This window comes from Triplophysa rosa, linkage group LG4, assembly GCF_024868665.1.
Source record: "Triplophysa rosa linkage group LG4, Trosa_1v2, whole genome shotgun sequence".
NCBI classification, from domain to species: domain Eukaryota; kingdom Metazoa; phylum Chordata; class Actinopteri; order Cypriniformes; family Nemacheilidae; genus Triplophysa; species Triplophysa rosa.
This window is the reverse complement of record NC_079893.1, coordinates 3559356-3627636: the sequence shown is the minus strand read 5'-3', so window position 1 is coordinate 3627636 and position 68281 is coordinate 3559356. Positions and strand designations below refer to the sequence as shown.

At 37.8% G+C, this 68281-nt stretch overlaps 5 protein-coding genes across 9 annotated transcripts; 3 read left to right on the top strand and 2 right to left on the bottom strand.

Moving 5' to 3' along the window:
• The first annotated feature begins 7533 nt into the window (after nucleotides 1-7533).
• Nucleotides 7534-19074, top strand: LOC130552499 (sodium/potassium-transporting ATPase subunit alpha-1-like). Of its 3 annotated transcripts, XM_057330831.1 has the most exons (21): nucleotides 7576-7701; nucleotides 9630-9689; nucleotides 9790-9993; nucleotides 11799-11912; nucleotides 11995-12129; nucleotides 12215-12332; nucleotides 12413-12681; nucleotides 12765-13073; nucleotides 13168-13302; nucleotides 13388-13580; nucleotides 13661-13836; nucleotides 13920-14056; nucleotides 14296-14446; nucleotides 14524-14692; nucleotides 14770-14924; nucleotides 15011-15134; nucleotides 15301-15446; nucleotides 15623-15753; nucleotides 15906-16007; nucleotides 18666-18757; nucleotides 18929-19073. In XM_057330831.1, the coding sequence occupies exons 1-21, from the start codon at nucleotides 7672-7674 to the stop codon at nucleotides 18955-18957; spliced, it is 2979 nt and encodes a 992-aa protein (XP_057186814.1). In that variant the 5' UTR covers nucleotides 7576-7671; the 3' UTR covers nucleotides 18958-19073. The 3 variants fall into 3 exon arrangements, with proteins under 3 accessions (XP_057186815.1, XP_057186814.1, XP_057186817.1); XM_057330832.1 differs by lacking the exons at nucleotides 18666-18757; nucleotides 18929-19073 and having other exon boundaries at nucleotides 7534-7701; nucleotides 15906-16011; XM_057330834.1 differs by lacking the exons at nucleotides 7576-7701; nucleotides 9630-9689; nucleotides 9790-9993 and adding an exon at nucleotides 10039-10090 and having other exon boundaries at nucleotides 18929-19074.
• Nucleotides 19075-27462: 8388 nt separating this feature from the next.
• LOC130553295 (CD276 antigen-like) lies at nucleotides 27463-30161 on the bottom strand. Its single transcript, XM_057332178.1, has 5 exons — nucleotides 29918-30161; nucleotides 29182-29487; nucleotides 28802-29053; nucleotides 28240-28368; nucleotides 27463-28092 (listed from the first exon to the last, which is right to left on the bottom strand). Exons 1-5 carry the CDS (start codon nucleotides 29985-29987, stop codon nucleotides 28049-28051), a joined length of 801 nt encoding a protein of 266 aa, XP_057188161.1. The 5' UTR covers nucleotides 29988-30161; the 3' UTR covers nucleotides 27463-28048.
• Nucleotides 30162-30697: 536 nt separating this feature from the next.
• On the top strand, nucleotides 30698-33864 carry LOC130553282 (uncharacterized). Of its 2 annotated transcripts, none has more exons than XR_008962840.1 (5): nucleotides 30698-30816; nucleotides 31516-31815; nucleotides 32191-32457; nucleotides 32641-32999; nucleotides 33211-33319. XR_008962840.1 is itself a non-coding variant. In XM_057332154.1 (5 exons), exons 2-5 carry the CDS (start codon nucleotides 31545-31547, stop codon nucleotides 33375-33377), a joined length of 858 nt encoding a protein of 285 aa, XP_057188137.1. In that variant the 5' UTR covers nucleotides 30698-30816; nucleotides 31516-31544; the 3' UTR covers nucleotides 33378-33864. The 2 variants fall into 2 exon arrangements, 1 of the variants encoding a protein (XP_057188137.1); XM_057332154.1 differs by having other exon boundaries at nucleotides 32641-32793; nucleotides 33211-33864.
• Nucleotides 33865-35110: 1246 nt separating this feature from the next.
• gart (phosphoribosylglycinamide formyltransferase) lies at nucleotides 35111-52663 on the top strand. 2 transcript variants are annotated; one of them, XM_057332677.1, is made up of 22 exons: nucleotides 35111-35225; nucleotides 40009-40158; nucleotides 40305-40400; nucleotides 40742-40916; nucleotides 41422-41533; nucleotides 41890-41958; nucleotides 42048-42173; nucleotides 43198-43285; nucleotides 43371-43456; nucleotides 44165-44333; nucleotides 45571-45805; nucleotides 46231-46325; nucleotides 46466-46575; nucleotides 46703-46901; nucleotides 47277-47528; nucleotides 47603-47755; nucleotides 47873-48076; nucleotides 50954-51106; nucleotides 51183-51313; nucleotides 51387-51528; nucleotides 51700-51815; nucleotides 52098-52663. In XM_057332677.1, the coding sequence occupies exons 2-22, from the start codon at nucleotides 40014-40016 to the stop codon at nucleotides 52278-52280; spliced, it is 3039 nt and encodes a 1012-aa protein (XP_057188660.1). In that variant the 5' UTR covers nucleotides 35111-35225; nucleotides 40009-40013; the 3' UTR covers nucleotides 52281-52663. The 2 variants fall into 2 exon arrangements, with proteins under 2 accessions (XP_057188660.1, XP_057188659.1); XM_057332676.1 differs by having other exon boundaries at nucleotides 35117-35225; nucleotides 39958-40158.
• An 898-nt stretch (nucleotides 52664-53561) lies between these two features.
• Nucleotides 53562-57091, bottom strand: n6amt1 (N-6 adenine-specific DNA methyltransferase 1). The gene is made up of 7 exons (XM_057332225.1): nucleotides 57015-57091; nucleotides 55798-55930; nucleotides 55487-55573; nucleotides 55285-55375; nucleotides 54597-54680; nucleotides 54178-54319; nucleotides 53562-53950 (listed from the first exon to the last, which is right to left on the bottom strand). The coding sequence occupies exons 2-7, from the start codon at nucleotides 55923-55925 to the stop codon at nucleotides 53832-53834; spliced, it is 651 nt and encodes a 216-aa protein (XP_057188208.1). The 5' UTR covers nucleotides 55926-55930; nucleotides 57015-57091; the 3' UTR covers nucleotides 53562-53831.
• Between the last annotated feature and the right edge of the window lie 11190 nt (nucleotides 57092-68281).

Genomic DNA, 68281 nt, shown 5'->3' with positions numbered 1-68281 from the left:
TAAAGCGATTTGACACGGGATTCGTACCCATACAATAAAGCGAGGCAGCGTGTCACTACGGTAACAATCACACTAAGCTATTTCGCAATGCTAGCTGCTGCGGATCTTTGCAATAATATCAAGATGTCACACAACAATATGCAGCTGGATGAATCAAGGGAATATGCCCGTTTTAACTTGTGACCTCTGTGTTATTTATCTCTTATGGAATGTAGTTTACGAGTACCGTTTAGTAACCACGTCTTTTTAGAAGGAATGGTTTCCATTTGATGGCCCCTGTAGTGAAAGAACGATGCTCATTACTACCGTGTTAACTTGTGACTTAAGTTCACTATGTCTCAATTCATTTACATTATGTTACATCATGTTACATTAAATCTTTACGCTTTTTCTAACCGAAAGGCTGCTTATAACTATCACTTTGACAAAGCGTTAGCTTGCGACTTCGGTTTACAAGCTCATCTGTGTAGTTAAACCTTATTACATTTTGTGCTTTATGATTTTCACCAGTTGAACTGTAACGCCACCATAGCACCCTCTGACTCGCACAGACTTTGAATGTGCTGCAAAGAGGCTAACAACCGAGGGAGAACTTTGTCATTTATCTCGCCGTCAATCTGTAATAAATCATCAATAAATGCATCTAATCTGAATGACACATAGTCATTTGATGCATGGTTATCGACTTCATTGGCTAAATGCTGTAACTCTCTAGCTAATTGTGCGCCCGCCATAGTTACTTAACGTTATACACGAAGCAAACGATCAGTGAGTGACGTGACGTTAGTCCAAAACAAGTCAAGAGTAATCGATCAAACGCTTCAATCTACGCTGAACCAATAGTAGGCAAGACCAACCCATCTAATTATCATACAAGACACAGAAAAGTAAGAATAAATTCAAGAATAAATAAATAAAAGTGGAAATAAATACATGCGATAATAAATAAATATAAAAATAAATAAACGTATAAATAAATAAATGTAAAAATAAAAGGAAATGATAAATAAAATAATCTAAAAATAAAAAATAATAATAATAAAAATAATTAAAAAATGGACACAAAAAATAATAAATCAATTTAAAAAATGAAAAGAAAAGTTAAAGCTAAGATCAATAATAGCTAAAACGAATTATTTTGTTTTATCAAACCATTCATTCCTTTATTTATTTTCATATTATTACATTTATTCGTTTATATATTTATTTATTTATACATTTATTTATTTATAATTTTTGCAGGTTTAGTCCTCCATATTGTGGTGGCACACAGGTAAATGCATTACACGTTATGTGTCATGTTTAACTGCCAACTGTAAACTGAATCAAGAACCCAACATTGTCTGTATAAACAGATTTTATATTAACATTCTGTCTAATGTCATGTGTGCGCTGTAGATTGTCGACTATAATTGGAGCCGACATGATTCTTGTTGTCAGCGATGGACAGATAGTAGAGAGAGGAAGGTAAGTGTGTCATTACAAAGACAATTCAGTTTTATTTGTCTGACATCGGTTTTAACCAATATCTATTGTCTTAGATATTTGTCACTTATTTGAACGTTTGTCTTTAAGTGACTGTTTTGGTCAAGCAAAGTTGAAAATCACATGCATTAAGACATACTAGCAATGACTGTGCGGTTGTGATTGTTGCAGGCATGAGCAGAGGTGGGTAGTAACGGCTACATTTACTTCGTTACATTTACTTGAGTAACATTTTGGAAAATATGTACTTTTTAAGTAAAATTAAAAGTGTGTACTTTTACTCTTACTTGAGTAAATTTTAATAGAAAATCTGTACTTTTACTTCGTTACATAACTTACATTGCGTGACGTTCCTTCTTTTAAAATATGCTTTTTAAAACTGCGTTGTTTATTTCAAGGTTGTCGTCTCTTTTTACGGGCATTCCCGAGTGATCGATTCTTTTGAGTCGATTCTTTTGAAAGCATTAATTGAACAATGGGCAAAACCATTTGAATAGGCTAATGAATCAGTTCAAATGATTTGTTCAGTTCGCAGCACGATCTGAATCATCTGAAGCAGGATTACTCACTCCTCGTAGCGCGAAATTAAGAACACGCAGAACACAAAGAGCGTTGGATGAAGTGGATATAATCTATATCTATACAATCAAAACTGCAAATGTGTCATATTGTTTGCCAGCAATGATAAATGCCCGCCATATGCGCGCACCCGCGCGACCTGTTCGTCAGACACACGCAACATGCGCGTTACCTGTCAGACACAGAGACGTGGGCTTGCAGAAATATACATTTGAAGAACAGAAGGAAGAAAACTTTTTGATGGGCGTGTGGTTCACTGTTTACTGTTTGTTTACAAGTAAGAGCGTTTCACAACACACACGTGACACAACACGAGAAAACATGAGCTTTGTTCAAAAATGTGTATTTCATTTAAGAGAGCACTGCAGATGTTCTAGATCATCTTAGGAAATGCTCTGAGTTTAGTTCATGCTTTAGTTTGACATGGTCTATTATTCTAAATAAGTTGTGTAAACTACATTGACATCAGGACTAGATGAAATTTACAGAAATGCTTGTCTCTTCTGTGTTTGTCTATTCTTTAGTCTCTCTAGTATATTGCAAAGATATCTGCTTATGATAATTAAAAATATTGATTAAAATGTAATATTAAAATATTGGCGTTAATATTAATTTATGTAGTAGGCCTATATAATCAGATACAAAGTAACTAAGTAACTAGCTACTTGAGTAGTTTTTTCATTGCATACTTTTTTACTTTTACTCAAGTAATTTTAAAATAGTGACTTTTACTTTTACTTGAGTAACAATTTCTCTAGTTACTTGTACTTTTACTTGAGTAAAGATTTTGGCTACTCTACCCACCTCTGGCATGAGGAGCTGTTGGCTAAAGGAGGGATGTATTCTGATATGTGGATGAAACAGCAGCAGGCTCAAGACTCGGATTCAGCTTCCGACTCGGAGACTAAAGACAGAAAATCTGAGAAACTCCAACCCCCAGCATCCACTACAGCACACAGAAGCCACTGAAACACAACAGCGTATTCATTTCATGGTACATTTGACAATGTTTGTGCTAAACAGGTGTATGCGAGGCCTGTTCTGATTTCTTAGATTTTTTTGTGGATCCACTTTTTTCCTTTTAAGTACATTCACTGCGCTAAATAATACTGCCGTTAATACAAGAAGACTGACGGAGGTGTGCCGTTTTCTGACAATTGTCACTGCACTATTAAAATTGAAAGTAGACATTACTGACAACACATTTAAGACACTTAAGGACATTGAATTTTTAATCTGTTAAGTTTTTTTAGTCTGTTATCTAAGTGAATTTGTCTATACTAATAACATATTTGGTTTATTTAATGCTTTGATTTGCTGCTTTTCGTGCTAGGGAATATAATATATTTTATATGATGACACGCATTGTAATTGACCATTATCATTAAAAAGTGTAAGTGTACATGAGTAAATATAAATGAAGATTGAGTATAGACCAGATTACAATTAAAACTAAATTTAAGGTTAAACATAATTTCAGTTCAAATTTAAGACAAAGTTTTAATCGAAGGAGAAAAATAAGTGTCATGTTTGAAGTTTACGCAGGATGCTTATTCGACAGGACTTTCAAACTCAATTAAGATGTTTTCATAAGTGATCATTTATGGTCATTGGGTTGTTAATAATCAAAGTTTTTGTAGATCTTTGTGTTATTGCTTAGACACAGTAGACTGCTGTACTGTATAACCAAAAGGGAAAGAATCATGTACTGACACTGAACTCAGGAGACGTGGATAAAATGAGCCAAAGGGTTTTAGCTGGCTATTCTAGATGTATATTTCCATACGTTTAAGTAGTTTTTGTGTGTGACAGAATCTGGGTGAAAGGATATCATAATTGATCTGGATGAAGCTGTGTGTGAGTGAGTATTTCTGTGTGAGGTGTGCATCTTTGTATTTTATTATACAGCCAGGGAAGGGCTTATGTTTATACAGATTGAATGTGTTTGTTTTATTGCACGTGTGTTGCCTTCATTCGTTACGTACACATACAACATTAGAACATTAAAAGGTTGAAAAATAAGACTTGTTGTTGTTATCTTTCCCACCAGGGGGCGTGGGGGGGCTATGAATCCCTTTTTATAGCAGTGTTGAAATTTGCTTTTTACTTGATACACGTGTCTACAAAAAATATAACCGTTTAAAGCTGCTAGTTTGAAGTTAAGGTATGTTGCCGAAAAATTAAAACGTTGATAAAGCGCTTTTTCTAAAGACCCACGTGATTGGTCCGTTCGTCAGTGCGCTGTGAAAACTAACAGATACCACGTGACAGTTCTGCAGTTGTTTGAACTAGAAAATAATCACACCGAGGTAAAAAAATAAAAAATAAAAACTCGCGAAATATTCATTTACACTTTTATTGAATACATATATTCTACAAAATATAAAAATAGGAAGTAAAAAATTTAAATAAGTGGACTGTAGATCTGTTCTTGCATAACTAAACCGCTAGATGGCGACATCTATGCGTAAAAGTGGAAATCTAGAGGTTGGCTGAACGTGATTTTCTACACAAGGAGGGTTCTAAACACCGATCTTTTTGATATGAGGCCCCTGGGGGTGTGGGCTGGGCCCGTAAATGTACCCCCTGCCCTATTGAGAAAAAAAGAGTACATTTTGTTACCGCATCTCCTCTTCAACAGTGCAATAAATGTATGTTTGTTTAAGGTTCTTTCAGCTGAAATCAGTCAGGCCTCACGTCTTGATTCAGTTGAGCAGGCCTCTCTTATCAGATGCACTTAAAAACCATTTAGCTTGAAGTCCAGAACCGCCAAAATCCAACTACACCCTTCCTAAAAGCGTAATATCCCGTCTTCTCCTTCAGAGTTTCAGAAGAGATCTCAACAAGGTCACCAGTTGTGCTTTGTGTTTTCCTCAAAATTCTACTTCAGATCTCATTTGGTTAAACAAAAGCACTTTTTGACATTGTAAGATGACTTTTTAGAAGGCCTTGTCCTGTGTCTCGTCACGTGACGACTGCATGTACTGTAGCTGTCAATCAAAGGTCAGGAAGATGAACGTGGACGCCATATTTGAACAGCCTCACCACTGCCTTTAGCCATTACAATGTTTCTTTACCATTTTTACTAGCATTTACAAAAGGTTTATCGATATCTCTGACATCAATCTAAAAGGTTATGATAAGAACCTTTTTTTTGACATTCTTTAATTTGTTTTATTGAATATAGTTTGATTTTATGTTGTTTATATATTTCTCTGTGTTTTTTAAGCCTTGTTTTCCAACTGTATGCCAAGGCAAATTCCTTCTACTTGGCAATAAACGGTTCTGATTCTGAAGAAAAGCATGTTTCTGTTCTGCCTGAAATGTCTGGATAAAGAGTTAAAAAAGAGTTTCGGACTGAAAAAGACAGCCTGTCAAGCAAAGAGAAAGAGTCTTTGATGGGCTGTGAGAACAACTGTTTCCTGGATTGTTTGTTGAATTAGAAAGCTAACAGATTCCTACAGACGCAAATGTAGAATAAATCCTTTATTGAGCTTAAATGCGGTGGATACGGCATTTGTTTACAATCCCTTACATTGTATACAACAAATTCAACAAAAGCTCAAGATCATTTATAAGATATTTTGTAAACAGATAATCGGTCAATCTGTGTTGTTGTTTTATCATGGTTGTGATCTCTGGAGTTCTTTATACTGCATAGTGTGAATAGATCTTACTCAATTGTTTCGGGGCTTCTGTAGGGTCGCACTTTTGTGCTTCATATCTTTTCTATTTCAGGTTCAGTTTGTTCATATAAAAATAACCTTGAACTCACCTTTTGTAGGAAAGGTTTTATTGATTATTTAGCATGTATATTGGTTCGTGTGCCGTGTTGATTCTAAAGCTATACGAAGGACATGAAGGAATCTGCTCTATACAGCATGTGTGTGTTATTTTACATATTGTTCAATAACACATTTTTTATGATTTTTTATTTAAAGAATATGCTTGTGGTTCACTGCTGTCTTAATGCACTTCTTTGTCAGTAAAAGGTCGTGTAAAGGAGTCGAGGTGTTAATAGCAGACTTGGGAGTGTTATTAGCTTCAACAAAGAGTGTTTTCATTATCAACGTAATGGATCTGTTTGCAAAGAACAAAGTTGCATTGTAAATATCAACTTCCTTTCTTTAACAATATGTTGTATTTACCAAATATACTTATTTTTTTAAAAATGATACAGAGTCTCTATAAAAAGGTGCTATATTGCACTAAAAGTGGTTCTTGGCTCGTGATCGGAGCGAAAGCACTTTTAAGTGCGATATAGAACCATATCTTGGTGCGATCAGTGGTTCTTCAGCGGTCCTTTGGGATATCTGAGGTGCTCTATTGAACCGCTGAAGAACCATACACTGGCTTAACAGGTTCTTTATACGGAAGCGGTGCTATATACAACCTCAGTCATCCCAAAGAACCTCCGAAGAACCAAGATGTGATCCTCTATGATTACGAGCCAACAACCACTTTTAGTGCTATATACCACCATTTTTGTTTCTAGTGTGGTCATTATCAGCAATTCAAGTTTACTGGGTTGAATTGTAATTGTAATTTGCTTTCCACATTTCAGAGAAAATCACAGTTCCAGAACGTCAAAGTTTTCATAAGCTTTGTCAGTTTAGCTAAAATTCATTTTTCCAGCCATCTTCCACTTTGTCGTTGTTGTTTTGTGTCACAAACACAAACGGATGCAAATGAATGTAATGTTCAAACTGTATTGAAATGCAAAGTGATGTGGTTTTTGTGGCCGGGTTTCTGCTAGAGACAAAAGTGTGGATTACATGAGGGCCGTAAAACATTATTCACTGAGAAACAGATAGCAAATCTTTCAGAAATATACTGTATGGACACAAAATTTGCATTCGAAGATTTAACATGATGCTCATTTCTGCCCGTGTACAGAAGACATTTTAATTAAGAAACTACAAGTACTGCGTATTGGATGTTAACTTATCAATCAGTTAAGAAAAAGTCATAAAAAGAAATAATGTGCAGAATTATTAACACAGATTTAATTGTGATAAAGACAAAAGAAATACTCAAAAGTCAACAATGCAGACCAACGCATTAACTTTAAAAGGAAGTTATCGTGAATTATTATGAACAGGCCACCATATAGATCTGTTGATAACACAGAAGTTAATAGACCAGTCCTTCAGCGTGATGTCAAATGAATGACCTACCTGTATGGATGAAGGTTAAGTACATAAAGGTAAATGACACCAAACTCCTCCCTAAATTTCCCAGAACACATCCTCATTAAACAGGTGAGATGTCAGGGTATAAATGTGTGAAGCTGAGTCAGACACACAGGTTCTGTCTCCACGAGGGGACCGAAGTGGACGCCTGATATCACCGGATTTGAGCCCACACAGAAAAAGGAAAATGGGGCTTGGGGTAAGTGAATTATAATTCATTCTCTTCTTCTTTTTTTTTACTTTTTTTTTTAATGTCGCTTTATTGGCATTGGGTAAGTTCAATGTACTTAATATGTTATATTCATTGTTTTATTTTTCTATTGTGTTTTTACAGACAGGGAATAAGTACACGCCGGCAGCGACCTCTGAGGATGGAGTCAAAAAACCTAAAAAAGGAAAGAAAAACAAGAAGGACATGGAGGAACTGAAGAAAGAAGTTGAGCTGGTATGGATTCAATATATTTGTAAATTAGGGGAAAATAATATGTATGAAATTCTGGCCAATTAGCTACAAATAAGTCTTGGAAAAAACTGAAAACAGAAAAAATGTCTGAAATGATTCATACACTTTTAGGTTGAAGGAAATAACATAAAGTAAAAACATAAAAAAGGTTTTGTCTTTCATAATAATTCGATTTAATTTCCATTGACCCTTCGTGACATTTGTTTATGAACATTAAAATATTGAATGTACTTTAGAACCACTGAAAATAGCTTAAAAACCAGGAATTCATAAAATATTTGAAAATTAAAAATTAGCTGTGAATACTGATATGACTTAAAAATGTACACTTTTTAACTAGTAAAAATTTTAAATAGTTAAATACATATTTTGTTATATTTGAAGAAAAAATGGATTTCTCTTACTTTGTCTGTGGTGTTACAACAATGCATGTCATGCTTTTAAGAAAATCTGAGAATTTTCAGTGAATTTTCAGAATTTTCAGTTCAGTGTAAAGGTTATTGCAGGTGATGGTTGATCTAAAAGGTGCGTCATTCTTAATTATTATTCATGAAGAATTATTATTTTGTAAAATTAGATAAAAAGTAAACATTTTACAAATGCTGTCTCTTGTTTGGCACTACAACTGGCCGATTTAAGGATTATATTTTAGATTATAAAACGGTCAGTTCTGGTCCTTGATTCTGATTGGCTGAGCGGAGTTCTAAGACGTTATAAAATACCTCAATATATAACGGCTGACCGCACCACATAGCCTAAATATCATTTTATTTACTTTATTTTATGAAACCTTGCTAAGCATATGGAATAACCGTTTTATAAAAGCAATAAACCCCGCGAAGCAGTGGGTTACAGTGCATTTTATAACAGCTACGGGGTTTTAGGCACTCCGCTTCGCGTCCTGCCACAACGCCCTTAGCTGTAATAAAATGCACTGTAACCCACTGCTTCATGGGGTTTATTGCTTTATTAAACTCAGTAGTTTGCACACCTGAATAATAATAGACGAACGATAATGATCATTTTTTCTTAACGTTAATCAAATACAACAGAAAAATATTTAATTGACAGTCTGAGTGAAAGTGTTCTGTTTTAAAATATGTTACAGCAGACCGCACAACATATGCAGTAATGTACATTTTATATGATTTAGAAACATGATGGTATTATTTTGGTCATTCGGCCCAAATTTTCTCATTTTACACTCAAAAAAATGTGTTGTTGGATTAATTTTATTTTATTATGACACCTATTTCCACACAATTGAATTGATTTGTTCGAATTTAAGATTTACTTGTCTGCACAATTCACCCAGTTTAAGTTCATCAACTTATTTTATTTAATTTCAGCTGAATGTAATTCCTTTGTGTTGAGCCAATTAAATTTGAAAGCTTCAGTGATGTAAGCAAGATGTAATGTAAGGAGCAAGCAGGAAGCACCAGATCAAAAATCACAGACAACAGAAAATCTTCTAAATTTTAACATTACAGAACAGTAAACACTAACAAGTCTCCTTGTCTTTCATCCTGCACAAAAACACACATACAATAACATTTAATTTTAAAATTTACTATCTAAATCCAGTCATAAGGGCAATGCATGCTGGGAATTCCGTCCACTGTGTAGTTTCAGTTAGTCAATGAAAATGATTCATGTTGTCCCAACACAAATGGAATAAGTTTGTCAAAGAGTCGCCTATTTATGTCAGTATTACACATTGCGATTGTGTTTGAACAAGAAACACACACAAATATGTTAGATACAACTATATTGATTAAGTTAAACAAACAACCTCCAACAATCATTTTTTTGAGTGTAACTGTTCAGTCTGTACTGTACATTCCTTTTCTGAAGCAGACAAAATACAGTAAGATGTACAGTACGATTTTAAACTTCTGTATCTTCTGCAGGAGGACCACAAGTTAACCTTGGAAGAGCTTCACCGCAAGTACGGTACTGACCTGAGCAAAGTGAGTAGACATTTAGTCACACTTTAACTAGATTTTATTGTTTAAAATCAATGCATTTCTGTTTTCCGTTTAATAACGTCATTAACATTACCTGTGACAGGGTTTGTCCTCTCACCAAGCCAAGGAGATCTTAGCCCGTGATGGACCGAACACCCTGACTCCTCCCTTTACAACTCCTGAATGGGTGAAGTTCTGCAGACAGCTCTTTGGTGGATTTCAAACGCTGCTCTGGATCGGTGCATTTCTGTGCTTCTTTGCTTATACAATCCAGACTGCCTCATTGGACGAACCAGCAAATGACAATGTATGAAAATAATGATTTGTCTTCATATTTTATTATCAACTGCTTCTTTGCTTATACAATCCAGACTGCCTCATTGGACGAACCAGCAAATGACAATGTATGAAAATAATGATTTGTCTTCATATTTTATTATCAACCATCATAGGCGTAATTTGTCGGACATGTCCCCACCACTTTTTGCCAAAGTCAATTTTGTCCCCACCACTTATTGGAAAAAATAAAAAATACGGAGTGTCTATTTACCGTGGAAGTAGCCCGCTTTGTAATCAGAGGCTATTTATACTAACTCCGCCCATCAGTTTCAGATTGGAATGTTTTTACAAAATGTAAAAACGGCGCAAGATAGTCGAGTGCTCCAGTGGCGTAGAGCGTAAAGCAAGTGTTGCCTACTTCATGTCGTCGTGGGTTCGCGGCTGCTGTTTGCTGAACTTTTTCCCTATCACATATCAGATTGTAAAGGTATTTATTTTTAATAAAATGATGAAAATATTTGAAAATGGCTGTTCAATACGTACCAAACATTTTGCGCTTAATTGCACTTTGGTGCTATATATTCGTCCGTTCTCGACATGCGGTTGCTATCGCCTATTGCAAGATTAATTACATTTTGATACTTGATAGAAAACTCCAATAAATGGAAAAAGTCACAACTTTGTAGTTTCATGAGTTCAAAACAAAATTCAGAAAGTTCGTTGTATATTTGTAGCCTATCTGGCAATGCCCGTAGTAATAAGTGAAAATAAGATTTTTTAAAGATATTATTTTTCCATCTGTTTCCTCTGTATACTTGAATGTTTGTCCTTATTAGCAGGGGGTTCCCAAACGTCTCAATCCTTGACCCACCAACAGGTAATCTGTGTCAAACACCAAATTCTTAACATGGGGAAAACACACATTCGTTTCAGTAGTTTTTAATTTATCACAAATTAATACGTTTAATTACGTACGGCAACAGCCATCCTTACATATAATAATGCACAACATGCTTTAAATGATCTACTGATGAAAATATGATATAGTTTAAAAACAAATGGAAGCAGATCTGATATGTGAAAATATAGAATTGTAAATTCAGCGGATTCGAACTTGCTTCACGGCTGTGTCGATATTATTTATCATGCGCTTTCCGCACTAACGTTACACCACTGAAGCCGTCGATAAAGCGGCGCAGTTTTTATACTGTTTTCTAGAGGAGGAGTCACCTACATTTTTCGCGCTTGTGATATCCATGAATATTCCCAACGAGTTGTTACAGAAACAATTTATTAAAGTATTGTTTGCGTCGTCTTTGTCCCCACCACTTTTCAAAACAAAGTTACGCCACTGTCAATCATACACTATGACTGTGTTTAAAAAATAAAAGCTTAGTATTTTTTCTAAAATTCTTAATCAAGATACATTTATTGAGAACGTTTGTTTAGTATTGCTTTCTAAAAAATAAAGATCAAAATTGAGTGAGTTCATGCTTAAAAAAGCAAAAATAACGGCTAATTGGGAAAATAAAAATAAAACTTGAATTAAGTTTATTGCCTTAAGTTGAACCTTGAATTAAGTATATTTTTGCTTGTTTTAACCATAAACACAGCAAATTTTTATAATTGATTTTTTAGAAAACAAGACTTAATATAATTTTACTTGTCAAGTTAATCTAAATTTAAGAATGAATATTTAGACATTTGTACTGGAAACACATAGTAAGACATTCATTTTTTTGCAATTTAATGCCAGACGTCTCTGATACTGTATATACTGTAAATTATTTTACATAAAATAATCTTCTAACATACTTACATCATCTTCTGCAGCTGTATCTCGGACTCGTGCTTACTTTTGTTGTCACCGTCAACGGATGCTTCTCGTACTATCAAGAGGCCAAGAGCTCTAGAATCATGGAGTCTTTCAAGAACCTTGTCCCTCAGGTACGGAAATGTGCTTTCATTTTATATTATAAATAAAAGTCACATTACAACGTACAAAATACACTCATGTCCAATCATGCAGCAAGCCCTGGTCATACGTGATGGAGAGAAGAGAAGCATCAGTGCCGAGGAGGTGGTTGTAGGAGATTTGGTGGAGGTTAAAGGTGGAGACAGAATCCCAGCTGACCTCCGTGTCATCTCCGCACACGGATGCAAGGTAGCCCCTAAGCATTTTATCTCAAATACAAAATTATTTTTACGGCTTTTTAATTTATGAAACATCCTCCTGTGTTTGTTTCCAGGTGGACAACTCTTCGCTCACGGGTGAATCTGAGCCCCAGAGTCGTACCCCTGACTTCTCCAGTGAAAACCCGTTAGAGACAAAAAACATTGCATTCTTTTCTACTAACTGTGTTGAAGGTAACAAGACCTCTTCTTAACACATCACAACTAAATCTATACGTTTCTTTAAGATATTAAAACGTGATAATATCCACAAGGTAATGCCAAGGGTGTCGTCATCAACACCGGTGACCGCACCGTCATGGGTCGTATCGCCACCCTTGCCTCCAGCCTGGAAGTTGGACAGACACCGATCTCAAAAGAAATCGAACACTTCATCCACATCATCACTGGTGTGGCTGTTTTCTTGGGTGTGACATTCCTTATCCTCTCTGTCATTCTTGGTTACACCTGGTTGGAAGGCGTCATTTTCCTTATTGGAATCATTGTCGCTAATGTACCTGAGGGTCTCCCCGCCACTGTAACTGTAAGTCTACCACTGTCAAACAATCTTGAGACTTCGTCTAGTGTGCTCGAGTCAAAAACCTAATCTTGTGTCTACTCGTGTAGGTGTGTCTAACCCTGACTGCTAAACGCATGGCAAAGAAGAACTGTCTGGTGAAGAATCTTGAAGCTGTGGAGACGCTTGGCTCAACAACCACCATCTGCTCGGATAAAACTGGAACTTTAACCCAGAACCGGATGACCGTGGCACACATGTGGTTTGACAACCAGATTCGTATAGCAGACACCACAGAGAACCAGACCGGAACCTCATTTGACAGAAGCTCTCCTACTTGGGCGGCCCTCGCACGTGTAGCCGGCCTCTGCAACCGCGCCGTCTTCCAATCTGACCAGAGCCATCTGCCGGTCCTTAAGGTGTGCTCTCAACATCTCAACTGAGGCATAAAAGATTTGCAACTCTTAGGACTGTTATTGTATGTGAATTTTTACAATCAAATTTCATTTGCAGCGAGAAACGGCTGGCGACGCCTCAGAGTCTGCTCTGTTGAAGTGTATTGAGCTTTGCTGTGGTCCCGTGAGTGAAATGAGAGAGAAGTACACGAATGTCGCCGAGATCCCTTTCAACTCCACCAACAAATACCAGGTAATGTTATATGCTGAGGTATTCTCTGGAGATGTGTTTGGATTTGAACGGTCTTTCTAACACCATCTGATCCGTCCTGCTCCAGCTCTCAATCCACAAGAATCCCAATTCCTCAGAATCTAAACACCTGCTGGTGATGAAAGGAGCCCCCGAGAGAGTTCTGGACCGATGCTCCACCATTTTAATTGAGGGAAACGAACAACGCTTGGACGACGAAATGAAGGATGCTTTCCAAAATGCATATGTTGAGCTTGGAGGTCTTGGAGAAAGAGTGTTGGGTAAAGCCACCTTAATGACGTTTATCACATTCCAGGGAAATGGAAGGATATGTTTGGAATTTCTGTGTTCTCTTTCACAGGTTTCTGCCACTTTAGCCTTCCCGATGACCAGTTCCCAGATGAGTTTCCATTCGACACTGACAACATGAACTTCCCCACTGAGAATCTGTGTTTTGTTGGCCTCATGTCCATGATCGACCCGCCTCGTGCCGCCGTACCAGATGCCGTGGTCAAATGTCGGAGTGCAGGAATCAAGGTGTTGCGCTTGATCCAAGATCCACAACTAGAATCTGTTTAAATTATGCAAATCAAATAATGACTTTAAATCTTCTACGACAGGTTATCATGGTTACCGGTGACCATCCGATTACAGCTAAAGCTATCGCAAAGGGTGTCGGCATCATCTCCGAGGGCAACGAGACTGTGGATGACATTGCCGCTCGTCTTAAAATCCCAGTTGGAGAGGTTAATCCAAGGTATACTTGTGACGATTTCATGTGAATTTGTCCTATGTGAATTGTAAGAAACTTACAAGAGTTAGCAAACAAAGAAACAAAGAATTGCCACGCCTAAATCTAATGTTACTGGGGCGAAAGCAGATCGCAATAAATGTACAAATAAGATCATACAAATCATGCAAATTAGCCACCTCGTAAAATAGCTATGGATTGCCACGAGATTGTGTTGAAAAACTTGCCTTTGATGTTTCCTTCAGAGATGCCAAAGCTTGTGTGGTCCACGGTGTAGATTTGAAGAATATGACCTCAGAACAGCTGGACGAAGTCCTCCAACACCATACAGAAATAGTGTTCGCTAGAACGTCTCCGCAACAAAAACTGATCATAGTGGAAGGTTGTCAGCGACAGGTACCATCCTCATTTAATCCTTCTCAGTTTTCTCAAGTCAGTATTAATGTTTAATCCTCTTTTTTTGTCTTTATCAGGGTGCCATCGTGGCTGTAACAGGTGATGGTGTGAATGACTCTCCCGCTCTGAAGAAGGCTGATATCGGTGTGGCCATGGGTATCGCTGGATCTGATGTATCCAAACAGGCCGCTGACATGATTCTTCTGGACGACAACTTTGCCTCAATCGTCACTGGAGTCGAAGAAGGTACGAAATGTTGTTGAAAAGTTATTATGAAGATGAAACATTGATACTTATTCTACGATGTGTGTTTCTCACATCAGGCCGTTTGATCTTCGACAACTTGAAGAAGTCCATTGCCTACACCTTGACCAGTAAGATCCCCGAGATGTCACCCTTCCTGTTTTTCGTCCTTGTGGGTATTCCTCTACCTTTGGGCACAGTCACCATTCTGTGTATTGACCTGGGCACTGACATGGTAAGGAAAAGATCACGTTTTAGACACAGCGATGTAAAAAACTCTTAATTTTGTATTGCGTTTATTTATTTTCAATGTTACCACAGGTTCCTGCCATCTCATTGGCCTACGAAACTGCTGAAAGTGACATCATGAAAAGACAACCCAGAGATGCTAAAACAGACAGGCTGGTGAACGAGAGACTGATCAGCATGAGTTACGGTCAGATCGGTAAGTGTTTGCATCCATTCTGCACAGATCAAACGCAACACAACAGAAAAAAACTTATCTTCAAGGAAACTGATTGGCACGAATTCTTCATTATTGCTTTCGCATGAATCATTAATTATTGCTTTTTTCTAATAATCCCGTTTATTTTCATCCTACTCGACTTCAGGCATGATGCAAGCCGTTGGAGGATTCTTTACCTACTTTGTGATTCTTGCTGAGAACGGATTTCTGCCGTGGGATCTGGTAGGAATTCGAATGGGTTGGGAAGACAGATATGCCAGTGACCTTGAAGACAGCTACGGCCAACAGTGGGTGAGTGTCAAAAACGTGAAACACGTTGTACTCCAAAAAATGCTGGACAACCCAACATTGGTCATTTAAAACCAACAACTGGGTTTGTTATATTTTACACAACTTATCATTTGTTTTAGGGTGTAGATATATCGATCTTTTGAATATTGCTTTTCATTTATCTTTGTGTGCTGTAGACATATGAACGCAGAAAGATCGTGGAGTACACCTGCCACACAGCGTTCTTCACTAGCATAGTGATCGTGCAGTGGACTGACTTACTCATCTGTAAAACCAGAAGACTTTCCATCTTCCAGCAGGGAATGAAGTATGTAAAAAACGGACCCGGCTTGAAAGTCAAAATATTTGTCTGATATTAATCAGATATTTGTTCGGTTCCAGTTCATGGATTCTCATATCTATAAAACCCCTCCAATGTGTCTGATATTAAACATTATTTGTATATTTTTCCTTTTGTAGAAACAAAGTCCTTATCTTTGGACTGTTTGAAGAAACAGCCCTGGCAGCATTCCTGTCCTACTGCCCAGGCATGGACATTGCCGTCAAAATGTATCCCATGAAGTAGGTTGACATATTACATTAACTATAAAGATTTTTTGTGATTATCATATATCTATCTGTATAAATGGTGAGCCCATACCAACGGTCACGGAAAAGCCCATCAAAAGCCTTGGACGGTGGTACACCGCAGACCTTAAAGATGCCGAACAAGTGGAACAACTCAGGCAAGAGACAGCCAGTGGACTCAAGAAAATCAATAACACAGCTCTTCCTGGGAAGCTGAAACTCTGGTGCTTCCAATTGTTGCCACGCCCGATGTGGCCAATTTGAATGTATGAGCTCACGTTGTCTCACGCCAATAACATGGAGAGATTGGTGAGTACACAAGTGAGGAAATGTCTAGGGCTACCAAGATGCCTTAGCAACATAGGGCTGTACGGGAATGGAGCTCTCTCTCTTCCCATTTCAAGCCTTGTGGAGGAATATAAATGTTCAACATGGCAGAGGGGGACTTGGTTTGGCATCAACCACACCCACGTGGCGAAAAGCGACACCAAAGGAACAGCGTCACCTGGTAGTGGAGGAGGTTCGACGTCAAGAGGAAGCAAGTAGATGCGCCAGAGCGGTCTCTCAAGCCCAGCAAGGCCATTGGATGAGATAGGAAGGCATTGGACGGCGCAAAATCACTTGGAGTGAGCTGTGGAGTATGGAAAGAAACAGGCTAAGTTTTATCATAAGAGCTACATATGATGTGCTGCCCTCACCAACAAATCTGCATGTTTGGTGTGGACAGGATCTAGCCTGCCACCTACCTGCAGCTCCAGCAAACCTTAAACATATTCTTGTGGGTTGTAAGAAGAGCTTGACACAGTGGAGATACACATGGCACCACAATGAAGTACTGTGATTTCGGGCAGTCGTGGCCTAATGGCTAGAGAGTCGGACTCGTGACCAGAAGGTTGCCGGCGGGTAACGACTGAGGTGCCCTTGAGCAAGGCACCTTACCCCCACTTGCTCATCAGGCACTGCAGTGATAGCTGCCCACTGCTCCGGGTGTATGCGTGTTCACGACTTGCTGTGCGTGTGTTCACTACTCTCTGGATGGGTTAAATGCAGAGGTCACATTTTGGGTATGGGTCACCACACCTGACAAATAGGTCACTTTCACTAAAGTGCTTGGCTGCAGCAGCAGAAACCAAGAGAGTGGCAGCAAATGCCATCCCCCAAAACGCCTAACTCGCTAAAAAGGCAACCCTTTATTCAGGAGGGGCAGAAACCGCGGGCCAAGCCCTTAACCCCAGATTCATATCTGCTGAGTATAGCCAGGGATTAGTAATTGCAAGTTGATTCAAATCTCAGACTTACTTTCCCCTTGGAAATCGCAACGACCAATCTGCGGTCGGACATGGTTCTTTTGTCCAACTCCAGTAGGACAGTCCTCACAGTTGAGTTAACTGTACCTTGGGAAGAGGCCATACACGAAGCATTTGAAAGAATCTCCGGTATGCCAACTTGGCAGCGGAGGCTGAAGATCGGGGATGGACAGTGAAAGTGTTCCCGGTGGAAGTGGGCTGCAGGGGCTTTGTTTCCAATTCCACTACAAGGCTGCTTAAGAAAGTGGGGATCAGAGGACAGGCCCAACAGACGGTAATCAAAGAACTTGCCACTGTTGCTGAGAGAAGCAACCACTGGCTGTTGTTGAAACAGAAGGACGCAATATGGGATGCCAAGTGACCACGTAATAAATGGTGTTGTGTGTTGTATTGTTATGCCATACGGGACCGGGGGCACTGAGTTTGCATTAACGGAGCCAGTGGGGCTATAACAGCCTTAGCCAACAGGTTGGCACGTATGGTTGCGTTGATTTTGGTAATGTGTTGTAATGGCATGCCATACATGACCGGGGGAAATGAGCGCACATTTACGGTGTGGGTAGTCGTGGCCTAATGGTTAGAGAGTCGGACTCGTGAGCAGAAGGTTGCCGGTCCGATTCTCATGGCCGGCGGGTAACGACTGCGGTGCCTTTGAGCTGCAGTGATAGCTGCCCACTGCCTCTGGTGTACATGTGCTCACGACTTGCAGTGCGTGAGTTCTCTACTCAATGGACGGGTTAAATGCAGAGGTCACCATAGCTGACAAATAGGTTACTCTCAGAGGACAGGTCCAGTGGAGCATAATCAAGAACTGGCCAGTGGTGCAGAAAGAAGAAGCCAATGGCTGGGGTTTAGGCGGATGGACACAGCATGGGCTGCCAGATGACCTTGTAACAATGCGACACACACCCAGGTCTGATCAACCTGCGGTGGGCCTCCCTTGGCTGAGGGTGTCTTGTGATAAAGGGCCGAAACACCCAATGAGGCTAAGGTGCACAACTGACGATGTGTTGAATTGATGGGAACCATACAAAGGGCATTATCAGCAGCACCTCACCAAAAGGCATCTTTCACTCAGGATAATGTGATGAAATTGAGTGACACACAACTCATGAGATGTCTCTCTGATAATGGCAAGGAAAGGTAAGTATGCCATGTATTTCTATAATCAATTATCCCCCAAACACAGAGGATGCCTACCCGACGAACCAGTGAAACCTCAGACCTCCTTTCCTCTATTCATATTCTTGACTGCTTCCAATTCAACTGTGCTGAAATAGTGGAATTACAACACCTAGTCCTATTAAGCAAATTTAGCTTATCATATTTTTTCTCTTTTATTTAGACCAATGTGGTGGTGCTGTGCTTTGCCATATTCACTGCTCATCTTCATCTATGATGAAGTCAGAAAATACATCCTCAGACGAAACCCAGGAGGTAAAAATAATGCTTTCATTACATACCTGTATCTGTTTCTAAAGAGAAAATCTGTACAATGAGAACTGACTGTATATAAGATTAATCAAATGCAAAATGTTGTTCTTATTTGTTCTTTATTCCTTTGAGAGAGGTTGAAATAATTCTAATATCTGTGTTATATTGTTTCAGGCTGGGTGGAACTAGAAACATACTACTAAGAGCAGAAGACCATCTCCATGCCTATGAAACATGTTTGTTGTGATGTCTTCAAAATGATAAAGAATCTGGCAATTTTCAATTTTCTCAATAAAATGTAAAACTATATAAAGCCAAATGTGTTGATTTTGTGTTTGTGTGATGCTGAGTGAGTTTAAAGAGATTCACTTGTCATAAAAGACAGTAGGTGGTTACCTCTGAGCGGTAAGACAAGCTTGTCTCCCTTCAAGATGCATAGTATTGTTCAAATCTAGATTTAGATTTAGATTCAATTTATTGTCATTGCGCATGTACAAGTACAAGGCAACGAAATGTGACCTCTGCATTTAACCCATCCAGAGAGTAGTGAACACACGCACAGCAAGTGGTGAACACACGTACCCCCGGAGCAGTGGGCAGCTATCACTGCAGCGCCCGGGGAGCAAGTAGGGGTAAGGTGCCTTGCTCAAGGGCACCTCAGTTGTTACCCGCCGGCCCTGGGAATCGAACCGGCAACCTTCTGGTCATGAGTCCGACTCTCTAACCATTAGGCCACAATTGTGCCAATTAAAATTGTGCCAACATTTAAATATCGCCCACGTATTCACTTCACTAGAATTCATGGGTGTTATTTTGGATTTTTATTCCTTTATAACATCATCCTGTGAAAACTTTTAGATTTTGACTTTCTCTGTACTTGTACAGACCCAAGATTAAACAACATAAAAGAAATGCAGAATGGAAAAAAATAAGTAGAATGCAGAGGGCGGTCAACAAAACAACACAACACTCAATGTTATCAAGCCACAGATGTTGGGAACCAGTTGCAAAAGTCCCATGAGAAGAAGATCCGTCCATGTTGCATTCCATGTCGCCACTTAATTGTACAAGACTGTTATTTCTAAGGAAAGAAGAGAACAAAATGAATCGCACATGTTTTGGATGCTAAATGCTTAATGCCAATTGCCCGAGATGCTAAAATATAAAATACAGTAATAGCTGCGATATGAAACACCTTCTGACTGTGACCATATAGTACACTGCATTGCCATATTTTGTTGTTTAAACAGGAATGTAATATTTATTAGAATATTTTTGCATCAGTCGAATTTCACACTGTCTGTATTTGCCTGCCCATTCAGTCTTGCTAGTTAATGGTAAACAAACTTTGCTTGCTCTCCTCGAAGGGGCTCGGCTCGAGCTCTGAGCTTAACCCCCTCCGTAATAGAACTGTAATAGCCCCTTTTTAATCCACCTAGTGCTCCCCTGTCCAATCTGAGTCTGGACGTTGTCTTATCACCTCAGTTTGTGACATTGACCCAAAAATGAAAATTCTGTCATCATTTACTCACCTTCCAGTTGTTCCAAATCTGTATCAATGTCTTTGTTCTGATGAACACAGAGTAAGATATTTAGAAGAATGCTTATAACCAGACAGACCCCCATTGACTCCCATAGTTGGAAAACCTACTTTGTCATTTTTTAGTTCTGTTGAACACAAAAGACATTTTGAAAAATGTAGGACAGAAAACAGTTCTTGGGCACTTTTATTTTATTTTTTCCTACTATGGGAGTCAATGGGGGGTGAGATCTGTTTGGTTACAAGTTCTTCCAAATATCTTTCTCTGTGTTCATCAGAACAAAGACATTTATACAGATTTGGAACAACTCGAAGGTGAGAAAATGATGACAGATTTTTCATTTTTGGGGGAAGCATCCCTTTAAGCATCTTGTGCTGAAGATTACCATAAATGTGAATGAGCGCACGCTGCGCACGCTTCCAGCGCTTTAAACTCTCGCCACAGATCGAACATCACAAATCTGTCACAAGCCGCTCATGCAGATCGACATTATAAGTCATAGAAGTAAAGAAACATTATGGATCTGTTGATGGTTAGGGTGAGCAGAGAAATCATTATTTATTTGGTGAAAGAGCTGCACTGTAAAAAAAATCTGTACATTGACAGTTAAATGACTGTATATTTTAACGGACATTTTCCGTACAACACGTGTTATGGGTGTTTTTCCGTTTATATACATTTTCGAATTGCATTATGGGACTGTGATCGCGCCTCCGACAACTTTTGATGGTCATGGACGTATAAGCACAGCCGTAACACAACATTTTACCCAAGTTTTTCCACTGGTAAGTACTCTTGATAAAATATTAACACGACATTTCAATTAAACGACTGCTTTATTACCATTATTACTGAACCGTCCATGTAAAGTACAACAGTGAATTTCGTTGGATATTGTTAACAAGAACCGATGTTTTATCAAGTACAAACTGAACTATGAGTGATTATTTGTAATACTTATTGGTTTTTACTTGTTTTTGCCTTCTCCTCATCAGTGAATATGCTATCTGTTAATTTACAGTTTATTTGTCAGTATTTTTAACCTGCTTGGTGCGCGGGAAGTAACGTCCCATCCCCGCTGCACTGTGTGACAGACACGGTGAACTTCATCTCCGCTCTGTGTGTAAAAGGTATGTTTTTAATGGAAATATAAACTTACTGTTTTCTTTGTACTGTACAATTAACAAGGGCTAGCATTCAAAGGTAAGTTAGTGATATTGTATAGTTTGGTTGACAGTTATCGTGGTGTATTTCAAATGAATTTACAATGAACGCTATTTTAAACTTAGCATCTGGCCGTCTGTGTTTCTGTTTGCATATTAATAACTTATTTTATATATAACGTTATATGTATCTATACAGTAGACACTGTGTAACGCTATATGGGGAATATACACACATGTAAGGTTAATATACGTACATCCAGACGGTTATAACAAAAAACCTGACAGGATGATGATCAGACATCGACGCAAAGCGGGGGCGAGTGGGTTTTTTTATGCAACAACCACCGCAGGTAACTTTACTTACTTTAGTAAGGTTACGGTTATCCCGCTTAGACTGATTTCACGCCACCGCCATGTTGAAATCGAAAGCGAGGCAGAGGTGGGAAGAAAATCGGAAAGACCGATATACTGAAGTGGTTTGTACAACAAACCTAAAATCTTAAATGTGACAATATAAGCATAGGATGCATGTCACACGAACTGTTTTACTTGACCACTTAGCCGTACCATCACATAGTGACTGTTTATACTGCCATAAACGGGTTTCATTCGCGCGCACATTTACTGTAACGTTTTTTTAAAGTAAATGCATCATTTGTTTATTCATGTCACAGACACCCGATGGTAACGTTAGTCCAAACCATTGCAGTCTATCTGTCCTTACGGTTTTCTTCCCACCTCTGCCTCGTTTTCCATTTCAAAATGGCAGCAGAGTGAAATCAGTCTATTAGACAGCTACTTGCCATATCATGAGTGAGAACTTATTTTTCTTTCTACTCTCTTACTAATAGTTATTTTCTAAAGGAGAAGAGGAGACCACTACCAAAGACAGAAGACATGATCAGGATCAGCATTGAAGACTTGATGGCTACTGACACCAGACACACACACGCACACTTTCTGCATCTCTAACACACTCACCACACACTTTCTGTATCTCTAACGCACACACACACACTTTCTGCATCTCTAACATTTGAAAGTTTATTTAATTTTTCCAAGCCAAGTAAGGTGATACATTTTTGTTGTGTTTAGAACAGGAGCCTGCAGCAAAAAAGGGCGCCAAGCAGTATAACATACCACCTAAACTCCTTCGATCCCTGTCAGACCTGAATGACTTTCAGAATCCTTGGAAGATTTAAAGGTAATTAAGCATATTTTTTTCATCATACTGCTTCTCTTTTGCCACCTATTGTTCCAAGTATTGTTGTCAAAAGTACCTACACTTTATTTGGTAAAATCTTATAGTGATAGTTCACCCAACAATGAAAATTCTGTCATCACCGAAGAGTGGCGGCACCACCCATTCACTTGAATGGGTGCCGCCACTCATACAATGCAAGTGAATGGGTGTCGCCACTGTTCCGTTACCAGCATTCTTCAAAATATCTCCTTTTGTGTTCTACGGAAGAAAGTCAGTCATACAGGTTTGAAATGACAAGAAGGTGAGTAAATGATGACAGAATTTTCATTTTTGGGTAAACTATTGACATGCAAGTAATCACAACAGTTGTAAGTTAAATGTTAGTTTGTATTATTAGTGATGTTTACTTTTTGTTTTACAGCCATATAAATACCAGTTATGGAGAGAAAGAAGACGAAAGACGTGGATGTGATATTGCAACATATCCTGCATGTTCATCAATGTAAAATGGAATTGTAACTATAGTAGTTGAAGGTTAAGTGTTTTTAACTTTTCATTTGGATGCCTTTTCAGTGGTTCAGTCCTGGTTTAGGTCTGGAATTACATTGCATCTCAAAGTTGACTGTTGAAGATGTTCCCAGTTTTCTTGCCATCTTGGAGTTAACTTGGTTTCTTGAAATGTATTTGTAATTTGCCCACTTGTCTTACACATGCACCTTAAAGTAAAATTTTACAGTATGTTTTTCTATTTTAGTCATTATTACTTATTTAGTGATTATTTGTAATTACAAATTATTTGTATTCATTAAAGAATCTGTTTTTATTACAAAGTTGTTGTTGTTTTTAATAATAATTCATATAATCATTGTAGGTACACAGTTCACTAACAATTCTTTACTGTTTCTTCACACTTACGTATACTGTAGAAAAAAGGGTTTTGTTTTACTGTAGGTAAACTATACATTAAGAGTATTTTTCCATTTTTTAATTACAGGGGAAAGTCAGTGAGTGTTGGTATACCATTAAATGAGTAAAATTGCCCTGTTTATTTATTGTAGGTATACCATTAAAACACAGAAAATGTCCACTTTTCTACTATAGGTATACCATTAAAACACAGAAAATGTCCACTTTTCTACTATAGGTATACCATTAAAACACAGAAAATAACTGTTTTCTTAATATACAAAACTTTTAAATAATAGAAAATGTTTAGTTTTTTACAGTAATTATACCATTAAAAACACAGAAAGTTTCTTGTTTTTTTACTGTGGGCACACTGTCAATTAACAGAAATTTTCCGTTTTTAATTACGGTAAAAAGTCTGTGTAATAAACTGCCAGTACTTTTTCCTTTTTTTTACGGAATTTTTTTTACAGTGTGGAGTCGCAGCTACAAAAGGCCTGTTAAAAATGAGACTGTGGCTTTCTGGCCCATTAACCTGAGGGACATTATTACATTACTTCCATTATTACAACAATGTCTCAAACTGAGCTCAGATTTGCAATCAAAAGTCGAGATTGAACATCTCAAAACGAACATTTCTCATCAAATTTACCCAAATCCAGAGTATTTTACAATCTGCTTTCTTTTGTCATCTCTGCATTCTGTATGAACAATTTCAACAATTACGGTCTCATTTGTTTCTGTTCTGTTTCTCAGTTGTGCACATCTGAGACTAAATTGATACTTAAATGAAACACACCTGAGAACTCCATCAAAACCCCCGAACCCGAAATCATTTCATGAAATTCTTTGTTATGTTTAGTAGAGACGTAGAAGTAAATGTGTGTTGTAAACAAGCCGAAAATGAAAAAGCTTTAATTACTAGAAATGTGTCAGTAGTTACATCCCATATTCATCCTTATGTTCTATGGGTCAATATCAGCTCTCTGAGGTTTATGAAACATGCACGTTCAGATTCATCTACATTGATGGTGCAACACTGACAGCCAGTGTTCATTTGATGTATTACAGTCCTGTCACTTGACTCACCTAAAGACAAATCTTAAAGGAATAGTTCTCCCAAAAATGAAAATTCTGTCATCATTTACTCACCCTCAGGTTGTTTGAAACCTGTTTAAAAACTTTGTTCCGATGAACATCGAGAAAGATATTTAGAAGAATTTTAAATAGTATATATACAAGTATATATATATATATAAAATTACGCGTAGATGTATATTTAATTTTAAAATTATTTCATCATATACAGTGAAAGAATAATAAAATCTGCGTTAGACTATAGCTCGAGCTGCGAGGTTTCTCTGAATAGCAGCGCTTTTACAGCCGGCTAAAGTGAACTCTGTAAACTGTGTGTCTGTATAAAAGGTGTTTTATTGTGTATGAACTGACTTTGAGGACTGTGCGCTCGGAATTACTTGCGAGAGCGCGTCTGTTGACAGCGTCACATGGGGTTGCCTGGGGCATGTTCAAGCTCAAACCGGTGCGCAACGTTTTGCTACGGTTTCTGGGTTGAACGACACGTTTCCTGGAAACGGTTTGGAACAGGGTTTGAAGATGCCCAACCTTACTCTAACCATCTAAACGACCTATGATTGTTAAAATTGCCAAAAAAAAACACGGTTGCGTGATGACGTCAGACTCGAAACACCAAGGATTTAGTGAGAGCCGTTTGAGATACGTTTTCTCTTGTTTGGTGGGTGTGTCAAGAATGTCAGCCCAATCAGCAGCAACATGTATATAACCCACGCGGTATTAAAGAGACAGTTGGCACAATAAATCCAAGTAAAGTCGTTTAAATGTGTCCGCTACAGCTCGGTACACGCAACAATTGAAGATATTAGAAGAGATGTATTTTGCAGTATCCAACACGTATTTATACCGATTTCATCAGGCTCCGAAAATTCTTCAAAAAGAACACAAAGAATGGCCTTCTCAGCTGCCATAGTTCAACTCTTGCGTCATCACAACAGGGTGTTCAACCGCACCACTGTTTCCGTTTAAAAAACGTTTTGTCGGGGCTGAACGCAGCCCTGGAGTAACTTTGACTGAAGTGACGACTGGTGGTAAAGGAAAAGTTAGGTGGAAAGCCCTAATATGGGGATGGATTGGGTGTGTTTTATGCAAATGACTAAACTCGTGCACACGGCTGCTCATTTAAAATACTCCAAATTCACTAACATTAGGACGAGGTTAAGAACAAATTAATGTACGTACGCACGTGTTGTGAATTAGGCGGAAAGTTTTCGTGAGAGGTTCAAATGTGCCTATAAATACGAAAAATCTACGCAATTATTAGTGAATGAGACCCATTATTTTTTCCCTATATGGTAGTGGATGATCAGTGTTGGGTGTAACTAGTTACTAAGTAATTAGTTACTGTTTTTTAATTACTTTTCACTTGAAAAAGTACTCTTATTTTTTTCTGTAATTTAATTACAGTTACTTCTGATGTAATTAAACGAAATACTCTGTGTAATATGTGTGTGCAATAGTGGAATTGACATCAAAATTCAAAGTCTAACTTTAAAATGCTTTAATGTATAATTCTCACATTTGTAATACTTTGGTCAGTTAATAAGAGTACTTTATGTAGTTTTATGTTATTTCTTTGAATTAATTAAAAGAGCCCTTTCATGTCTGTCCTTAAATCACTAAACTAATGAAGGTTGATATAGGATATAGAAAGTAATTTGTAATAAGTAACTAAATACTTTTTGGAGAGAGTAATTTGTACAGTAATCTAATTACACTATTGAATATGTAATTAGTAACTAGTAATTAATTACTTCTTCAGAGTAATTTACCCAACACTGTGGATTATGAACCAGAACTGAAAATTGCTAACATTCTTCCAAATATCTTTCTCGGTGTTCATGGGAACAAAGAAATTTAAACAGGTTTCAGGGTGAGTAAATGATGACAGAATTAAAATGTTTAGGTGAATTATCCCTTCAAAGGAATAGTTTGCCCAAATATAATAATCATGTCATCCCACATATAGAATACGAATTCTCTAGTGGGTTTATAAATGTCTTTGCGTGTTTGTGTGAGAGAAAGCAATTCCTATTTTATGTTAATTAGACTATATTCATATTTGGGTGAACTATTCCTTTAAGAAGCTCAAAACCCCCGACTTTTTTGGTGTAACCTTATGTAATCTGATTTAGTTGTATTATAGAATAAAACCAGTGTTTATTCTCCATTTTAGGCTAAATGCATGCATTCATAAGACATACTACAGTACTCTTTCTAATTCCATACTGCTCACAGTATTTTTATAAACACTGTGAGAAAAACGGTATCCCACAATGCATTGCACTCGACCTGACTCTCTATTTTAAACATGCTGAATGACCAGAATGTTCCAATTGTTAAGACATTCTTAGGACGAGTTGAACACTACTCGGAAAAAAAACAACTTTAAGAATCAAATCAAGAAAAACATCCTGTCCTGTGGAACTGAATACTTCTGTTTTCTCAAACAGGAACTGAAGATGTTTACATGATATTTAAACATAATATGTTTTCTCATAATTTCAAACTGTCATAGAGTATCTGGATGGTTCATTTTAATGTGTCTAATTAATGGAAAACAGTAGACTGGGAATATAAAAACACCCTTGGTTTGTGCTCTTTTAACTTGGACCAGTAAGCAAACTAGTTTTTTTGGTTTGTGCTTTTTTAACTTGGACCAGTAAGCAAACTAGTTTTTGAAGTTTCAGTGTTTAGCAATTTGAGCTCAATGCATACCGGGTTTTGGATGTTCAAACTTAATTTGATAAATGATAGTGAAATATCCTGTTGTACTGGTACAAAACATGATCAGAGACGTGTATGACAAAGACATGTATTAATGGTGCAAGAAAGAATTGTTCACAGTAACAAAGTGGCTCATTATTATAAACAACTGCAACAAACAAAGACGGTGAAACTGCTTATTCATCTAAAAAACATCTCGGTCATGTGATGGCTTGCACATTCTCGCATTAATGGCAATGCTTTTAGAATCCAATACACCCACTCGAATAGTTTTACTTGTTTGTACAAATGATAATTGACTTTTGTTAGTGCTGTTTACATCAATGTCTACAGTTAGGGATTAACCAAAACATGGTGCGATCACACTTTGTGAATGTTGTGAAGAAGAGTAAATAAACATTAACAATGAATCAGTTCCATCTATCATCATGTACCAGATGCTGAACCTTAAGATTTCATTAGCAAAGTTATAGTAAAAAAAGGCATTTCTGATTTAGGCAGCTGGTTGACTTCTGTGATATCTTCCGTAATAACAGAAATATTTGGACAATAAAAATGGTCACGCATTTTATTTTTATGTTTTTGTAACCTCAAAGTCCGATCCTTTGTTAAGAAAGTCTTTGTTAAAAAAGTGTTTAAAAACAGCAACAGAGATTTTTTAACTGCTGTTAAATGCTGCTCCTGATGTTGCAATACATCCTCCTGCAAAGCCAAAAGAACATTATGAATCACACCCATCTGACAACATGAGATTTCAATGAAAGTGTCATAACATGGAGGAAGATTTACCCTAGTATGTATTAAATGGATATCAAGTTAAACCATCTTAAAGCGATTAAAATGACTTACTTTTCCTCTGGCGTTTTCTACACACGATGCCCACAAACACAGCAGCAATTACAATCGCGACAGTGAGAAATCCACAAACTGATGATGTCATCGAAGTGCTGTGAGTCACCCGTTCTGCATCTGGACTTGCTGAAACAACACGCTTTTTGTTCTTTGTGTATTGGGGTAGTGTAACACTGACATATTTTAACATAACACATTAAGGTCAGCAGGAATGAAACCGTTGCAATTCTCAGTATTGTGATCATTTAAAGATCATTAAAAATGACATCATTTACTCACCCTCATGTCTATCCAAACATGACCTTTTCTTTTGCAAGCACACAAAAGAAGATATTTTACGCAATGTTGGTAACCAAATAACATTGGCCCTCATTGACTTCCATTTTATCGACACAAACCCACCGAGACATTTCTCCAAATATCTTCTTTTGTTTCCCACAAGAGAATCATCATGACATGAATCATGAGGATGAATAAATTATGAATGAATTTTTATTCTTGGGTGAACTGTCACTTTAAAACGTGCATTATTTTTGGCTTTTAAATGTTACAGGCTTACCTGGCTTGCAGATAGTGACTATATTGTCCATGTTGGAATTTGTCACCTCACATGTCAGCGTTGCATTATTATTGCCAGTCAGTGTGATGGAGTCACTGGTATTACACAAGCCTGTGATCGGATCTGTTGTACACTGCACAGACAATGGCAGAAGTTGACCGTCGTGTTTCCACAGGATCTTTCCTTCGGGATGAAGTTCCGTGAGCTGACAGCGGTACACGCCATCGCTTTGGTTACACGCCATACTGGGGTCTGATCAAAAATAAGAGGCAATGGTCTGTAAACATGTTTTAGTTTCTCAGCCGAGCATTTGAAAAATTCACGTTGTCATATAATGCTGAATTGGTTTAATACATTATAGCATAAAACAGGGAGCTCACCTGTAACCTTTAGATGGATTTCTTCCTTTCGTAAAGGGATCTTGCTGTAGTAACATGTGTACAGTCCCTCATCTGATAAACGTACAGTATTGAACACTATAGAGCAGTTTCCGGACTGAATGTTTACATGTGTTCTGTTCTGAAACTGCTGGGCTGTTTGAGTCTCCCTGTCATCGTTTCTGAGCAAATTTACAACATCATTGCTCTTCTGCCAGATAAAGAATGGAGGGGAATGTATAGGGCAAGAACACGGGAGAACCGCCGGATGTCCAGCTTTGGCTGTGATGTTAAGAACAGTGCTGCCTTCTGTGTGATACATATACACAAAACATACCATTCTTATGAAAGCATTCTGTTGTTGTGCCGTAGTGCTCACATATTAATGGTACGCGCTTAAAAAATACCATGGTATTACTATAGTATGTCAAATAAAGCATGGTACAGTATGCATGTGATCTAGGAAGTGTTTGCCTTATGAACAATTAACTATGGTTTTGGTGTGTATAACAAAAGTTTTTGTATAACCATTTTTTAGTTTGCTTAATCTGTAGTAAAACCATAGTTAATTCTCGTGAGGGTTGACATATAAAAATGTAAGCCATTTATAATTGTTGTTGCTTTCCACAACCTAATTGTTTATAATAAAACATTCAATATAATTTTGAACAGATAAGTATCCCAACATTCTGAATGTTTTACTTCATCTGGTTATAAGCAATATAGTATTAAAACTCACCACAGCAAGAGTAAAACAGCAAGAACACTCCTCTGAAACACACAGATCGCTTCACAAAGGCAAAATTCATCCCGACATCTGATTCTCTTTATTGAATCAATCCGCATTTCATTGAAATAGTCTGGTTGTGGGTTGATGTATTAGTTAACAACTTTAGCTGACGTCTACAACTCTCACGTATCTGATATCCATTCACAGACACACACACACACGTCCCACGCTTAGGATATGAAAACGAAAGTAAATTCAGCCCACGACGAATTCTCACTTCGCTTTCTAGTTTCGAGTCTGGTCAGTTAATGGGCCAATGAAAGCATTAGAAAGTATGGTGTTTCATCAGTTGTAGTAGAATGGCTGTAATAAAATATTGTAAATCCTGTAAACATCCCTTAAGGTTTTGTTTTGTTGAAGAAACGTGTAGGAATTCGGATTCGGTTGAGATTTTAAATCGTAATTTAGATTATTATTATTAATAATAAAATATGTATAATTAAATAAACGTAGTATTTGTATCGTGTCAACTTGAAATAAAGCGTTTTGTGTTTAATTTAACATTGTTACAAATCAATTATTTTTTTTAAGGCATATTTGTTGAGTTTTTTTATTTTTTTATTCATCAATAGGGTAAATTACAATATGTAATAGTACAAATAGTACAAACACAGTACAAAATTGCACAATGCAAGTTACAAATCAATGAATTAAATGGCAAATGTATCCCACCGTAACCTAACAGATCGTCACATTTCTAAAACCAATCACAACACAGAAAATGAGTCCTACGAGCCAATCAGGACACAAGCCGTCACTCCTGAGAGCCAATCACGGAACACAACAAACCAGAGACCGACAACGGGGAGCAAGCGGAAAATGTTTGAGGGATATTCGTGCTTCTTGAGGTAATCTTGACTGAATCGAAAGATTTCACCTCAGCTTTACTGTTGTAGTGACGCAGTACGTTAGGGATCCTCAATAATTATTAACAACAAACGGTTCATTTACAGTCAAATCTGCGCCACACTGTACTTGGACAGCACGCGACGTTTCGCGTTATTGATAAGACGTTATTGATAAGAATGCGCCCTTTGACGCACACCCATCCAAAGTACGGACACGTTGGCGTTTTAGTAGTACGCGTTGCGCACTGGCAGTGTCACAGGAAACGGTATATGCTAAAAAATACCGCTGTCAGTGATACGGTCCTGTTTAACCATGGTTAAATCACTGTAATGCAATGCATAACAATAAGTCCAAAGATATAGTTGAAAATGGTCTGCTAGTCTCCTAACTAAACCAGTTGAGCTTCATCTTGACATCTAAACTAAATCAGTTGAGTTGCCTTAGTGCATTTCTAATGAAATATGATGCCGTACATAAATCATAATATTACACTTTAATCCGTCACTCCTATGACCATCATTAAATGTGATGCTGTCTATTTTCATGTCTACTACGTGTCATAAACATTCAACAAATGTGAAGCAACTTTAAGTGTTTAACGTGCGTTTCCTCTGGGATTCGAACCCACAACCCCTTTGTACTGTTTACGTAAAGCTCTACGTGAACAAAGGTGATCAGATGTGTGACTTGTTTTTCAGTACATCAGTAAAAACAGCATCCAGGACAGATGGAGGTGGTCCAGTCTGAAGCGGGATCCACACAGAATGCTGAGGCTGAAGAGGAGATCCATACAGCCATGCTGTGGTCCATCCAGGAAGCCGTTCACAGGCAGACGCTGCAGATCGGGGTCTCTGCGTGCGGTGCGACCGCAGTTGTGGATGTTCTGCAAGCGCTGGGCATCACGGTCACACCAGACACAGTAAACCGCTGCGTGCGGACGTGTCTTAGGAAGAACGAAGTGCTACTGCCCGATTATCTGCTCTCCAGGAGCAAAGCTGGTACATCCCTCCCTCTTCTTGTCAATGAAACTATGGCGGTGCTGAATGAAAGAATGAGCCTATTTTTTGTTACATTTTTTATGCATTTGGCAGACGCAAAGCAACTTACATTGCATTATACTACACATTTGTTTCTGAGTATGTGTAATCCCTGGGATCGTACCCATGATCTTGGCTACAGGAAAGCTTTTACATTCATATTTACATTCAATTATTCATTCATGTTTGTCTTTTTGCAACTCGGAGATGTCCCAAAGTCTGTGACAGTAAAACATTTGTTGTGAAACATGCACAAAGCAACACACCGTGCATTCAAGATAAGTTTATATTGATGAATGATGATTTTACATTTGTGTCGTAATGCAATTCATCCAGGTGCGACACACCAGCAGCTGATAGACGGAGCCGATCAGGCCAGCGGGGGTCGAATAATGGGACGATTTTTCAGCCTTTATCCTCGGCGGAGGGTGAAGTTGGTGCCGTGGTTGGCACGTTGGATACTGCGCGGAGCCGTACCTGTGGCCACCATGAACATGCAGCGGGCGGTGCCCGAAGGAGAGGAGATTCCTGACGCCTGGCACCACCAGCTGATCTTTGGTGTGGGACCAGGCGCAGTGTTCATGACCAACCCTCTGGATGTGGGTGTGTATAAACCAGTATGCAGCGCTCAGAACAGTTCAAGGAATGTTGCAGAATAAATCCTGCTGTCATGTGACCGCACATCAGTTGAATTCTCAACAACTTGCTTCAGTTGTGCTGGCCCTGCTCCGTATGTTCACGTCACTGCGTATCTCCGTCGATGATTTGAGATTTTGTCTTTTGCAGTGAGTGAAGAGGAGGTTCATGAGCGTCTGTGCAGCGAGTCAGTGCTTCTCATTCGCCGTGAGGATGTTCTCAAGAGACTGACTCGTGATGTTCCGCTATCACAGATCTCAGATCGGCATCCAGATTCGCAATGGAAGACATTAAATGTAGAGGGTATGACACTATTTATCAAATCACACTCTTTTAAGTTATTTACTTCATATTATGCAGGGGTGTCGGCAACATTGTCTTATTTATGTACATCGTTCACTAATGTATTGTGGATTTGCAGAACATTGCATTTAAACTGAGCAGACATCAGCGGGTTCTTCAAGGGACTTCAAATATTAATGATTTGCATTGATCAGATCACCAGATAGGTACCTGATTTTAAATTGCATTTGAAACGAGCCAAAATCAGATGTAAAAAAAACAGATTTTACATGTTTTTACTGTGCACACACATTTTGATCTGTGCCAAAGAATAGATTGGGATGGATTGATTGAGTTTAAATGCAGCTGAGATGTCATGCTGTTACTTTATCTAAAGAGATTTAGTTTAACTGACCATGACGTTGCTGTCATTTATAGGTCAAGTTAGAAGGATGATCAGTGAAGAAGAGCAGAATGATGAAGCTCAACCCAAGACGACACATCTGATCATTCCAGCTGCGTACAGCTCTGGCATCACTTTGTTCGCTCTCAGAGACACTGATGTTGGTCAAGAACTTCTTAACCCAGAACTTCCTCTTCTGTGATCCATCTCATACCTGCCATTGGCTTTTTTCTAACTTATTTTTTACATGAATTCAATATTTATTATGTCTGCTTTTAATAGTCGTTTTGTTTGTGAATGTTTATGCTGGATTTTGTGCAGAATGAGAGTTCATCTTTACATCATGTTCTCAATTAAAGAAAAGAAAAATGGACATTATTACTGTTCAGATATTTTTCTTTTTTACATGTTTTTTCAAAATATAAGAACAAAAGGCAAACACTAACTCATGCAAAAATTCAATGCAAATGCTATTTTTTATAAATAAACTCACTTGACATAAATCCAGATGTTCAAAATAAATTTTAGTTTTATAACATTGTACTTATATGTATAATATGTGTGTGCTCTGATAACATAATGTGTGTAATTGGTGATGAGCATATCTTATCAAATCAAAAAACCCTAAAAGAATTTGTGTTGTTATTTGGAATGTCCTGATGGGATCAAACAAACCTTTTAGAATCAAGTTCCTGTTGAATAAACAGTTTTTTTTATTTAGAGTCATTGAATAATATTGTACATATTTTATAGTGATATTTGTAAAATTTAAGAGACCATAAAAATCTTTTGCGTCTTACTGGGAACTATTGAAGAGTTTGGTTCCAAAATGAGATAACTCTTGTTTAAATTTTTTTTCAAAAATCACGTTTTCTTATTGTGCATTCCAATCAGTGTTGGGTTAGCTACTGTGAATTACTAGTTAGTAATTACATATTCAATAGTGTAATTAGATTACTGTACAAATTACTCTCTCCAAAAAGTATTTAATTACTTATTACTAATTACTTTCTATATCCTATATACCAACCTTGATTAGTTAAGTGATTTAAGGATATGAAACGGCTTATTTAATAAATTCAAATAAATAATAAATAACTGCATAAATTGTTCTTATTAACTTAACAAAGTTTTCAAACGTGAGAAGGATACAATAAAGCATACATTTTAGAGTTAATAATAATAATAATAATAATTTTGATGTAATTTCCACTATTGAATATATTACACAGTATTTAGTTAAGGAAAGTTTAAGGAAAAAGTAATTAAATTACAGTAACAAATTACTTAGTAACTAGTTACACCCAACACTGATTCAAATTAATATCAATCAAACTGCAGTTGGTTTGTTTGGATTTAAGCCAAACATAACTAAAACAATACATCTAACTAACACAATAAAACATGATAACATAATAAAAAACATGATTTTTGAAAAATGTTCTCCTTTTGGAACCAAACTCTTCATATGTTGATCTGTTACACTGGGAGCCCCAAAATACTATTCCTATTAGGATTGACTTAGAAAACGGATTTCTAATAAAAAAAAGTTATATCATAAATCACATTACCCATGATCCTCTGAACGGAAGTAGTGAGATGGAAAATGGTGAACTACTCGTTCACATTTGAATCTTTGTAATGACCTTGTAAATGTCGTGTTTTGATGTCGAAGCATTGTTTGTAAGGAGATCAGCATGTATATTTCTAATCTTTGATGCCCCATTTAGGTCTCACGGCGGAGCTTTCTCAGTCACGTGATGATAATAATAATAATAATAACAACAACAATTATAATTTACAGATCAATCTCGACATATAAAACCCTTTTATTGAAAACACACAATTAAGAGTTAAAATACGAATATGATTTGTTTTAGAGTCACCCGATATGACCAATTAGAGGCAACTTCCGCGTCGTGGCCCCGCCCAGTACAGGATTACGCGCTGCTGTTTCTTCTGGATGTGCGCACGTGGTTTTTGATTTGAGAAACACGCTGGTCAAGACATCACGGTATCCCGGTCACTGTCCTGCTTTATCACTATTACAGTAAGTAACAACTACATTTCTAACAACAATGAAATAACTTTAACGAGTTAAGCACTGCATGAAAGTGTAACGGGGCGTACCACAGACGTTTAACTTTACTATGGTGCAAACTTACTCTTTCCATTGTCAGCCTGATATTGAATCGTTAAATCTGTTCAGAATGTTTGTATGAAAAACTGTGCGGTGCAAAATGTGTCTGTACTTACAAAAAGTACACTGGCTGTGCAAAAGACGTTGCAGTATTGTTAGTGCCAAGTTTTGACTTTTGTTGTACGTTTTTCTGTAAAAAGTATCAGAGTTCAACCGCACTAACTTACAATTTCATTTTTGGAAGTAAGTTAGCAAGAGTAACACCTTACAAAAATGTTCCAAGTGTGCTATTAATGTACTTTTGAACTAAAATATGAAAGTATAATTTCAGTCTAGTTGCTTCTTATACACTAACCTTACTTGTCTTAATTATACTCAACTCAACTTTTGCTTATATAGCGCTTTTTTACAATTTTCATTGTTACAAAGCAGCCTTACATGAAACATGTTAACTATAAGCAATACATTAAATTTGTAAAAATAAAAGAGTATTAAGAGCAAAGTGAATAAATACACTCTCATTCACACACGACACACAAAATATACAGTGCACACACACTGACATGACGCAGGACACAGGAGTATACTTTATGTACTTCTTAGAAAGACTTGTTGTAAGCTCGTTGTATACTAAGAGCATACTTCAAAGTACACTTTTGTAAACAGATAAGTAGGCCAATTTAGTCCCCAATAGTACTGAAATCGTACACTCACAAATGTATTAACATTTACTACATAAATAATACATACTTATATACTAGAACTTTGCACTTTTATTAAGTGAACTTGAAGTATACTTTTTGTTGTTAGGTACATGAATTACTGTACTTCTGTACTTCTTTTTGTAATATTATTGTTTAACTCGATCATCTTGATACCGTCACATTACCATCATTTTACAAAAGTATTTTTTCTAAGGAAGGTTATACTCTGGGATTTTGTGAAGCATCTTGTAGTACCAAAGTACACGAGTATGCAAATCACAGTACACTCACTATCTGACGGCAGATTCATGTAATGAGATAATGTGTGTGAATCTTGTGATGAGTCTCTCGTGCTGCTGGTTACTGTATCAATCTTACTGTGTGCTTCATGGATTTCTGATCACTGATCAATAGCTGCTGTTTCACAACCTCGGGAATCTTGTCAAAGATCAACTCGGAACAATCCCAACTGATCAATAATCTCAGTTCATTAACTTTTATTGTGTGTTTGTTTAAAAGTATTCAAATCGATATTCAATTCAGTTCAATGACTTTAAAGCTGCTCCGCATCAATGTAAAACTGTGCAAAGAATTACGCTATAGAAATAGATTTGAATTCGCTATATGCCATATGGCATGATACGTATTTCACTTAAAGGCATACATCACCCAAAAATGAAAATTCTGTCATCATTTACTCACCTTCGAGTTGTTCCAAATCTGTATAAATGTCTTTGTTCTGATGAACACAGAGAAAGATATTTGGAAGAATGCTAAAAACCAGACAGATTTTTCCCCCATAGACAAAAAATACAATGGTCGTCAAAAGTGCACCAGAACTGTTTGCTGTCCTATATTCTTCAAAATGTCTTTTGTGTTTAACAGAACAAAAAAAATGATAAAGTAATTTTTCCTACTATGGGAGTCAATAGGGGATGAGATCTGTTCGGTCACTGACATTCTTCCAAATATCTTTCTCTGTGTTCATCAGAGCAAAGAAATTGATACAGATTTGGAACAACTCGAAGGTGAGTAAACGATGACAGAATTTTCATTTTTGGGGGAAGCATCCCTTTAAGCATCTTGTGCTGAAGATTACCATAAATGTGAAGTATCCCTTTAAGCTTGAGTCATGTGTCAGTCAGATCTTCTGATGGGGGAGGAGTACGTCAGGAGTCTTTAATGTCAAGTGTCTTTATATATGTGCTGCTGCTTCTTTCTGGATGTTTATGTCTGATGTGAATTGAAGGACGTCAGTCGCACTGAAAGGTCAAAGCAATAGATGAGAATCCACTTGCGTAAATGCGTCTTATAGGTCAACGTTTTCATGCAATTAAACTGTCTCTGTAAAACAGTAATAAATAGATTTTACTGTGCTGTTTAGTGACATTTTGTGGTTGAACCAACGCAGGTTATGTGTTTGAAGGAGAGGACTGATAGCTCTCCCTGATTGGCTAATTAACAGAGGCCAAAATGTACAGAGTTTAAAGTCCCAGTGAAATAAAAAATTACAATGCCTTTATTTTCATGAAATATTGCAGCGTTTATTGTAAACAGTTTATCAATGTGGGTCATTCTCTTTTTAAAATTTGTGTGACCTCATAATCTTTAGTTAAAATCTGAAAATGCACTTCCTGTAATGACTATCCATCTTAAATGACGTATGTTAGACGGCTTGGGCGGAGCATCCGTTAACTCCTCCCCTTCAACTGTCAGTCTGCTTCTAGTTCCATTTCAAAATGCAACGGCTGTTTTTATACATCCAATCAAATCATAGAGAAAGACAAAAGCCACGCCCACTATTTTTCTCATTAGAAATTCCATTTCACTCGGAAGTAAAAACGATCGCAACACGGGGACTTTAATAACCTAACCAAAATAAAGAACTTATAATTGAAAAAAATAACTAAACAATCATTAGAGTGTAACAACTACATTGAGAAGTGCACCTGGGAAACTCGTTTTGGACAGAACCAGGATGCAGTGGTGTAAAGTATTGGAGTAAATGTACTTAGTTACTTTACTTAAGTATCTTTTTGGCTACTTTGTAGTTGTACTGAGTATTAAAGATATTAGCAACTTTTACTCTCTACTTGACTACATTTTTGAACAAGTATATGTACTCTTTACTCCACTACATTTGTAATGACTAATGCAATTACACATTACATTTTGCATGCCACCTATCTTATAATTAATATTGCCATTCACAGGGCAATGAAGGTACTACAATCTTGTGGATTTTGCCATAACTTACAAAAACTTGTCAACATGGCTTCTTTATATGAATATGAGTGCAGTATCAGGTAGATGTCAATCGCTGGCGGTTTATACACGGTTAGCCCTTACCCGCTATTTCTACAGTAATATATTGGCAACACTGTTGCCAGCTAGTTACTGTAGGTCACACATCTACAAAAGCTCTTATTTTTAAAACTAACTCTTCCTAAATGTGCTCTAAACATGTTTGCTCAAAATTTGACCATATGGTGGGACTATTGCCATGAAGTGATGTAAACCAGTAAAAAGAATGTATAGTATTTCAATTTTCAAAAGTGCTCTCACACTATATAGACAAAATATTAACCTATAGAATGAGTCGGACACAGAGAAATGAACAATCCACATATGAATCTCAACAATGGTGACAATCAACTGAACAGCTTCATGCTGCAATGCATGCTGGGTACATAGTACAAAACTCATTCATGATTGTTTGTCACCATTGATGAGGTTTGTATGTCAAGTGTCTAACTGTGTCTCAATTGCAAAGAAAGATTTTCTGACAGAGATCTTTCCATTATAACATGTGATCACTTTACCAAACATATCTTAATAAATCTTAAATGCTATATTATTATTATTTAATGATTGAATTCTTTCAGATGTATCTTCAGTTACTAAGCAAACATAAAGTTGCGGTTCCTGTAAAGTCCCTTTCAGTGTTATTGTATAAGTGTACATTTTAAAGCTACAAGAAAGTCAAAGAGTCCAACCAAAGCAAACACTGATCGCCATAATGGTGACTTAAAACATAATTGAACCACTATGAACTAGAGTTAAATCTCAATAAGATCTTACACAGATGACAGAAATAAAGTGAAAGTGGTGTCTGTAATATGTGAAGATGTTATTGATGTTTGTGTTTAATTCTCCTCTGGTGAAATCTTGACAGATTTATTGTGTTCATCTGTTATTTACACTTGTTCATCTAAGACTGTGTGACTTAAGTGCGTTAATAGATTCTTTAATAATGTATCTTCAAACAGCCATTGCAGTAGTTTACTGTAAAACACCTACAGTAACTAGCTGGCAACAGTGTTGCCAATATATTACTGTAGAAATGGCAGGTAAGGGCTAACAGTGTATGTGAAATGAGGACATGACTGCAGCTGGCCATGAGGCCCAAACCAGCATGTCCAGTGCAAAAAGGCTTTGACTTTTTAATTCTACTTAACATTATTTTATTTATCCGTTATATTGAAGAGACCTTTTTGAAGGAGTTTGGTTTACTTATGAGCACTTGAGCTTAAATGAGACTTAGGGTGTTTGTAATGACGTAGGTTATGGTGTCAACCATGATTTGTTGCATTTTGAGGTGTTCAGTCTTATTATGATTTAAGAAAATAAATGCGATTGCTCTCCTCACGAATCATCTGTTTCTTGTTTTTCACTGACGTGTCTCTTAAGTGTTGAGGACTAGTGCTGCTTTGAGCCTACATTCAGTATGAGTAAAATACTCAAGTACTGTTCAAATCAGATACTCTTAAGACTTTTACTCAAGTCGTTTTGGAATTGGTGACTTGTAACTTGTAATGGAGTCATTTTCACTACACGGTATCTGTACTTTTACTTAAGTATGGTTTTCAGGTACTCTTTACACCTCTGCCAGGATGTACCGAGCATCTCTTCACGAAATGTCTCCTGGTTTCTATCAGGTCCTGTACAGCACAGGCGTTGCGACTGACGATATAGTTTGGTTTGAGCAGGCGTCATGGCCGAGCGGGTGCTGGTGATTGGCAGCGGTGGGCGGGAACACGCGCTGGCGTGGAAACTGGCACAGTCGCCTCACGTGCAAAACGTCCTCGTGGCACCTGGAAACGCGGGAACGGCAGACTGCTGGAAGATCTCGAACTCTGGTACGGGTGCAAACACTCACAAACTTGTCAAATGTGGTCAATAATAGCAAATGTGCTACTGGCCGCCGTTCAAATATTATAAATATTTGTATGACATGAAACACTTGTATCAATGAATGTTTAATCTCTCATCTGGCGTTTTTCAGCGGTGTCTGTCAGCAATCACTCTATTCTCGCACAGTATTGTAAAGATCACAATGTCATTCTGGTGGTTGTTGGTCCTGAGGTTCCTTTGGCTGCCGGTGAGTCATTTCACATTATCTGAGATTTTGCATTTAAGATGCCTGTGTTGTATTGTGAACGTAACCATGTTTTTTATGGCCGACGATGCCAATATCGATAAAGCCACGTTTCCGATCGGCGGAGATGATGTAATACAACTGTGTGACTGCAGTAAATGAGAGACGCACAGAAGATTAATCCAACCAAATGAATATGTATTGTATGTTACATGCATTATATAAATACATTGCAAATATTGGATTATTTATATATATATGTTTATCTGCAGTTCCTCACTAAATATTTTCTTTTGCTTCAAAAAACGATAAGCAGATGATTTTATGATGGTTAAATCTTCCAGGTATTGTGGATGACCTGACGGCGGCCGGCGTGCCGTGTTTCGGCCCGTCTGCAAAGGCGGCACAGCTGGAGGCCAGTAAGAGTTTCTCAAAGTCCTTCATGGATCGCCACGGCATTCCCACGGCACGCTGGAGCTCCTTCACGGACCCGCAGGATGCCTGCGCATACATTCGAGAGTACGTGTTGCATTGCTCGCATGTTGATGTTTGTTAAATGTCTTTTGGGCAATGCTCATCCTTTCTCTTATAATTGAGCCTTTTCAAAGTATTCATCTTCTATAATAACTTGATGTTGCGTGACCTGTAGTTTAAAAAAAGTCTGTCGTCATTTATTCCCCCTCCAAACCTGTATGTGATTCTTGCATCTGTGGAACACAAGAAGATATTTTGAGAAATGTCTCGATGGTTTTGTTTGGTGTCCATACAATAGTCAATGTGGGCCATTGTTGTTTGGGTACCAACATTTTTCAAAATATTTTCCGGTGTGTTCTTCAGAAGAAAATAAGTTGTACTACTATACAATGGTATGAGGGCGAATACATTTTGGGTGAACCGTGCTTTTAAATCTGGATCAGGAATGTTTCCTAAAGAGGTCAGCAGGAATCTTCTTCACCGTCAGTTTAACAAAATAATGTTTTGGGATGATTGTTGAGAAATAAAATGTGTTTTATTCTTTGTTCAGAGCTGATTTTCCAGCTCTGGTGGTGAAGGCCAGCGGTCTGGCTGCGGGGAAGGGTGTCGTAGTCGCTCGCGATACTGAAGAGGCCTGCCGTGCCGTTCTGGACATCATGAAGGTCAGTAAGTCTGTCTTTAGTCATGCTTACAGTATATGCAACATTTTCTCTTTCATAAACTAATGTCAAATAGTCCCTTTCAGGTTAAATCCTGTAAATTACTGATTAAAGACGCGTGCTGACATCTGCTGGTCAAATGCATGAACTGCAGAAACTCAATTCCCAGGTCTCAATTCCTGTCCATGTAACTCAGTTGGTTGAACAGTATGTTTGATCATATTAAAGATTGACCCAGAAGTAAAAGTTCTGTGGAACACAGCAGAAGATATTTTGAGATATGTTTCAGTGGTTTTGTGTCCATTCAATGGAAGTCAGGGTTCGCAAAAACAAAAAAAAAGGTTTTGTGGACGTTTCAGGATAAAGCGTTCGGTTCTGCTGGTGAGACTGTGGTGGTGGAGGAACTATTAGAGGGAGAGGAAGTGTCTGTGAGTATTTCCTGTTTATAGCACACATACACAACCTTCTAGTCTTGGTATTAACATGCAACACACCGAGGTTTTTCTGTGCGCTCTAGTGTTTGTGTTTCAGTGATGGTATCACCGTTTCACCGATGCCACCAGCTCAAGATCACAAGCGGCTGATGGATGGAGATCAGGGACCCAACACGGGCGGGATGGGAGCTTACTGCCCCACACCACAGGTGAGGAACCCCACTGCTTTAACCTGCAGGTCCACATGGAGAACGTTCTTCTCTTCTTTAAAGAACACGCTACATGATATCAGCTAATAGACGTTTTAGGGCTGCAACAACTAATCGATAAAATCTACAATTATCGATAATGAAAATAATTGTCAACAAATTTCATTATCGATTAGTTGATCAGTGACGTCACTTGCGAGCTGCGCAGTTGTAAAAATTACCGTTTAAGATGCGTCTCTCCGTGCGGCATGAGCTGCGCAGTTTTAAAGTCAGACGTGTCTCTCCGTGCAGCGAAAGATGCGCAGTTTTAAAGTCACACGTGTCTCTTTAATTATTATAAGCAAAAGATCTAATTAAACTTTTTATCCGATTAATCGAAAAATCGTCCAACTAATCGATTATCAAAAGAATCGTTAGTTGCAGCCCTAGACTGTGTCATTGGATGCGCGTGCCTGGACTGCAGTTTACTTCCTGTCTGTGTTTGGCAAGTGTCTAATAATATAGCTATTTATATTTAATTTATGTTCATGTATATTATTATTTTGTTGTATAATAATTGTATTCAATAAAGGATTTGTTAAATTTTGTTGTATGTTAATTTGATTAAATAAACAATTTGTTGAATGGGTCCTGTAGTTTGGTCGCATTTAAAGAAACGCATACGGTGGTACATTGCTATGGGACATTGACATCTAGTGGTTGAGCTTGGTATCGCAGTCTAAATAAAAAAAATTGGAGAGACAAGTTTAGCCAAGTAGCGGTTCTTCTCGGTTTATTTTGCTTGTTGTCTGAAATAATCAACAGGCACTCTATTGTTTGCGAATGTGTACCGGAAGTTAAGTGCAGACCACGAATGCACGCATGCGCAGCAACGTTTGTTTATATGGTCACTTTAAAACCGTCTATATAGACACTTTGAAGACAACCATGCTACCTGACTACTTTTTTTTGTTGGCCTATAGAAAGGGCAAATCATCACAAATGAGATTTGTGAGATTTGAAGCAATTGTGTCTGTTTGTGCAGGTCTCGGAGGAAATGCTGCAGGAGATAAAGAGAACGGTTCTTCAGAAAACAGTTGATGGAATGAGAGAGGAGGGGACGCCGTATGTGGGTGAGTTTTAAAAACGAGATTCGGGTGTCCTGCTTCTGGATCACTTTTGAATAAATATTGATATAGTTTTCAATAACCTCCTCAGGTGTGTTGTATGCGGGTATGATGTTGACTAAACAGGGACCGAAAGTCCTGGAGTTCAACTGTCGGTTTGGTGACCCCGAGTGTCAGGTACGAGGACATATTTAGGATAGGGGTGTCACAATACACCATTATTGACAATAACCGTTGTAGGAGCTAAGTCTAATACGTTATGCTACTGAGTTGTTTAATCCCGGGATTTAAGGTTTACGCACTTTCCTCATGTACTGTTGATTGCTTCTTTGTTTGATCTCCATAAAGAACGAACAGACCATTTTTCATTTGCATCACCATACAGTTTATTGGCTCCACACCAACAAGTATATCCAATGTACGTACGAACATATGAAACTTGCAATGTCCATGAGTTACGAATGAGAATGCGGATGCGCATATGAGTGCGACGTTAATGCGGTAAAAACCTTTTTTTGACCTCTTCCGGGTCAAACACCTGGCTTACAACAGTAGCTAGGTCACTTAAATACAAAATGCACCACCGTGTTAACAGCGCCTCTCAGTGGCTAAAATAGAAACAACACACCTTAACATAGCTTGTGTTACTGATTACTGATATTGTGTTAATACCGCTCGCATGATAATAATTTAATGCCAGCATTTGGTTTAGACATTGTGCACCAGAGAGCCACAAACTCTCTCTTCAAATATTTTGAAAATGATTCATTGGCCAAAAAGACAAACACGGAAATAAAAGTGGAATTTATTCATAAGAGTCATACAAAAATGTATTACCATAATTATTGAGTCACTGAAGTGATGAATTGTGATGTTCTCTGTCAGGTTCTGATGCCTCTGCTGAAGAGTGATTTATATCAAGTGCTGAAGAACACGCTGGAGTCAAATCTGAGCTCGACGGCAGTGGAATGGCTTCAGGACAGTTCGGCTGTGACTGTGGTCATGGCCAGCGGGGGATATCCTGCGGCGTATAAGAAGGGTCTGGAGATCACCGGTACGATACTTCAGATGTTTTGGCATGCTTTAAATTTGGGGTCAGAGACGAATAAAGATGCTAAGACTAGTGGTTGGCCCGCCGACATTTTTTTTTGTGATAGACAACATCAGTAAGCAATTAGGTGTTATAACACAAACGTAATTAGAGTAAATAAAAGAACGAGACTTGGTGAAACTAAATGAACATTTGTTGTGCATTACATGCTTCGTTAACGGCATGTAGCTTAGCATCAAAACAGACCACATGAAAAGGTACACTGCACATTTATTACGTTATCTGTGAACAGTTAAATCCGGTGGATACTGCATAAAAAATATTAGCGAATTTGAAATTATTATTATTTATGATAATAATTATTATTTCTTGCCATGCAATGTTTGTATTTCTTCCACATCACACGACCCATTTCAGGGACTTCTACATCAAAGGAACCAAACATTTTTTTAATATGTAATTGAAAATAGAAATATATATATATAAAAGTATGAAAAAATACATTGAATGTAATATAAATAAACATAAACAAACAAACATATTAGAATTAAATAATTTAAAGAGAAGTAAAATTAAATTCAAAATACAGTATTGTCTGATTTATACTGTAAGTCTGCATCTAGACAAAATGATGAGTCAAAAAATCTAGTTTGATATAAAATGTATAATTATTCACAATTCATCATCAATTTTTTATGATTATGAGGGCACGTGAATTTTAAAAAGTGAATGATCCACACTGATATGCTATTTATAACAATCACTGCAATACTATACCATGAATAAATAGGAATTGTTATTTTTTTATTTCACCATGACTTTAACAAAGTCAAACATCAAAATACAACTCCTTTTTGCATTTAAACATTTCTTCATTTATTATTTGTCATTTCATGTTTAATGTCTCGTTTAATTGATTGATTCAGTTATGGAATGCATTTAATTTATTCATTCTGTGTAGTGCAACTAAACTCCGCCCTCTCATGGTGGGTTGTGGGTAATATCAGCCATTTGAGTGTGCATTGATCTAAACTTTGGATTTTTACCAAAAACAGTAGACCATCCGTGAACTTAATTAAACTAATGACTTCATATGAATTTTCGAATACTATCTAGGATGGATCGTGTGCATATTGTGACGCAGGGCATTTCACCTTTAGCTATAATATTTTAGCTTTTCGATAATTAAATATGTATCAATAAATTTGTCTAAATTAATTTTGTTTTTCTGTTTGTTTAGGTTTGTCTCAGGCATCTGAGATGGGCGTTCAGGTGTTTCACGCAGGCACCGCTCTTAAGGAAGGAGGCGGGGTTATTACGAGCGGGGGGCGTGTGTTGACGGTCACGGCAGTCCGGCCCACCCTTGAGAGCGCCTTACACAGCGCCAATGAAGGTGTAGCGGCGATCAGCTTCCCTGACGCGGTTCACCGCAAAGACATCGGACACCGGGCCATCGCTTACCTCACTCGCTCCAGGTGTGTGTCAGGACATCGCTGCTGACCTCATCGCACCGAAGAAAATGTTGTTGTATTTCACATACTTTAATTATACTGTAAAACATGTTATTGTGTGTTCTAAATAAATGTCACTGTTTAACATTTCCAATAAACAAAGTCATCAATGCTGAACGATTTTGTTTCTGAAAACCATCACAATATAATATGATCATCATTTCACTAACTGATGTTATAGATGTAAGATTTTGTCATGGCCATACATTTATTTTATTCATTTAGCAGAAGCTTGCATCACACATTAATGTGACTTAAAACTGTGCCGTGTGCTTAATGAAGTTTAGCGTAATATAAAGTTTGAACAAATGTCCTTTACAGAGGATTCAAATAAACATCTGGGTCTCAAAGATGATGATAACATCAACGTGTTTGTGTTCGTCCTGCAGAGGATTGACGTATAAAGACAGCGGTGTGGACGTCAGTGCTGGAAACACACTAGTGGACATGATCAAACCTCTGGCCAAATCCACGTCTCGAGCAGGTACTTCAAACATCATGTGATGATGATCTGCTTTCACAAAGCAACGTTATTTATTCAAAACATGCTGTTTATTACATCCAAAATCATGACTTCTGCCTCCAGTTCAATGATTGTGAAATTCTCTTTCTGATGTGTGCAAGGTTGTAACGCTGAGCTCGGAGGATTTGCGGGACTCTTTGACCTGAAAGCAGCAGGTTTCATCGACCCAATTCTGGTGTCTGGAACTGATGGAGTGGGCACCAAACTCAAGGTACGATCGCACACTTCTCATAACCAGACACAAGAACCTGTAGAGCATTTATTATAATTCAAACTTAACTATTCAAGGTATAGTTCATCATTATTTACGTGTGTTTGTGTGTCTGTGATGAGTGTAGATCGCACAAGCGTGTAACATCCACAACACTCTGGGTCAGGATCTGGTGGCCATGTGTGTGAATGATGTTCTGGCTCAGGGAGCAGAACCTCTGTTCTTCCTCGATTACTTCTCCTGTGGACGGCTGGATGTGGAAGTGGCATCTTCTGTCATTGCTGGGATTGCAGAAGCCTGTCAGGTGGCCGGATGTGCTTTATTAGGTGAGGTTGTGGTGTTAGTGCAAAGGTCATGGATTTGATTCCGGGAAACATGCATCATGACAAATGTGGGTCAAAGACGAAAAAGGGTTTAAGCATAAAAACAATAAGTGTAATTTTTGGTTTTTATTTTTAATAAATTTGCAAAGCTGTCAAAAATCAGTTTTTTGTTTTGGCATTATTGTGCATGGAGTGTAGATTAATGTAAAAAAAATCATTTAAAGTAGTTTAAGATAAGGCAGCAGCATAACAAAATGTGAATAAAATGAAGGGGGATGAATACTTTTGCAAGCCACTGTATATATTTTTATGATTGAATGTGGTTGAATTTGAACAAAAAATATTCCAGTAAATAAAATGTTTCATGTGTTTGTTCAGGTGGTGAGACGGCAGAGATGCCGGGCGTGTACGCTCCAGGAGAATACGACCTCGCAGGGTTCTGCGTTGGGGCCGTTGAGCGAGGAGCCGTTCTGCCCAGGTTAAAGGACATCATGGAGGGAGATCTGCTCATCGGTGTGGCCTCATCCGGGATTCACAGTAACGGCTTCAGTCTGGTGCGGAAGGTCCTGGAGAGATCCGGCCTTCAGTACAGCTCACCTGCTCCGTTCGGACAGCCGGGGCAAAACATCGGTACGATCGTATGACAGAATATCAGTGCTTCACGTATTTCTGTTTTGAGACGTCACACTTGTGTTGTTGTGAAGGTGATGTGTTGCTCACACCGACAAAGATCTACAGCCGTCTGCTTCAGCCAATCCTGCGCAGCGGTGCGGTGAAGGCTTATGCCCACATCACCGGTGGCGGACTGCTGGAGAACATTCCTCGGGTTCTTCCTCCAGAGCTGATGGTGGATCTGGGTGAGTTTTGGAATTGTACAAAATTTGACCATAAAGGACAATTACAATATAAAATGGAAGAAATTTCCAATATTGTGCACTAATGTAAGCATGTCTTTGATCTTGTTGTGGTTTCAGATGCGTCTCGCTGGCGTATACCTCCCGTATTCTCGTGGCTTCAGAGGGAAGGTGGTCTGTCTGAAGAGGAGATGAGCCGTACGTTTAACTGTGGTCTCGGGGCCGTGCTGGTGGTCAGTAAGCAGGACGCTCATAGGGTCCTGAGACTCGTACAGGCCCAGGAGGAGGCGTGGATCGTCGGCTTGCTCGCTCATAAACAGCTTGGTGAGTTGGTGAAATGCCTGTTGATGCGATGATGATAAAATAATTTTACTTAGGAATATTTTTTTGACTTATTTATGCACATTTTAATCATACTCTCTGTACACAAAGATTTTTTTGCTTCAGAATAGCAAAGTTTTGTACAACTGTAACTGTCGTGACTTAAGGTCTTTGCACATAGAGTCCGAAATTTTCATATGCGTTTTTTCGTATTTGGCTCTCGTTTGTACGGTGTCTCTGAATTGTTAAAAAAGGCCACTTAAGATGCTTGACGGATGCGAAAAACGCAGAAAATCGGACCCGGTCCGAATTTTTTTATGACGGACGAAAATATCGGAGGCAGTGTGTAAATGTGATTGACACAACGTGATGTCGTATTTATTTTTTAACGTGCGGAAATTTCGGACTCAATGTGCAATGGGCTTTACACTTGAAATATCTAATATGTGCGTCACAGTGTCTGTCAGTAATGTTTAGCTTTATTTATTTATTTTTATAGCGCTTTTCACAAATTTGCATTGTTTTGCTTTGCTGTAAAGCAGCCGTACAGAAAACATATGTATTATATATGTGTTTATAATATACTTTTTATAGTAAGTATAAAATAATAAAAAAACTATATATATACGTATATATAAACTATATATATATATATATATATATATTATGTCTACTATTAAATAAATGTATATAATAATAAGGGCTGTTAACGTTTTTTTTTTAACACCATTGACGCAACGTCCGTTTTTTCTGTCATCATTGTTAAGCGTTACATTATATATAATCACGCTCTTATTCATATTAAGGCCTTGCAAGCGCATTAGACCTGAGCGGCAGGTCTTAAAAGGTTTTAATCTCTCTGATAAAAAATTTGGTGGTTGAGATTTTTCAATCAGGTTTTCATCAGCACTCAGAATCAGCACTCTTAAAGGTTTACGATGACATTTTATTAACTGTCGACTCTGGAGCCTCTGCGATCTTAGTGTTACTAGATCTTAGTGCGGCGTTTGACCGTTGATCATGGCATTCTGATCTCTCGATTGGAACATCATGTTGGTGTGCGAGGGGTGGCCCTTGAGTGGTTTAAGTCGTATTTAACAAATTGAAGTTTTGCAGTTAAACTTGAGGACTGCTTCTCGAGTTCAGCTCCTCTTACTTGTGGTGTTCCTCAAGGGTCCATTCTCGCTCCTCTTTTGTTTTCATTATATAAGATTCCATTAGGATCGATCTTTAGGAAACATGGTGTTTCTTTTCATTGTTATGCCGATGACACGCAGATTTATCTGCCTTTTCAAAAGAGAGACAAGAACGCTTTAACTCCATTGTTAGACTGCCTAAAGGACATAAAAAGATGGATGGCTCTAAATTTTCTGAAATTAAATGATAATAAAACAGAAATTATTTTATTTGGACAAACGGATAATCTGGCCATTCAAAATCTGGGCCCCCTGACTGTTTACAATAAAGCGGTTGTGAAGAATCTAGGCGTATTATTCGATACAGACCTTAAATTTGATAAACAAATAAATAATGTTGTTAAATCTTGCTTCTTTAATATGAGACTCTTGGCTAAAGCAAAGGTTTTTCTTACTGTAAAGGACCTTGAGAAGCTTATTCATGGGCTTTTCGGTTGCGGCTCCAAAACTTTGGAACCGGCTACCGGGGAACCGAGTCTAGTTTTAAATTCTTGTTAAAAACTAATTCATTAACTCAGGCTTTTAATAATTCTGGAGGATGAGATATACATGGATGTGTATTAGTTATATATTGGATGTGTAGTAGAGACATGTTGGAGGTGTACAGTATGTTTGATGTGTATTTTTGTATATCTTTTTATCCTTGTACAGCACATGGGACAACAACAGTTGTATTAAATTGTGCGTTAGAAAGAAAGAAAGAAAATAAGAAAGAAAGAAAGAAAGAAAGGGGCTGCGCTCTTAAACGTGCTGCTGTGAGTCCTGTCACTAATGTAATCAACGTGATATCAACGTGATTTTGTAGCTTTAATGAGGATTCTTCTTTATGTGTTTAGCAGTAAAGACTGTAAAGTGTTTGATAACTTTATTAAATATATTATTTTTTTCTACTAATCAAGTATAAAGAAAATAGATAAAGTCATCAGTTGCAAAGCCAACAATATTAGAATGTTGACTTCCATTCATAAAATGATGCTGTTAAAGAAATGTGTTGTTTGGAGATAAAATGTGAAATTATTAGAATGTAAAAGTATTTAAAAACATAAAAGCTGTGTGTGATTAGTTAGTTAATTTTTTAAATCCTTTGACAGCACTAAAATAACCATGTTAAACAAAATAAATAGTGTATGTTTAATTTCACTATAAGTGTGCGATTAATCGCAAGAAAAGGGTGCGGTTAATCGCGATTAAAAAATTTTAATCTATTGACAGCCCTAATAATAATATATAATAATAAAATATTACCTCTAATAATATAGAAATAAGGAACTCTTAAATAAAAAAACTATAAATGTTTTTAAAAGTATGTTTTAAAGAAAATTAGAACTCGATAGATGGGTCAAACCAACAAAAAGTATTTAAGACATCCAATAAAAATATTTTTAAATCTTCAATACTGCAAAGAAAACACGTTCATATACATTTTTAAACAACACAATACTTATGTTTTAAATGTAAAACTTTGTCACAACTGAAGTTTGCTTTGAAACATATTGACCCCAATTCATGCAGAAATGCAGGTCAAAGAAAAATGTTGAGTAGTCGTTTTTTCAGAGCTGTATATATTATAAAAACAGATGATCAAATACATTGTAATATGGAATACATGGTATTATTGCAAATCTTCCATAAGATTTACATTGGTGATACCATAATGTATGTTTATCTGTGTGTGTGTGTGCAGGATCAGAATCTGTGGTCATCAGAAACCTGGAGCAGAGTTTAAAGGAAAGTCCCGGGCGTTCTCCAGACACCAGCAGGCTGCAGAACGGAGCTCTTCACGGAGATCACAGCACACGGAAGAGGACCAGAGTGGCGGTTCTCATCTCTGGAACTGGTATGTTTGAATAAACTGGGTTCTCTTTCTGAATGGGACAGCTGAAGATGATACCAGTGTGTGTGATGTTCGACAGGAACAAATCTACAAGCTCTGATGGTGCAGGCAAAGAAACCGTCCAGTTCAGCTGAGATAGTGGTGGTCATCTCTAACAGACCGGGTGTGCTGGGGCTGAAGAGAGCTGCAATGGCAGGGATTCAGACACGGGTTTGTCTACAATGCGTTTGAATTGTATATCACAGTCAGACGCGATGATTTTAAATTTGGGTTTGTCTATCAGGTGGTGGATCATAAGCAGTACGGCAGCCGGGCGGAGTTTGATGGGACTATAGATAAAGTTCTGGAGGAGTTCGGGGTTGAACTGGTTTGTCTGGCTGGATTTATGAGAATCCTTACTGGACCTTTTGTGAGGAAATGGAACGGTAAATGTCTGTTTAAAATGTTTTGTTTACAGTATCTGAAATAAAAATAACTTTGGATTAATATTTTAATCAGTATGTCAGCTGCAATCTGTAACTTTTTGGGGGTAAAATGATCAAAAATGTGTTTTTGAGTGCATAAAGTACATGTTAACACTGTATTGTGTTAAACAGGAAAGGTGTTGAACATCCACCCGTCACTGCTGCCGTCCTTTAAAGGTGTCAACGCTCAAAAGCAGGCGCTCCAGGCTGGGGTTCGAGTCACGGGATGTACTGTTCACTTTGTGGCTGTAAGATTCTTTTATTTATTTAAAATAAAATGGTAAATAACATTTTTAATAGCAGCATTATTTATCGATCTTTGTTAGGGTGCTGTTTTGATTGCTTGAAATATTTTAGCCTAGCACATAGTTTAGAATGTTTGGTACGTTCGGTTTCAAAATATACATCATAAAAGGTATTTGTATTAAAAATGTTTGCGCAAATGTGTTTTTTGGTGTGGACCAAAAGAACCGAACTACAAGTGTGAACATACCCCAAGTCCATAAATAATTTGAGCGTAAATACTGCAGGAGGAAGTGGACGCAGGAGCCATCGTGGTACAAGAGGCGGTTCCTATCCTAGTGAGTGACACAGAAGAGAGCCTATCAGAGCGCATCCTTGAGGCGGAGCATCGCGCCTTCCCAGCAGCCTTGGAGCTTGTGGCCAGCGGTGCGGTGAAGCTGAGAGACGACGGTCGGATCGTGTGGAATTAGTCCGTTCAGGGTTAATAGCAAATGATGCTTATGATAACACTACTTAACACAGAAGTGTCATCAAATTCTGTTACTGTCCTTTATTTTAGCTGTGGCCTCATAAGCCACTGTCACGTGATGAACGTACATTTAATACTTAATCTCTAGTCGTTGTACTAGTTTGATTCAGACATTCCAGATGTGCCGTGACGTTACATTAAAAATCGCGAACGTTTTAGTTTTTCTTCTCATGCAGGTGTTACTTAAACACGGTACAAATAGAAAGCATTATAGTAGCATTATAACGTTAAATGTTTGTGCTAGAGTACAAGACAGATTAGGTTCTCTGCATGTAAAAGATCATAACAAATGTTTGCTTTAACATTAAAAGTGCACTGCTGTGTCATGAGTGAGTTTCTTTTAATTGCCTCGTCTGAAAATGTCTGGCATAGTTAACACGTCTCAAATCTTACTCGACACTTTTGAGACAAGGCATCTCAGCCACAAGTCTTCAGTGTGTCAAAATTCTAAGAATAATGTCGTTTTTTCTTGATGTGTTGCAACAAATTAAATTGTGTGAAATAATATCGAAATGATTGAATCTTATTTCATTAATAAATAGTGTCATGCCGCAGTGATTCATTATCGGCTGATTCAGAGACTGAGGGGAAATGCCTGGGACGACATTATTGTTCTTAGTTTAACATTTTTTAGACGTCTTCAATTCTTGGACATCTTCCTGCTTTTACATTAGCTAACATGAACTAACAATTAACTAGCATTTATCAATCCAAATCGTCTAAAGTTACGAGTACATTTAAAGTCAAATGTTGTATCCGTTAACGTTACTTGATGCACAATGAAAAAACATGAAAGAATTGGATTGACTATTCTTAAGCATATTTCAGACTGTAACTTTAAGTAGTTGTATTTCGTTAACATTAGTTAATGCGTGATTGTGATTAGTCGAATACTGCAAGCGTGTGACAGAAATGTAACGCCTCTTACCATATTTGGAACATCAGGTTCCTCTTCAATTGTACTGACAGGTACGCCCACCTTACTTGCGTATACATCTGGGCGGTCTTAGTCAAATCATACCACGATCTGACGTAGATTTGTGGGGGTGTGGTTACACGAGGCGTTTCAGGCAGGTCTGGGTGAGCATTCGCTTTTAGATAGAATGCATCTTTGTTCTGACACTTTCATTTCTGCAATTTTACGTGTCTAATACATGCATGGGCAACTTATAACACACCAAAGACACAGAAAAACACGTATTCGCGCCATATGACCCCTTTAAGTACAATCTGTGTTTACTGCGTTAGTCAAACTTTACAGGCAAACAACTGCATTTACAACAGCTGATAGTTCAGCCTTATGTCAAAAAGTTAAAGAGTCTGACTTTTATTATAATTCTTATAAAAATCTTTTATTGTGTACATTTTCAAGGGGATGAGTTTTTACAGTGCACCTGTTCACAGAATTCAATCAGATGAAAAACTGAAAATAGATGAATATATTTACAAACTCGTGTGTTTTAAAGTCTTGTGTTAATGAACCGTCCTCTCCTCATGACGTATCTTCACTACTGCTGAAGCGCAGTACGGAAAGTCTCTCTCGTCCAGCCTGACGGGACAAACACGTTTCTCCTTTCAGCCCGATTTCTCCCAACAGAGCCACAATCTCCTCTAGACGAGACAAAAACATCATCAAAACTGATTGTTTACTTGACATTGTAAGCAGACAGTCACTGGTTGGACAAACAAAACAGGTCTGCCCTAAAATCGCACCATTGGTTGGGTTCGGAACAATAACTGACTGATACTCTGAATTTAAATCTGAGATATCAGAAACTAATTTTACAAACTACAAATACAAACACAGATTTAAATACAGTCATATAATGTTGCCATACCTGGGTTATTATCAGACACAGTCACCAGATAAAACAGTGCGTGATCGGATAACAGCTGTGGAATCATGGGAAAAAACCTGTCCATCACCTCTCGACCCCATATCCCTCCGGCCCAGGATGCTTCGATTCCACAGCTGCCCACCTGCAAACACAAAATCACGACCATGTCATGATCTTCTTGATACATCAAAGTTTCTGATTTCTTTATTTTATATTTATTTATGAAGTTAACCGTTTCAAACCGATTCAAATGCAAAATACACACAACTGCAACAAAAAAGAGAACATTTTCAACCACTATGAAGAAGTAACAGAATCTGGACTAAAACTGTGATGATCTGTGATGTTCTCTTTTGTAATATTACAGGTTATAAAACCAGGATTAATGACAACAATCATCATATGACAGAGTGCTTTACCTCCTCTGAAGGTGTGACGACATACGGAGGATTAAACACCAGCACGTCCACTTTTCCATTCAATCTGGGCAAAAGACACTCAACCTGTGTCCCACAACACAACAAACCAGGTCACATATAGACCGTTTCATCAGACGCACGCGCGCACGCCTGACCCCCAGTTAACTTCCGGTTTGTGTTTGGCAAGTGTCTGATAATATAACTATTTATATATAATTCAATTATGTTAATATTAATTTTTATTAGTATTTTACTGTATAATAATTGCATTTAAAATAAACGATTTGTATGTTCATTTTATTAAATAAATATCCTATAGTTCGGTCGCATTTAAAGAAACATCTAGTGGTTGAGCTTGGTATCGCAGTCTTAATTCAAAATTCAAAATATTGGAGAGACAAGTTTAGACAAGTAACGGTTCTCGGTTTCTTTTGCATGTTATCAGAAATAATCAACAGGCGCTCTATTGTTTGTGAATGTGTACCGCAAGTTCAAGTTCAGTTGGGGTCACAAAAGTGCGCATGCGCAGTAACGTTTGTTTATGTTGTTAAGATGAAACCGTCTATACTCGATGACTGATGATATGATCATTTGTAATAAAAAATACAAACATTTGATTTCATATATCATTTATCAGGTATTAATGTCAAATGTAAAAGATTTATGAGAAATGTTAGCGATATCTCACCAGGTCAGTGACGATGGGCTGCAGCTCGAGGCCGTTACGCTGAGATGTCTCGAGCGTACAATGAGCAGCTGTGAGATTTATATCTGTGCAGCTTTAAGACACAAACCACAATGAAGTGGAACTATTAACAAATAACCCAAAACTGGATTATAACACAACTCTTATTTTCATATCTTGATTGAAATCATCATCTCTCACATACAGATATACAGCGTCTGACCCAACGACTGACGCTAGGAAGGCGGATACAACACCAGAGCCGCTGCCCACCTCCAGACACACCGAAGGTCTAAAAAAAAAGGTTTCACTTAAATGACAGAAGTGGTGTCTTTCTCTAACACTTACTACAGCGATATATTACACATTATGGCGTTATATTGGATTTAGTGGAATATCTCTAAAGTGTTCTGCCAAGTGTCAATCAGAACATTGTATATGATTTGTTGTTAAAAACACTACGTGTGAATGTAGCTAATGTATCAGCTGATGCAGTAGTCTGTCTGTCTGTCTCACTTGTTTCCCTTCAGTCTGTCAGCATCCTTCTCCAAAGCATCGATGAGAAGAAATGAATCTTCGGCCGGTTCATACACATCAGAGAACGACCCACGGCCCGCGTGAGAGCAGAGAGGTGTGGGGTACATGAGGGCTGACGGGGACAAAAACACAATGAAGTTCAGCTCAAGAAACAAAGAGTTTATGAGCGGACAGTTTAACCACGAATACAACATATGAAAGCCAGGGTAGCGTCTTTTATTTATTTAAACACTACCATAATGACAGCATTATTTAGAAGAGCGCCTTCAAACATCATGGCATGAGTATATATGAAAGCACCCGGGTATCACCACGGTACCAGTCTGTGAAATAAGTCAATTATAAGCAGGTCTCTGTTTGGGTGGCCCCATATTTCCCAATACATTTCATGAGCCGCAGGTCGGACGAAGCAGGCAGAAACTGGTTTTAAGTGTCTTTTCACACGCAACGGGGCTTGATCTGGGATTTTATGGTTTTATTTCCAGCGTCCTGGCACGTCAGGGCACTCGATGGTGTGAATGTTTAAAAGCCCCGAGCTGCTGTGAAAACCAGAAGATTAAGAGAAGGGAAATTTACATGTTTTAATGAACTCTATAAATCTGACACCTCCCTGTGAACACATGCGGTTTATTTTAACACGATCAGTCCATCAAATAAACATCTTTATACATGTTTTTGGAAAACTGGCCTCCGAGTTCATGGAGTTTTATGCTTTCATTAACACGTGTTATGTCTTAACGTGTCTTGGTTGGCTTGCTGCGGTGAAATAGTGGTTCTGTGATGGTATCAGACGATAATACCATGGTATTTTAAAGTGCTTCGAAGGAAATATCGTGTACTATCATAATGGTAAAAACAACCTTTTCCCTGATTTTCCCCGTGATAATGAATTATAATGACCCAAGAAAACACGGTACATGGCTAAATGCCGTGGCAACAGTGTGCAGAGTGCCACGTGAATAATGTCAAGTATATTTATTTTATATACGATATATAGCTTGTATTCCCTTCTTTAGTGCATGTTAAAATCATGGTATTACCATCCGCTATCCATGGTAACGAAAGTCTCGTTTAGTAAAACTTAAACGTAACTGCCTCTCAAAACAGAAATACAATTTAGCATTTAAATTTAGTCTATTTACTCGTTCATAATGTACACGGAGTGCACAATTTTATATAATGAAGAGGATTCCTACCCTTTCTGCTTCAGGCACATTGTTTTCAAAAACAGTACCGCGTCGCGTGGACAGTACGCGGCGCATTTCACTTCCGCTTGCGTGTGGAGGTGCATTATGGGAGTTGTAGTTGGATGGAAACGATTACCATTTAATAGTGCGCATTTACTTGCTTTTGGACATTGACGAACGAAATTGGTTGGAATTGATATATTTATTAATTTACTTATTTATTGTACAAGGTCATTTTGTAACCTTTATACACTTCGATATAAAAGTTTCTTGACTGAATTTCTCACGATCTCAAAAACCTTCTAATCTGAAGGTATCTGAGTGTTTGTACTTATGGGAAGGAAAATAGTTCTGACACATTCATTTCATTCATTAGAATTGTATTTAAAATGATTTGTTTTTAATGACCTGGTCTGAATAATGAAGGAAAATTGGCCAAAAACGACGAGAGAACATTTCATCAAATTCTAGACAAAGAGTGACTGCTAACATCTTAATTGACTTTTTGTAGTCACAACATAATTCCCAAAGTTAAATTTGTGTAAATCCATAGAGTTGATGATTTTAATATTATTCTAAGCCATGCAAATTCTTGAATAGCGTTTTATTCAAATTGTTTTAATGGATGAACTAAAGAAAGCCTGAACGTTTCCAGAGGGACCCGATAAAGCATGTTAAACAAACAAGAATCATTTTCTTCAAGTGAAGGAAAATGAAGGATGTCCATGAAACTTCATTCCAGGTGGCATTTGTTAAAACTTACACGTGCTTATTAACAGTCCTGCTGGCTCTGAACTATAGATACAAGAGAGACTCATAAAAGAGCAGCAATAAAAAATGTGTAATTTCTGCATGCGGTGAGTGATAAGCTGAAGGACTTGTTTTAATTTACACATTCCTGGACATGAAAAACAGCCAGAGAAAGGCCTCACGGGAGCCAGGATGGGGAGGGCGGGGCTTGGAATTGTTTCAGTGGGTGGAGCTTGAAGATGAAACTTGTCCAATAAAGGATCAAATCAGGGGGGGTGCTGTATGGATGTAAATCACAGAAAGAGAAAATGCAGATATTTTGAATGGGTAAAATAAATACAGTGTGGAATAAGTCATTTCTTTGCAGAATGATCAAACTTTCATAAGCAGTATGCAGTACTAAATAGAAAAGAACATAATGGGATCAAGCACTTTAACTAGTTCAATTTCACCTAAAGCCTTAAACTTTACAATTTTCTAGAGATAAGTGGTATCAAATAAATATTTGAACGTTTTGTATTTTGTTTGCTTTCAGATAAGAGGCTTCAACTCTCAATAGAGGGCAGCATTGATCTGTTACTCAAAAGTTAAAGTTTCGAAAGTGCTTTTTTGACAGGGTGTGTTTGATGCCAGTACCAATTTGTGTGGCTGTTGGATTTATCCAGATGTTTTTCTGTCTTGCATCATCATTTAAATGAATTGCATTTTTAAATCTCGCCCGTTTTGTTTTTATCCAGAAAATCAAAACTTGTTTTTAAACCCTTTTGTCTTTTGTAAATATTTTATGTGTAGAAGAAGGGCCGAATGAAACCGGCCTGCATTACAAATACTGTATACAAATATATAAATATGCATGCAGGTGCTGACACATATAATCGCTTTGCATATTAATAATTATTAAACCATTTCAAATAAAATGTCAATGTTAAGTTCATTCTTAATGAATGGGCATTCTTTGGATCTGTGTTGAAAGCAAAACCCCAGCTTAAATGCCCTGGTGGGTTCTTACATGATCTCATGAGATGAATTGATTCGACTTTCGTATCACACACGCTGTCACACACTCACAGACTGTCTGCTTTGAACGTGACCTTCACTTGACCCACATGAGGAAATATTTACCACTTCCCTTCATCCCTAAATGCCTCTGAGAGTCAGTTTGGGGGTAAAGACCCAAACACACACTTAAAGGTATAGTTCACCTAAAAAAAGGAAAATTCTTATTCACCCTTGTGATTTCACACTTGTTTGACTTTCTTTCTTCTGCAGAACACAAAAGAACCGTAAGGAACTGTGCTGTTCTCTGTTGAGCCAAATGTTGAGTTCTTACTTGTGCTGCTTTTATGAGGTGAAGTTATAACTTGGAGCATCTGAACCACGCATCTTTTCTGCATCAGAAAATGCGAGCGTTCATTGAAGCCAGCTGCACGCATCTGTTTTGTTCAGGATGTTCTGGTCTTTGGAGATGAGCAGCACTCTTCGAGGGTGTTGTGAAGAGCTTTACGAGAGAGCGGCTGGCACAGACACATCATCCAAAGCTCATAAACACACATTTCAAAAGACTCCACAACTCTGTGCCATCGAGGAAAACATCATGAATGTCAATGTGTCCATTGATTTTATTGGTTTAAACAAAGGCACTGATACAACTGATATGTCCACAACGCTAAACAGGCCGGTGAAGAAGAGTTTTGAACAATTCATTCGATTTTATAACATTTGTCTTGACTGGGGGAACTTGTGAGACGGCAATAAAACCACAGAGTGACCCTCGCGATGACACGTACAAAAGTCTGCCCTGACTGTTTTCTTCATCACAGCTCTGCGTTCGTAAATGTCAGATCTTTAGAAATATGAGTGAAATGTTCCAATGACATTCCAGAAATGTTGCACATAATCTCGAAAGAATTCAGAGGAATGTCATTACTGTCACAGATGTGCTGGAGAGATGAATCCGCTCGTGAAAATACGTTCGTAGGAAAGAAAACCAGTCCAGTCACGGATTAAATACTACACAAACCCGTTAGGGAAAACCAGCAGACAGATAAATGCGCTCAGCTTGGAATTTATAGGAATTTTCGCATGTGATGTCTCGGTTACAGGGAAGGAGATGCACTGTATAAATGATATCTCAAAAGGGCAGATTGGAAGAGATTTATACCTCCACAGGAGCGTGTGCTGGATTATGTGAGGAACGGGGGCAACATATACTGGGAATTTATCGGAATGAGGCCGTGAAAGCGTCTGGATTTATCGCTCTCCACTGCCTAGTCCAATCAGATCCAACTGTGGAGAAGGAAAATTGGTCAATAATTGAAAGGCAAGCAGCAATTATGGGGTCAAGCCGATCAAGGGCACAAATTTGATCACAAATACCAAAAATAACAAGTGTTTGTAACTGTTGAACAATATGTGGTGCTGTCGCCAAATTGTCATAAGGTGGCAATTCGTAACTTTTTTACGAGGTGGCTAATTTGTATGAATTTGTGCGATCTCAGTCATACGTTTTAGCACGATTTGCTTTCGCACCAGTGACGTTAGGTTTAGGGGTGGGGTTAGGGGAGGGGCTTCAGTATGGCATTTTTCTAATAATTGCACGTTCTGTTTCATTCACATCATACGAATTGGCCACCTCGTAAAAAGTTACAAATTCCAATGAGACATGCAAAGTTTCGACAAAAGCACTATTTTACAGTGCTGACCATACAATTTATTGATGTGCTAAACAAGAATGATTCAGCCGATCAACAGAAATTCCACTTTTTGTTGCGGGCATCTTTACATGTGTTTACCAAATTTTGCGCAAATCGGACAAACGCTGAGCTCAAAAAAGTATGTTTTTCATAAAAAGCGACCTTTTTATTTTCAATTTTCATTGCATTTAAATCGCTGAGTCAAAGAAGCATGGGCAAAATAATTCGCTTTCTCTGACTTATAGGTCAAAAGTTAAACATTTAAGTGAAAGTTTAAACAGTTTTGAGACGGAGGCTCCAAATTTGCACACGTTTCAGACTGTCCTCTATCTGCACTCCAAATTTCATAACTTCACTATTCATCTTTCTTTGGGCTGCCATAGACATAACAATTATAGGGGTCTTCGTCCGTTCAGGCCTTCACCCCTAATAAGAGCATTTGTGTATAAAGTTTGTCTCTTCTGTATTTCATTTAGCAAATAACAGACACAAAATCCTAGCTTGACAAACAGCACAAATAAAGATTTTTTAAATAAAGACGGAGGAGACAAACTGCCAGACACAGCACAGCTATAGATTTATCACTCTATAGAGTCAAAGGCTCATGTGAGGTTGAGCGTTCTCACCTCCAGCTTCAACACGCAGCTGCAGCACATTAATGTCAAGCTTGCGTTAAACTACTGAGGACGGAGGGCAAAAACTCTCCACTGCCTCTATAAAGCAGAACTTGGTCACATTCACCGCAGGACTCATAAACGACAGAGCGTGTTGTTTTCATTGTTAATGGTGGTATGTGAGGGCAGAGGTGTGCAGGTTATGTCAGCTGATTCTTGTATCCTCCAGGGTGTTAAGAAAGAGAAAAATTGAATGGAAGAAAATAACACTTGTCTTCATGGCCATATAGAAATGTGTATTGTATTTAAAGACATTCCCTTGCAAAAAATAAGTTTTTTATTAGATATGGCCTACTTACAGTAAGTAGAGTTCAAGTTGTTTGTATTGCAACTATAATAGATTAACCTATAGGTATAATGATAGTTTACTAAGTCGAAACGTGTAGCATATTTTTTGGTTCATGAAAATACACTTTAAAGTATACTCAAAGTAAACTACTAGTCATTTTTATACTGCAGGTAACTTTTTTTAAGCAAATTTAAGATCATACTTATTTTTACTATTTATATATTATTTATATTATATACGGTATTATATAAACTTGAACATGCAAGGGTCCACAACAGTAATGCGTGGCATTTAAATTGAAAGTAAGAGACATTATAATTCATTTTAACCCTTATGCGGTTTGGGGTGTACACTCATGGTCTTTGGGGTCTCAAGAGACCCCAGGCAACAAAATGTAATTTTGTAACAAAATAATTGTTTTTGTTAAACAAATGTATATTTTCTGTTTATTAATGTTTTTCCTTCACATTTGTGCAGTTGTAGGAAGATTTTTGATATTTTTTAAATTTATATAAAAGTTTTTATACAAAAACAGCTTTTTATGTAATTCACTTTATAAAATACCCACATTTCTAACTTTCATTTATGATGATAACATGGATAACTTGACATGATTTAGTGTAAGATTTTTGCCCATTTTTTGGAAAATGCAGTTTTTAAAGTAAAAAATTATCACTTTTATTAGTAGATGGCTGCAGAGCTCCACTGTTTGCTATGTGCTATTAGACCACATAGCAAAATATATGTTTTTTAGTTGAATTCATATTATAGATTAGATTTATATTATTCATACATATTATGAAATCACAATTATAACAATAAAAATTACTTTGTCAAAGTTTCATCTTTTTTACTGAAAAAAATGTTACATTATGATTAGAATCAAACCTGAACAAGATGTTACAAAGAGAAAAGTTGGAGTCTTTAGAATTCATAATTTATTTCAATCATCTGTTTTCTATGTGGCAAGGAGGGTGAAAGATACTGGACAAGGAAAATTAGTAAACTAATTTCCACACTCGTGAAACACATCAAAATCTCCAGCACAGCAATCTGTGGACATCCACCCACAGCCAACATCTCTCACCTTACCAATATGAGTTAACTGAAAAACAAAATCACAAACATATACACACGAAAAACCAAATCAAATGACAAAATAATCAAAGCAACAAAACAAAGAAGAAAAATTAAAAGTAATCAGTTATGTAGTAAACAAGGGCGAAGACCATGAGTGTGGCTTTTTTTCTCACTAACATAAAATCAAGATATCATTCCATTTTTTTCTAGAAAGTGTTGACCACCACTACGTTTCATCAATTTAACATTTTACTAACATGGAAGAAATATCTGAACACTTCCGAGCATGACACAAGATCCTGCACAGGAGATGTGGAAAGGTTTCAATTGCGGTTTAGATGTGGGATCATGCAGGTCAAGGGGAATCGAGGGGAAATCTAGTGGGATTCAGAAAATCTTGGCCTGCTGCACTAAAGCTTTCTGGCTACAGCTGCTGAGCCCAACCCATACTGAAGCAGGGCACATCAAAACCAGCCAATGGGGCAATCTGGGAACTGGGCATCAGATATGACTGGGTTCAAGTGCCCCCCCAAATATTTTTTGTTCTTTATAACAGGGTGTGTTTTATTTATAAAGTGTGTCTTTATTTAGATGCATGCCCTTGCAACCGGCCAGAACACTCGAGCAACTGCCTAACAGCACCCTAGCAACCACCCAGAAAGTGCTAGCATAGAGACAGAGCGCATTTAGGCCATGCCCACACCGGAGGGGAAAACAAAGCAACCCTCTCCATAGAGACAGAGCGCATTTAGGCCACTCCCACACCGGAGGGGAAAACAAAGCAACCCTCTCCATAGAGACAGAGCGCATTTAGGCCACTCCCACACCGGGGGAAACAATCCGACCTTCTCCATTGACTTTTTACTGCGGGAAACTGCCTCCTTGTCATTTCTGACTTTTAACAAAAAACAGAACAATGTCTAAAAGCGGCTGTGTGACAAGGTGTACAGTACACAAGCTAAAAAAAACAGAACTAAGTTTTTATAAACTACTGAACCGTAAAAGCCAGACTTTAAGGAGACAAAAGTGGATACAGGCAATGAGACGTGAAGCATCAGCAGGAAGAATGGGTAAATTGCGGGATCCTGACACACTCAGTATTTCTAACGATACATGTGCAGTAAACATTTTGTCACTGGCAAGTCAAATATCCAAATGTCAGTTTATATTTTATTATATTTCTGTAAGCTAAACTCTAAGCTGTAGCATTTTGACAGTATGCTGTTAGGCTGTGGATAAATCAGAAAGCTATGCAGCAACGTTATGTTTGCGAGTGCTAATATTAGCTAATATAGCTAACAGCTTTCGAACAGCTTGTCCCACCACCGTTTTAGTTAAAAAAAAAAGAAATATAAGACACGTTGCGCTCCACTTTTGTGTCCTTATACGCTCGTTTTTTGGGGTCGACTGCTTGTAAAAACGTAGTTCTGGGTATTTTAGCTTGTTTACTGTACACCTTGTCATATAGCAGTTTTTAAAAAATGTTCTGTTTTTTGTTGTAAGTCAGAAATGACAAGGATGCAGTTTCCCCCAATACAAAGTCAATGGAGAGGTGTGGATTGTTTTCCCCCGGTGGGCGTGGTTTTCAGATTATGACGTGTCCGTCTCTATTGCATTATTGACTTTTGCCTGGACATTTAAAAAAATATCAGTGATTTTTATTTTATTTTGAGATGTATAATTTTGTTCTTTCAAAGTTATTTTTGATTAAATTACATTTTTGAATTCTTTTGGCAGAATTGACTGTGCCTTATCCGTTTGGACACACACTGTCCATCTGAGACTGTGTGGATTGAGACGGGCTGTTCTCTTCATCGCTTTAATGAAGACGGACTCGTTCTGCATGTTCTTCTAACTTCTAACCTTTCCTTCGAAGCACAGAGAGCAGAACAACCCATTTCATTAGGAAATAAATAAATGAAGAACACTAATTCCACTTAAAGGAGTAGTTCACTTCAAAATTTGCCCCCATTGACTTTCCATAGCAGTACTAAAAATAAGGAAAGTGAATGGGGGTAAACTTTGAAGTGAACTACTCCTTTAAAGATGTCTTTCTGAGAAAGCAGTCTGGCTTCAAAACTAACCACTCCACTGAGACTGCACTGCTATCGGTCACAGAAGCACTGTGGCTAGCCAAGGCGGAATTTAAATCCTCGGTCCTGATTCTGCTAGACCTTTCTGCAGAGTTTGACACTGTCAATCACCAGATACTGCTAGCAACCCTGTCATCTCTAGGAATCTCAGGCTCTCCTCTCCACTGGTTCAAATCCTACCTCTCCGGCAGATCCTTCAGGGTCTCATGGAGGGGCTCGCTGTCCACTGCTTACCACATGATCACTGGGGTCCCTCAGGGATCGGCGCTTGGACCGCTGCTTTTTTCCATCTACACGACGGAAAAAACATGTTGACCTTATTCAACATTAGAAAGGTTAGACCCTATCTCACTGAGCATGCGGCACAACTCCTTGTCCAGGCCCTGGTTATCTCAAGGTTGGACTACTGCAATGCTCTCGTTGCTGGTCTTCCTTCAAAGGCTATCAAACCACTCCAGCTGGTCCAGAACGCAGCAGCACGCCTCGTCTTCCAACAGCCCAAAAGGGCTCATGTGACACACCTTTTCATCTCCCTCCACTGGCTACCGGTTGAAGCCCGTATCAGATTCAAGTCACCAATGCTTGCCTACAGGACTATCACTGGATCTGTACCGGCATACTTTCACACCCTCCTACACTCCTACACCCCATCAAGAACCCTGTGTTCAGCAAACCAGCGTCGTCTTGTATTGCCTTCTCAAAAAGGGCAGTAAATTCTCTTTGTAATTATGTTTAAAGATCGATTATTAACAGTAAACAGAGGATGTTATTCAGGTCTCTTCATTATGAATCCATGAGCGCAAAGTCACAAATCAAGTGCACATGATGGCATTTATAAAAACCGCACATTTTAATTATCGGTAGGAGCTTGGAGGAAATCCTGGGGGTCCAAAACTCACAAGCACTTAAGATCTTTCCCACAAAAGTGCTGAAGCCCATATTTATCCTCTGAAAGAGAGAATGTGCATCTACTGTAAAAGAGCTCTGTATATTAAATATAAGAGTCGGCCTCAGACTGATGAGAGCCGCATGTTTCTGAGAACTCTGTGTTTAGCAGGGAAGTTTGTGGGCGTCGCTCTGTCATTAGCGGCACGTCGGCTGTAGGCGAGGCATTTGACTGTTGACCAGATAAAGTAAACTTTTATACGTTTGTCTTCCATGAAGAAACCACAGGACGAGATATAATGTGTCCACATATTCACAGATCCATGTTTAAATACACGTGTCTAAACATAATATACACGTGTTCTTTCTTTCTTTCTTGGATGGCTTCAGTCTGCAGAGCAAGACCATTCTTCTGCTCTCAGTGTTGTTGCGGTTTGTGGTGCTGTCGGTTCGGTTCTCACCCAGGCCTCGAGGAGCCCTCAGGGAGAACATGTGTGAGCCAAATGTGCCCCTAGTGAATGAAGAGCAGGACGCTAAAGCAGCACGCTGCTGCCGCCACAGAGACGTCTCAGACGTGAGAAGACAAAACAAAACAGAGACAACAAACTAACAGGAAACATTTTCAACCACAACAGATCTGCATGTTGACTGCTGTGACTACTTTAGCTTTGTGTCATGGACACAACATTTTTCGGATATGTCTTTAAAAATCCCAGTAGTCTCACATGTGTCTCCTCTAGAGTTTTAGAAAAATATCACAGAAATGTGATCAAGAACTGTGCTCAATATAATATAATCTGAAAAATGAGTTCAAGATCTCAAACATTTCTTATCAAATTATTTTAAAGGTGCACTCTTACTGTGTCAACAACTGTGTCGTATTGTATTTACTGCATCTGTTTTGTTTTAGGAGAAAATTTTGAGAATCGATCATTTAATTATTTACAGGTACTATGACTAACCAATAAAGTTGATATGTTTTTTTCTTCTTAAATTCAAGGAAATTGCAAATCCACAATAATGATACAGAAGAAAAATATAATTAAGAACACTTTCAAGAACATTTTGTCTGCTGAAGAATAATAAAATATTGGCCAGCCAATCAAAATCCATTCAATTTTAAGGGCTAGCAGGCTAGCGTGTGCAAGCTTATAAACATCTTATGTTATCTTGCTTTACTTCAATGAAAGATTTTTGTGATTTTATTAAATGAAGGATCAATAAAATAAACAATGTAAATTTATATTCACAGACTTCTTTGCTCATATTTACTAATGCTGGGAATATTACAGACTGCATCTTTATACTTATCGTTATTGGTGTGAACAGGCCTTAAAGGAGGAGTTCACCCCAAAATGAAAATTCTGTCATCATTTACTCACCCTTGTATAAATTACCTGTATAAATGACTTTGTTCTGATGAACACAGAGAAAGAGAGTTGGAAGAATATTAGTCCTTTTCAGTTCCAGAACATCATTGACTACCATAGGAGGAAAAATTTAAAGTCAAAGGTGCCCCAGAAACTGTTTCCTAAATTCTTCAAAATATCAAAATTTTGTGTTCAACAGAACAAAAAAATCAATATTTTTTCCTACTATGGTAGTGGATGATGTCCCAGAACTGAAAATTGCTAACATTCTTCCAAATATTTTCTCTGTGTTCATCTGGAACAAATACATTTATACAGGTTTGAAACAACCTGAGGGTGAGTACACTCTTAAAAATAAAGGTGCTTAAAAGGTTCTTCACAGCGATGCCATAGAAGGACCATTTTTGGTTCCACAAAGAACCATTCAGTCAAATGTTCTTTAAAGAACCATCTCTGTCTTACTTATTTATAATCTGAAGAACCTTTTTTCACCACAAAGAACCTTTTTGAAACAGAAAGGTTCTTCAGATGTTAAAGGTTCTTGATTGAACCAAAAGGTTCTTCTATGGCATCGAAGAACCTTTTGAAGCACCTTTTTTTTAAGAGTGTAAATGTTTTTTTGGGTGAACTGTCTCTTTAACTCCATAATTAACCGCAAAATAAAGTTGGTTATGTCAAAACGTCGTCACATTTAGCATTTCCTTGTGACCCACATCCAAAATATCCAATGCCGCACAAACACCGTGGGAGAGAAAACCTAACGTTCTGAACATTCCTGCTTCTGTCCTTACGTCACGGAGAATTTCAAATTCAAGCTCTGCAGAGGTGCCACTATGAGCTCAGTAATCTACGAGATTTTCCAAAATATGACCGCTTTGACTGCAAAAAAGATCCAAAGACAGATGAGCAATTAAAAAAGAATTCACAACACGCTGATTTTTAACACACGTGTATTTGTGCTTGAACTGAAGCGTGTGGTGTTGCATTGATTTGGGACCGCAGCTTCAGCTCAAGGATTTGGGATAAAAATGTTCATTTCATCTTGCTGCTGTTTTCTATTTTCCGGACAATTGCTGACACTGACAGACTTGAGGGGCGGTTACCGCTGGAGAAAACGCTAAAGGTGTTTATCTGAAAGTGTGGGTGTTCCAATGGCAGATGAGTTTGTCTGTACTGAATTATCATGATGTTGACTCATTGGTTGCAGTGCATGTCAAAACCTTCTGTCTCAAGAAATCTTCAAAGCTACATTATATGTAAAAAGTATTTTAAAGATGGACAAAATGCATAAAGAATATGAATGCATATATGAGTGATACGGCATTAAATCCACACAAACAAAGAGGTGAAAGGGAGCTCAGTGAGTTTAGATTCAGTTTTCCTGTTTAAGACACACTTTTGGTCCAGAGCCAAATGTGTCAGGACTGTCAGAGCTTCTGTAC

Excerpts from the sequence above, each read along its gene's own strand:
- LOC130552499 (XM_057330832.1), top strand. The coding sequence starts at position 7,549 with ATGTTATATTCATTGTTTTATTTTTCTATTGTGTTTTTACAGACAGGG. Across the intron at positions 14,693-14,769 it reads CGTCACTGGAGTCGAAGAAG|GCCGTTTGATCTTCGACAAC; the intron begins GTACGAAATGTT and ends TTCTCACATCAG. Across the intron at positions 15,754-15,905 it reads ATCTTCCAGCAGGGAATGAA|AAACAAAGTCCTTATCTTTG; the intron begins GTATGTAAAAAA and ends TTCCTTTTGTAG.
- n6amt1 (XM_057332225.1), bottom strand. The coding sequence starts at position 55,925 with ATGTACCCCACACCTCTCTGCTCTCACGCGGGCCGTGGGTCGTTCTCT. Across the intron at positions 55,574-55,797 it reads GACAGACTGAAGGGAAACAA|ACCTTCGGTGTGTCTGGAGG; the intron begins GTGAGACAGACA and ends CTTTTTTTTTAG. Across the intron at positions 55,376-55,486 it reads GGGTCAGACGCTGTATATCT|CTGCACAGATATAAATCTCA; the intron begins GTATGTGAGAGA and ends TGTGTCTTAAAG.
- LOC130553282 (XM_057332154.1), top strand. The coding sequence starts at position 31,545 with ATGGAGGTGGTCCAGTCTGAAGCGGGATCCACACAGAATGCTGAGGCT. Across the intron at positions 31,816-32,190 it reads GCTCTCCAGGAGCAAAGCTG|GTGCGACACACCAGCAGCTG; the intron begins GTACATCCCTCC and ends CAATTCATCCAG. Across the intron at positions 32,794-33,210 it reads GAAGACATTAAATGTAGAGG|GTCAAGTTAGAAGGATGATC; the intron begins GTATGACACTAT and ends TGTCATTTATAG.
- LOC130553295 (XM_057332178.1), bottom strand. The coding sequence starts at position 29,987 with ATGAATTTTGCCTTTGTGAAGCGATCTGTGTGTTTCAGAGGAGTGTTC. Across the intron at positions 29,488-29,917 it reads GCTGTTTTACTCTTGCTGTG|AAGGCAGCACTGTTCTTAAC; the intron begins GTGAGTTTTAAT and ends TGTATCACACAG. Across the intron at positions 28,369-28,801 it reads AGTCACTATCTGCAAGCCAG|CAAGTCCAGATGCAGAACGG; the intron begins GTAAGCCTGTAA and ends GTGTTGTTTCAG.
- gart (XM_057332677.1), top strand. The coding sequence starts at position 40,014 with ATGGCCGAGCGGGTGCTGGTGATTGGCAGCGGTGGGCGGGAACACGCG. Across the intron at positions 46,576-46,702 it reads GAGTGGGCACCAAACTCAAG|ATCGCACAAGCGTGTAACAT; the intron begins GTACGATCGCAC and ends TGATGAGTGTAG. Across the intron at positions 48,077-50,953 it reads GCTCGCTCATAAACAGCTTG|GATCAGAATCTGTGGTCATC; the intron begins GTGAGTTGGTGA and ends GTGTGTGTGCAG.